At 43.7% G+C, this 72,089-nt stretch overlaps 1 long non-coding RNA gene across 2 annotated transcripts; it reads left to right on the top strand.

The window, feature by feature from the left end:
* Positions 1-17,562: 17,562 nt before the first annotated feature.
* LOC134965232 (uncharacterized) lies at positions 17,563-47,209 on the top strand. Of its 2 annotated transcripts, XR_010188341.1 has the most exons (4): positions 17,563-17,913; positions 45,137-45,205; positions 45,281-45,324; positions 46,554-47,209. It is a non-coding gene; the product is annotated as an uncharacterized LOC134965232 (long non-coding RNA). The 2 variants fall into 2 exon arrangements; XR_010188340.1 differs by lacking the exon at positions 46,554-47,209 and having other exon boundaries at positions 17,574-17,913; positions 45,281-45,642.
* The last annotated feature ends 24,880 nt before the right edge of the window (positions 47,210-72,089 follow it).

Below are 72,089 nucleotides of genomic sequence, written 5' to 3'. Positions count from 1 at the left end.
CCGGATTGGGTCTGGAAGAGCTTGAACCAGCTGGAACCGGAGAAGTCTTCGGACTGCCGGATAGGACCGGATTTGATCCGAAGATGCTGGAATCGGCTGGAACCGAAGGAGGTAGCCCATCATTGGAGCCACTCAGGCTGGCTGGAACCAGGGAAAATGCAAAGTAAGCACCACTGTAGAATACTGTAATGCCCTCTACCTTGGTTTCCCAGCAAAACAATTGCACCGCTTACAGCTGGTGCAAAACACAGCTGCCAGGCTGTTAACCGACCAGGCCCGTTCTAGCCACATAACACCCATACTCTACTCCCTTCACTGGCTGCCTGTAAAATGGCATATCATCTTCAAGATTGGCTTACTGAGTTTCAAAGCACTACATGACCAGGGCCCAAGGTACCTGAAGCAGCTTCTGACCCCATACTGCCCCACTCGATTACTGTGATTTGTAGATGAAGGACTTTTAACAGTACCTAGAATCACCCGTAATTCATCTGGGGGTCGAGCTTTTAGTCATGCGGCTCAGACTCTATGGAACTCACTTCCCCGCACAGTGCGAGAGGCCCCAACTATAGAATCCTTCAAAAGTAGACTCAAGACTTTCCTGTTTACTCAAGCGTTTCAATAATGTCCCTTTAGTATCTACATGCTTCTGTATTTTCTGCAAAGCTTTTCTGTACTTTATTATTTTCTGTACTATATTATGCTATGTATCTGTTAAGCACCTTGAGTCCCATTGGAGAAAGCGTGCTATACAAATAAAATTATTATTATTATTATTTGTAATGTCCCAAAGCCTGTATCCTTAACTTTCCTCACAGTATCGTAGCATGATACATTCCACTGACTTTGGATCTAATTTTCTACTTTTCTCCTTAGGTTTATGTGCATAGGCTTTACAGCCAAAGACACGGAGATGATTGAAAGTTGGATTTTTCCTGGACCACATCTCCAGTGGCGTTTTACCTTTTACGGCTACTGTGGGTGCATGGTTTTTAAGGTATACTGCAGTAGACACTGCTTCCGCCCAAAAACTTTTCTCCAGGCCTGCGTCACTCAACATAGTCCGTACTCTCTCAACAATTGTACGGTTTGCTTGCTCACTGACACCATTTTGTTCTGGCTTGTAGGTAATTGTTAGTTGATGCTGTATGCCATATTCTTTAGGAACTATGCTAAACTATGTTGTCATACTCTCCACCATTGTAGGATCTCAATACTTTTAATTTCTGACCTGAGTCTCCATAATTTTACTGACAACTTCACTTTTAGCTTTAATAAATATACATGTGTCATCCTTGTGGCATCATCAATAAAAGTTATAAAGTATCTGTAGCCACTAATTAATTCCATCTCCATTGGACCATATATGTCAGTATGCACTAGAGCTAGTGGTATTTCTGCTCTACTAACCGACTTCAGGAATGGGGTGCAAGTCTGCTTTCCTTTTATACAACTCACACACAGGTAACATACTGTAGTAACATAGTATCTAAGGTTGAAAAAAGACAATTTGTCCATCGAGTTCAACCTATTTGTGGTCTCCTATGCAGGATTATTTTGGTCTAAATGTTGTCTGATGCTGATGTCAGCCGTTGTGTTTTATTCCTCTTTTTATAGTACTATAGTGCGTAACTACGCACCATCACCGTGGATATCCTTATCCATTAGGAATTTATCTAACCCATTCTTACAGGTGTTGACTGATTCTGCCGTTACAACTCCCTCAGGCAGGGAATTCCAAACACATATTGTCCTTACTGTGAAAAAACCTTTACGCCTCATATTGCGGAATCTCCTCTCCTCTAACCTAAGCGAGTGTCCACGTGTCCTCTGTGCTGATCTTACCAAAACAGGTCTCGCTCAAGTTCTGTGTATTGTCCCCTTATATATTTGTAGATGTTGATCATGTCCCCTCTTAGTCTTCTCTTTTCCAGTGTAAACATGCATAGCCTTGCAAGCCTTTCCATGTATTCCAGCGTCTCCATGCCCTTAATTAGTTTAGTCGCCTGCCTCTGAACCTTTTCTAGCTCCAGGATATCCTTTTTGTAGTATGGTGCCCAAAATTGTACACAATATTCAAGATGTGGTCTCACTAGTGATTTATATAATGGGAGTATAACACTCTCGTCCTTTGCATCAATACCCCCATTTTATGCATGCTAATATCTTATTAGCCTTCTTTGCTGCAATCCTACTTTGGGTACTGCTACTTAGTTTGCTATCTATGTGAACACTTAAGTCCTTTTCCAGTACAGAATCCCCTAATATTACCCCATATAGTATGTAGGTGTTATTTTTGTTCTTGATACAAGTCTGTATTGAAGCGCATTCTCCATTTGGCTGCTCATGCTTCTAGTTTAACTAAGTCATTCTAAAGAGACTCAGCATCCCCCTCCATATTTATAACCTTACACAATTTGGTATTGTCTGCAAAAAGTGACACCATGCTCTTTAGACCTACTGCTAGGTCGTTAATGAAAATGTTGAACAATAGTGGTCCTAGTACAGACTAGTGATGTGCACCGGAATTTTTTTGGGTTTTGGGTTTTGGTTTTGGATTCGGTTATTAACCTCAATAACCATAATTTCCACTAATTTTCAGTCTATTCTGAACACCTCACAATATTATTTTTAGTCCTAAAATTTGCACCAAGGTCGCTGGATGACTAAGCTAAGCGACCCAAGTGGCCAACACAAACACCTGGCCCATCTAGTAGTGGCACTGCAGTGTCAGACAGGATGGCACTTCAAAAAAATAGTCCCCAAACAGCACATGATGCAAAGAAAAAAAGAGGCGCAATGAGGTAGCTGTGTGACTAAGCTAAGCGACACAAGTGGCCGACACAAACACCTGGCCCACCTAGGAGTGGCACTGCAGTGTCAGACAGGATGGCACTTCAATAAAATAGTCCCCAAACAGCACATGATGCAAAGAAAAAAAGAGGCGCAATGAGGTAGCTGTGTGACTAAGCTAAGCGACCCAAGTGGCCGATACAAACACCTGGCCCATCTAGGAGTGGCACTGCAATGTCAGACAGGATGGCACTTCCAAAAATAGTCCCCAAACAGCACATGATGCAAAGAAAAATGAAAGAACAAAGAGGTGCAGGCATCGCAACCGACACAATTGGACTCTCCTTGGGGATTTGTGATTTAGAAGAACGCACAGTTCTTTGCTGTGCTTTTGCCATCTTAACTCTTTTAAGTTTTCTAGCAGGAGGATGAGTGCTTCCATCCTCATGTGAAGCTGAACCACTAGCCTTGAACATAGGCCAGGCCCTCAGCCGTTCCTTGCCACTCTGTGTCGTAAATGGCACATTGGCAAGTTTACGCTTCTCCTCAGACGATTTTGATTTAGATTTTTGGGTCATTTTACTGAGCTTTACTTTTTGAGATTTTACATGCTCTCTACTATGACATTGGGCATCGGCCTTGCCAGACGATGTTGATGGAATTTCATCGTCTCGGCCATGACTAGTGGCAGCAGCTTCAGCACGAGGTGGAAGTGAATCTTGATCTTTCCCTATTTGACCCTCCACATTTTTGTTCTCCATTTTTTAATGTGTGGAATTATATGCCAGTAATATATCAATAGCAATGGCCTACTACTATATATACTGCGCACAACTAAAATGCACCACAGGTATGGATGGATAGTATACTTGACGACACAGAGGTAGGTAGGGCAGTGGCCTACTGTACCGTACTGCTATATATTATATACTGGTGGTCAGCAAACTGTGCAAAACTGAAATGCACCACAGGTATGGATGGATAGTATACTTGACGACACAGAGGTAGGTAGGGCAGTGGCCTACTGTACCGTACTGCTATATATTATATACTGGTGGTCAGCAAACTGTGCAAAACTGAAATGCACCACAGGTACGGGTGGATAGTATACTTGACAACACAGAGGTAGGTAGAGCAGTGGACTACTGTACCGTACTGCTATATATTATATACTGATGGTCAGCAAACTGTGCAAAACTGAAATGCACCACAGGTATGGATGGATAGTATACTTGACGACACAGAGGTAGGTAGAGCAGTGGCCTTCTGTACCGTACTGCTATGTAGTATATACTGGTGGTCAGCAAACTGTGCAAAACTGAAATGCACCACAGGTATGGATGTATAGTATACTTGACGACACAGAGGTAGGTAGAGCAGTGGCCTTCTGTACCGTACTGCTATACAGTATATACTGGTGGTCAGCTAACTGTGCAAAACTTAAATGCACCACAGGTATGGATGGATAGTATACTTGACGACACAGAGGTAGGTAGAGCAGTGGCCTTCTGTACTGTACTGCTATATAGTATATACTGGTGGTCAGCAAACTGTGCAAAACTGAAATGCACCACAGGTATGGATGGATAGTATACTTGATGACACAGAGGTAGGTAGAGCAGGGGCCTTCTGTACCATACTGCTATATAGTATATACTGGTGGTCAGCAAACTGTGCAAAACTGAAACGCACCACAGGTATGGATGGATAGTATACTTGACGACACAGAGGTAGGTAGAGCAGTGGACTACTGTACCGTACTGCTATATATTATATATTGGTGGTCAGCAAACTGTGCAAAACTGAAATGCACCACAGGTATGGATGGATTGGATAGTATACTTGACGACACAGAGGTAGGTAGAGCAGTGGCCTTCTGTGCCGTACTGCTGTATAGTATATACTGGTGATCAGCAAACTGTGCAAAACTAAAATGCACCACAGGTATGGATGGATAGTATACTTGACGACACAGAGGTAGGTAGAACAGTGGACTACTGTACCGTACTGCTATATATATAGTTATACTGGTGGTCAGCAAAATTCTGCACTGTCCTCCTACTTTATACTACAATGCAGCACAGATATGGAGCGTTTTTCAGGCAGAGAATGTATAATACTGGTGGTCACTGGTCAGCAAAACTCTGCACTGTCCTCCTACTATATAATACTGCTGGTCCCCAGTCCCCACAATAAAGCAATTAGCACACTGAGCACAGATATTTGCAGCACACTGAGCACAGTCAGATATGGAGTGTTTTTCCTGCAGAGAACGTAGATATTTGCACTTGCAGCCAGTGGCGTCACAAGGCGGTTGCGGGGGGTGCGGCCCGCACCCGGGTGTGACACCTGGAGGGGGTGACACCAAATGTCAGCTCCTCCGCAGTGACAGGAGCCAGGTGCTGCAGTGTGAAATTCTGCTACAGCACCCGGCTCCTGTCATAGCAGAGGAGCCGACAGCACACTGAGACCGTCTCTGGGGGAAGCCCAGCATCTCCGGAGATGCTGGGCACGCCCCCCAGAGTGACGATACCAGTATCCCCGCGAAGCCACGCCCCCTAGCTGTAAGACCACGCCCCCTTTCTGCCGCGATCGCGGCAGTACATCAGGGGTGCGCACCGGGTGTCACCACACCTGGTGACGCCTCTGCTTGCAGCACACTGAGCACAGATATTTGCAGCACACTGAGCACAGATATTTGCAGCACAATTTGCAGCCCACTGAACATAGAAACTGAGAGGACGCCAGCCACGTCCTCTCACGATCATCTCCAATGCACGAGTGAAAAATGGCGGCGACGTGCGGCTCCTTATATAGAATACGAATCTCGCGAGAATCTGACCGCGGGATGATGACGTTCAGGCGCGCTCGGGTTAACCAAGCAAGGTGGGAGAATCTGAGTTGCTCGGAACCGTGAAAAAAAAGGTGAAGTTCGTGCGGGTTCGGATCCCAAGGATCCGAACCCGCTCATCACTAGTACAGACCCTTGTGGCACATCACTTCAGTCCAATTTGAAAATGATCCATTAACCACAACGCGCTGACCCTTATTATCTAACCAATTTTTGACCCAAGTGTATATTCTGCTCCCTAGCCCTATTTGTTGTAGCTTATAGATAAGTCACATGTGTAGTACTGTGTCGAAAGCTTTGGCAAAGTCTAAAAAGTTTACATCCACCTCCTTACCCTGATCAAGGATCGCACTTACTGTTTCATAAAAGCCAAGTAAGTTGGTTTTACATGATATGTCCTTCACAAATCCATGTTGATTCCTATTAATGACCTTATTGGCTTCATGGAACTTCTGAATACTATCCCTTAGAATACCTTTCAATACTTTCCCCACTATAGATGTAAGACTAACTGGTCTATGATTACCCGGTTTAGCTTTACTTCCCTTTTTGAATACTGACACTACTTCAGCTATACGCCAGTCTTTGGGAACCATACCTGATATAACTGAATCTTTAAAGATCAAAAATAGCGGTCTTGCAAGTTCAGATTGAAGCTCCATCAGAACCCTTGAATAAATTCCATCAGGACCCGGTGACTTATTAATCTTTACATTTTTTAATCGGTCACATATTACCTCCTCACTTAAATAAGTACCTATCAGTGGGATATTCTCATTATTGAGATTGTGTGTTAGTCCCTGAATTTGGTCCTCTCTTCTAAATACTGTTGAAAAAAAAAACTCATTTAGTTTGTCCGCTAATGTCATTATCATTTTAGATTAAGACTCCCAACTTGCCTTTTAAAGGGCCTATACTCTCTTTCTTTCATCTGTTGCTGTTGCTGTATTTAGAGATTTTTTTGGGGATTTGCTTTGCTTTCCTTTGCTACTAGTTTTTCAGTTTCTACTTTAGCTACTCTTATTTCTTTTTTGCGTGTTTTGTTACAGTCCTTATAGTGGTGAAATGACTCCGCATTCCCATCAGATCTGTATTTTTTGAGGTCTCTCAGTATTACAGTGATTCCAGTTGCCATTCCATCGAGTAGTTTCTGGATGTTGTCATATCCCAAATGACCTAGGCGCCTGTGCCACAGCTCCATTGACTGGTTTGAATCAGAGGCCACCATTGCAGAACACCGCTCGGTGTCTAGGACATACAGTTGGTTGCACCAGGTTGCTAAAGCAATTACAGTCCCTTTCTCATTTTGCACCTCTGACAAACTGGACTCTGGAAGCCTTTTTCCCCAGGACGCTTATAGCAATAAGATTGCTTTCCAAATCTGGCATGAACAAGATGTCTTGGTTGTCTGTAATAACTGTTTCACCTTTAATTCTTAGACACATTGTGATTGTCCCAAATTTTGAAGCAGTAAGGACTTTGTCTCTAATCCCTTTTACTGTAATGGGTTCACATGCTGTCAGTGAATTGAACCATTCCTGATTACAACTGAAATGCCTAGTGGCCCTCGAGTTCATGTACCAGCAATCCTTCTTGTGACTATCTGCTACATTCAATGCTGACTCATTTGGTTTGTCACGCTTTTTCTGCGTACCACTGCAATTTCTCAGTCTGCAATCTGAGTCCTTGTGCCCTACCTTGTGACATACAAAGCACTTAAACTTAAGCTTTTTGGATTTAGTACCTTTTATAAGTAAGGCAGAACCCTCAGCATGTGTCTCGACAGGAATACGTTCTTGGCTCTTACAACTTCTGTTGTCAGCTTGGTATCGTTAGACTCCAAAGCTACTACCAGGCAATCGAACGTTCATATTTTGTATCATCGCCATTGCCACTTCCTCGTTGTCCACCTGTGCTCCTATAGATGCCATCTTCTGAGCTATTGACAATATTTTATCAATGTAATCATTTGTGTCTTTACAGGCACTTAACTTTGTCCCATACAGCATATGCCTTAAGTTTATTCTCCTCATCAGAGCTTTGTCCTCATACGCCATTTTCAGATCTGACCACATGTCTTTGGCTGACACTTTCCCACTGATAATGGAGCAGACATGTTGTTCCACGGCCAAGCCTATTGCCCGATGGCTCTATCCACTTCAACTGGGTTTGCTCCTGGCTCAATTGTGACTTTCAGAACTTTTCCCGCTTAAGCTGCATCTCCATGGCTAATTTCCATGTTGTGTTATTCTCTAGCCTTTTAGTTTTGTGAACTTCACTCTGTTCCCTGTACTGTACATTCTTTCTCGTGTTTAATAAAATTATTCCTTTCTTAATCAGCTGCTCTTTTAATTCTGTGTACCTCCATTTTAGTATGCCTTTCCAACTTGGGGTACTGGGCACATAGCCTGTTGGCAGAGTGTTACGGAGTTGGATAGGGATATTAATCCGCACATCGGCACTTAACCAGATTCTTGGTTTATTCAGAGTAGGTAACAGTTCATTATATACATAAGAGGTTCTGCAGCAGCAGGAACTTACATTAGGGTGACAGCTTGATACAGCAGTTAACATGGCACTCCCTGATTGGTTGGCGGGACGTCTAGTGACAGCAGTCATGGGGGTCATGGCATTTGGGGAAAGGGGTTCCAAGTGTAAACATGGAATCCCTTTAGTGTGTTGGACTGGGTTTTTTGTGTGTGTTTTTTTTTAACCCTGTGGATTCTACATGGAATGAAGGGGACCGATCATCACTGGATAATAGGTGAGTATTTGGGGCTTTTTTTTTTACAGATTTCCAATTGGATTCTACTTGATAAGGGGACTGATGGGCTCCGTGGGACACTAGGTAAGTATATGTGAGTGTGTGGATTTGATTTAAGAGGTCCCCACTCCTCCAGGGAACCCCGGCTAGGGGTGACTAGTTGGGGGGGTAATGCCGAGTCCGCAGAGACCTACATAAATGTTTCCCCTGGCTGTGGCATTATCTCTCTGTGGAGCCTGGTGCTGGTTTTAAAAATATGGGGGACCCCTACATCTTTTGTCACCCGTATTTTTGGAACCAGGGCCGGGCTAAGAGCCCGGTTCTGGTTGTCTAAATACTGGGGGACCCTAGTCAATTTTCCCCCGGTATTTAAACTACCAGGACCGGCTCAAAGACCCCGAGGCTGGTTATGCTTAGGAGGGGGGACCGCAAGCAATTTTTTGGGGGGGTATTTTTAACTATATCTGACCCTTTGACACAGAGAAGCATGCACAGATCTCATTGATCCATGCATGACTATCCAAACACGCCAGAAAAAAGCAGTTCTATTTGAAAGTTTAATTTTTTAATGAATTCTATGCTTTCCCGGCAGTGTTTGGCTATTGTCGGCAGTGACTGAAAATAGGAATTCAGTGCCTGCAATGCGGGAGTGCCAGAGGTGTCATCAATGCAGGGGTGCCGGCAATGTCCTCAGTGCAGGGCTTCCGGCAGTGTCGGCAGTGCAAGGGTGCCGGCAGTGTGGGCAATGGTGCCTGCAGTGTGGGCATCGGCACCATTATCGCAGTGGGGGCATCCATATTACCCCCTTGTAGCCTATGGGGACACACTGATTGGCTGAGAGCTGTGACAGACGGCTCTCTCAGACAATCAGCAGTCTTCCATAGACTATAATGGGGACTGGTGTCCATGCTAAAACCTCTGGATCCGACAGCGGGATCCTGAGGTTTTGGCTCCTTATGGGATCCGGAGCAGGCAAGGAGATCCGAGCGATCGCCCTGGATCCCCTATGTTCGGGTGGGTCCGGTTCGCTAAGCTCATCTCTTGTTGTAAGCAGAGTTGTTTTCTCCCTTTTTGCTATGAATGGTCAGATTAACATTTGGGGGGCATACATGTGCATCTATTCACATCACTGCATATTGCAGGTTTTTTTATGGTAATCCATAAAAAAATAAAGCACAATTATATTTAACATTTGTAAAATAAACATCAAATTACAAAGTGAATTTGAACACTGTTGTGTAGTGCTTTGAGCCCATTAAATACACATGTACAGTTTGTAAATTATTATAGAGATGTTTATCAGTGGATGTGCCTAGTTTAGTATGTAAGTGTATGATGACGAGGGGACTTAAATGGGCATGACGGAACTTTAACCCCTAGGTTAAGGACAAATTGTGTTCCTACTGCATTGTCATTTTGTTAAATAGTCTGGCTGTAGTTATTGGCTTTAGGGCTTTTAGAGATTAATGTTAGTGGCTGTATTAGTATAGTGGTGTTAAAGGCTGGGTTAGGGGCGGGATTTAGTTTTTTTATTGTACGATTAGGCAGGGATCTGCCTGTTTTGAGCTCCCCTCGCTCATTTTCCCTTTGTTGTTTGTAAACCTAGTTTTGGGCAGTAAAGAATGTAAGTCCAATCAGTGGCGCTCACATTCATTACACCTACTGGGGTCAGCAGCTTCGGCTTTATAACCGGGTCTTTCATGCATTGGTATGGGCGTCTTAGATCTTATACTCATTGTGTAGGTTCTTGTTGCCATCTTTGCTGCAAGAGGTCACTAAGCAGCTGTATTTCTTTCTGTTGCCACCATGTAGATTTAATCTTTAATCATGGATAAAAAGGCTGACCAATTTTTAAACACCATACTGTTATCTGTGTGTTTATTGTAGATACAGATGGAGCCACGCTAATCGTGGCTCTGTATCTGCCTAGTCGTGCTCGGTGGTCCACCGGGAGCAAACGTCAATGTGAATGGGAGCGTCTGTGTATATTCGGAACCAGGCCAAGATGCAGACGTGCCTAGGCATGCCACTCGCCCCCGCTTGCGATGTAGCCACACTCAATGAGCATGGCTCCATCTGTAGTTTTTTTAGAGTAGAAATGAGCGGGTCCGGTTCTCCCCACGTGAATATTGAGTTCCGAGTCCGGCTTGAGTTTTCCCACCAGACCCAGATCCTAAAGAGAGGCCGAACAACATCTTCTTGCTGTCGGATTCTTGCGGGTTTTGGATTCTATAAAAGTCCCCGTGATCAGCACCATCTTCACTCCTGCTGTGGAGAGTGTACTGGATAGAGATGTCCATCAGTACTGTGTATATTTGGCATGGGATGTATCAGTCCAGCGGTGCTCTGTGAGCTCTGCTGTATCAGTCCAGGGGTGCTCTTTCACCTGTGCTGTATCACTCAGTCCAGGGGTGCTTTGTGAGCTCTGCTGTATCGGTCCAGGCAGGGGCGGATTGGGAACTAAAAGTGGCCCTGGAAATTTTTTGGGAAGTGGCCTCATGTGGGTGGCACTAAATCAACTATAGGCGGAGCCAACACAAAAGTGGGTGGAATTATTACATAACTATGGCCCAAATTTATCAAGCCTTGCAGAGTGATAAATAGCACAGTGATAAAGTACCAGCCAATCAGCTCCTAACTGTTATGCTACAGGCTGTATTTGAAAAATAACAGTTAAGAGCTGGTTGGTTGGTACTTTATCTCCATGCAATTTATCACTCTCCAAGGCTTGATAAATCTGGGCCTATATCTACAGACATCAGTGATAGGCAAGGCTAGAGCAACAAGTAATAGTGTCTGAATGTCAGATCCACTGAATATAAACTTTCATTTTGTGTTTGTTGGTGGGACTGTAAGATGTGGACGGAGCATCAAAGATCTCTGCTAATGCACTCGCAGCTGTGGATTTGTACAGTATGCAGATAACGAGTCAAAATATACTAATGCAGCTGTCGGGTTCTGTATTGGAGATGGCCACATATAATGAGAATCCTTGCATCAGTGTACAAACAGTGGATACAGATAAGGAAAATATCAACCATATGGTCATTCAGATCTGAGATGCTGGTGCCATTTTTCCTGCGTACGGGATTGCATTGTCAGTCACTCACAGTTACTTCCTACAATCACTTTCAAATTAATCCTCACTGCAAGCAACTACGGTAATAGACTTTGGTGCAAGCACAATGCAATTGTGATGCATATGCAATCGCCTGATAATCGCTCAACTGTATAAATATCAGAATAGCGTCCTCATCTGAATCAGGCCCTATGCTCGTGTGAGTCATTAGGTGATTACAATCAACTACCTTACCTACAGCCTCCTGTCGTTTGTAAAGGGGGTAATTCCAAGTTGATCGCAGCAGGATATTTTTTAGCAGTTGGGCAAAACCATGGGGGTAATTCCAAGTTGATCGCAGCAGGACATTTTTTAGCAGTTGGGCAAAGCCATGTGCACTGCAGGGGAGGCAGATATAACATGTGCAGAGAGAGTTAGATTTGGGTGTGGTGTGTTCAATCTGCAATCTAAATTGCAGTGTAAAAATAAAGCAGCCAGTATTTACCCTGCACAAAAACAAAATAACCCACCCAAATCTAACTCTCTCTGCACATGTTATATCTGCCTCCCCTGCAGTACACATGGTTTTGCCCAACTGCTAAAAAATGTCCTGCTGCGATCAACTTGGAATTACCCCCCATGTGCACTGTAGGGGGGGCAGATATAACATGTGCAGAGAGAGAGATTTGGGTGTGGTGAGTTCAATCTGCAATCAATTGCAGTGTAAAAATAAAGCAGCCAGTATTTACCCTGCACAGAACCAAAATAACCCACCCAAATCTAACTCTCTTTGCAAATGTTATATCTGCCCCCCCCCCCCCCCATGCAGTGCACATGGTTTTGCCCAACTGCTAAAAAATTTCCTGCTGCGATCAACTTGGAATTACCCCCAATCTGGCCATCAAAAACACAAACACTGCTACTTATCATCAGTGTCTAAAAAACTCTTGCAGCTTCATAATACATTTATTGTAGGTGTTTGCAGGCACCCCATTGGTGTGATCACACACGCCACTGATCACACATTCTTTACAATCAACACAACTACTCATTTCAAATGGGATCAGTATGAGATCCCAGCTGTCAGGATCCTGGGGGTCAGGAGACCCGGCGAGTGCAGCGTGTCCCGTTGCGGGCTCGCTGCCCTCGCCACACTTCGGGCCCGGTGATGACCTTCACCACAGCAAAATAAATAGGAAATAGTGATCACCATATACTAGCCCAAATGTAGAATGATATATATCAATGTAGGAACATAATTAGAAATGTACTCCTCCCGGTATTCCATCATAAACTCACATCAGAGGCAATTTGAAGTACTGTATACAGTCATCCTATATTTATTGTAATCCAAGACATATATATGGTGTGTACACTTTAAGGCAGAGCTTCCCAGCCTCCACCATTACAATTCAGGTTTTAAGGCTATCTATGCTTTAGCACAGCTGATTTAATTAGTGCCTTATTCAATGTCATTAAAAAAAAATCTGGATTCAAGCTTAAATATCTGTAAAACCTGATGTGTAATGTCAGAGTTTAAGAAATTGGTTTCAGTCACCACATGGTTCTACTCCCCCTCGGGTGGTGGCATGGACCACCACCCAAGTGGGGAAACCAGATGGTGTCAGGATTCCAGCGTCAGTATATTGACCGCCGGGATCCCGTCCGGTGGTCAATTGACTGCCTCCCATTCAGTGGTGTAAGTTTATCCCTGTCACCCGGAGGCAAGTTAGACTTTGATGCCGGCATACCTTAAATTAAAGGGTAGGACAAAGGTGACAGGACCAGGAGGGACAGTGCCAGGACAAGGGGTGACAGGACCAATACTGAGATGACAGAGACAGTACGGTGGGGTCAGGACAGTTGGACCAGGACAGACTGACAGAGAGGACAGGCACAGGACAGGGGTGACAAGGCCAGGACAGAACAGAGGGGGCAGGAGAAATGGGTGACAGGACCAGGACAAAGGGGACAGGGAGAGAACAGGGGTGACAGGGCCATGGCAGAACAGAGGGGGCAGTAGAGAAGGGTGTCAGGGACAGGACAGAGGTGACAGGGACAGTACATTGGTGAAGAACAGAATAGACAGGGCCAAGATAGAGAACTAAGATAGAGGTGGCAGGGACAAGAGAGAGGTGACAGGGACAGGACCAGGACCAGGACATAGGGGAGAGGACAGGAGTGATGGGGACAGTACAGAACAGAAGGGACTGGAGAGAGGGGTGACAGGGCCAATACATAGATGACAGGGACAGTACAGTGGGGAAGAAAAGAAAGGACAGGGCCAAAATTGAGAAACAAAATAGAGGTGGCAGGGACAAGAGAGAGGTGACAGGGACAAGGTATAGGTGACAGGGACAGGACCAGGACATAGGTGAAAAGGCCAGGACAGAGGACACATAAGAGGGGTTGCAAGGACAGTACAGAACAGAAGGGACAGGATAGGGGGGGTGACAGGGCCAGTACAGAAATGACAGGGACAATATAGAGGTGACGGGGTAGAACTGAAAGGATAGGAGAGAGGGTTAACAGTACCAGGACAGAGGTGACATGGTCAGGACAGGGGTGTCAGGGACAGGACAGGGGTGGCAGGGCTAGGATAGAGGAGACAGAACAGGGGTGACAGGGGCACAAGAGAGGGAAACAGCGCCAGGATATAAGTGACAGGGACAGGACAAGTGTGACAGGGACAAGATAGAGGAAAGACAGGGCCAGCACAGGGGTGACAGTAGAGAGGTGAGACAGAACCAGAACACAGCACCGACATGACAGAGTGGCATCACTCAATCAAAAGTGATGAGAAATGTGCAATACCCCCTCCCTTCCCTAGCTCATGTCCACGACCACTAAGCAGCAGGGCAGATCGCGGTGTGAGGGAGCTGGAAGCAGCAGGGGAGATGGAGCTGGAAGTAGCAGGAGAGATTGCGGTGTCGGGGAGCTGGAAGCAGCAGGGGAGATCGCAGTGCTAGGGAGCTGGAAGCAGCAGGGGAGATCGCGGTGTGGAGGAGCAGGAAGCAGCTGGGGAGATCACGGTGCCTGGGAGCTGGAAGCAGCAGGGGAGATCGCGGTGTAGGGGAGCTGGAAGCAGCAGGGGTGATCGCGGTGCTGGGACTCTGGAAGCAGCACGGGAGATCGCCGTGCTGGGGAGATGGAAGCAGTAGGGGAAATGGAGCTGGAAGCAGCAGGGGAGACCGCGGTGATGGGGAGCTGGAAGCAGCAGGGGAGATCGCGGTGTGGGGGAGCTGGAAGCAGCAGGGGAGATAGAGCTGGAAGTAGCAGGAGAGATTGCGGTGCCGGGGAGCTGGAAGCAGCAGGGGAGATGAAGCTGGCAGCAGATGGGGAGATCGCGGTGCCGGGGAGCTGGAAGCAGCAGGGGAGATCGCGGTGCTGGGGAGCTGTAAGCAGCAGGGGAGATGAAGCTGTAAGCAGCAGGGGAGATTGCGGTGCTGGGGAGCTGGAAGCAGCAGGGGAGATCGCAGTGCTAGAGAGCTGGAAGCAGCAGGGGAGATCGCGGTGTGGAGGAGCTGGAAGCAGATGGGGAGATCACGGTGTAGAGGAGCTGGAAGCAGCAGGGGAGAAGGAGTTGGAAGCAGCAGAGGAGATTGCGGTGTGGGGGAGCTGAAAGCAGCAGGGAAGGACACAGGACAGGGAAGCTGGAGGATACGGAACAGGCAGTAGGGAAGGACACAGAGCAGGGGACAATGGAGGAAGTGCCCCCTTCAGGGCAACTGACTCCATTGTCTCTGGCAGTTCCGCCCCTGCTCCCATTTCAAACATATTATTATTTGGAGGAGACACAGGCTCCTCATTATGGGAATCATGCAGGTCTGCACCCTATTGTAACCCCTCCCCTAATATTCTAATAGGAGATCTTTAATTATCTCGATAAGGGGTGGTTACTTATATCTGTGCCTCCACCCAAGCTGATTGTTTTGGGCTTGCGTGGGTAAGCCTTTCTCTAGTGATGAATAGTAATTGCAAATAAGTCTGTCTCATAAATGTATATATGTGCACATTCTTTACAATATTATACCTGTTCTTCTGTTTGCTTTCCAGGATCTCCGGATGGAATTTTCAAATCACATTACATATGGTAAGTATAAGTAAATGTATTTATTCATCACAAAGGTATTTAAAAAAGTTAAAAGCAAATATATTTTACTAGCATAGTAAGACAAATTACATTTACTATCCTATCCCACTAATTCCCCTTAAGAACCTATACAAGATACTTTGCATGCAATACAAAAATTACCTTCGTTAAGCAACACCGTTAGGTGTTAGAGTGACCCGGGTACTCTTGATATGATAATGCACTTTAAGGGCCCATATAACTCATAAAAGAAACAATAATTGATACTAAACATTTAACATCACACTTTAGTAATAATATTCTCCTTTCCTTTCGCAGTCTGTGGGAGAAGTGCTTGTCTCAATACAGAATGCTACTGAAGCAATTGCTGTCAAATATATTGCAATATATTGCCACTTATGTTTCTCTTTTGTCTGTTAGGTAAAAAAAAATATCTTTCCTCTGGTGTAGTGAACATCAGTAATAGATTAGTTCCTCCATTACTATATAAGCAATAAAAGTGTGGATGTAGCTGAACAATTCTATAATGAACTCCTTAGAAATATGGAAATTCTTATCTCTGGCAGCGATGTTCCTTTATCAACTGCATGCATTAGTATTCCCGGTCATTAGTGTCCTCTCTATCCTGATGCAGCTTAAATGTAAACTGTCTCTTATAGGCCCTACACACTGGCCGATTTTCAGAAAGATATGAACGATCTCGTTCATAAATGAACGAGAACTCGTTCATATCTTTCAGTGTGGAGACTCCAGCGATGAACGATGCGCGACCCTGCGCTCGTTCATCGCTGGTCTCCCGTCGGCTGTGCATGCAGGCCAATATGGACGATCTCGTCCATATTTGCCTGCACTTCAATGCAGCCGCGTGACGGGGGGAGTGAAGAAACTTCACTCCCCCCGTCACTGCCCCCCCCGCCGCCGGGTCGCTCGTTGGCCGTTTCAGCCGTCGGGCACCTCGGCGGCGCATCGTCAAATGAGTAGGGCCCTTACGGTAAGGCAATATCTTGGTTAAAGACACTAAATGGAATATACTGTGGATCTCAGTTAATTTGCATACTCCAGCCCTTAACTACCAGTCTCTTCGCAATTACATACAATATGGCGGGTTCTTTTGGACAATAAACTCCTCCGTATGAGTAATGTAGAGCTATCTCTTTACTATATATTAACTGACTTTGCCTTTATCCACTTTGTATGCACTGAAACTGTGACTTAGGTTTCTGTCCCTAATATTCCCCAGGACAATTTATGCAGCCTCTTTCCAGCGCTTAAACACTGCTTTATTGCTGACAACTGGGAGTGCCATAGTTATTTGTGCAGGCTAATATGATCTGTTCCTTTCCTGTGACAAATAAAGTTATATTGCTGCTGGTATATGGTGTAGGTAGCAGATTAGATGCACTAACACCTCCGCTACCCAGTGCAGCAGTAACGACTCTCCAACTCTCCTTCTCTCAGCAGCTAACAGCTCTTTCCTATGGCTTCACGAATATATATATATATATATATATACATATGGCACAATTAGATCAATGCACTGTGAGTTAGTGCGTAAGCTTAAGTGGTATGCCATCAATTGGTGCTAGCATTTGGTCAATGTCCCAGCAATATAACATATAATATCCTTAGTTCAGATCCTGCTAATACTCTTTGAACTCTATAATATAGTCAATGGTTACAGGAGACTACTTTCTGACATATTGGAATAAAACGCCTTTTACGCTCCTCTCCATGAAATAATGCAGGATATATATTGATGTAAGTCACTCTGGTTAATATATATATATGTCCCATGCTCAATTAATGCTGCCTAGCATTGTTGTTCATAGCCTTTGTATAAGAGTTACTGGATATATGATAGTGACTTATACTTCGTGATGCTAGGCTAAGGTGTGAGTGAGGTGCATGATAATTTTAACTCACGCTTCAGTTGTACTGCTGCTGAAATGACCGCTCCCCCGACTCCTGCCAGATAAGTGTCGCTCTCTCTCTGCCTGTGCATGCATCAGCTTCAGGCCACTCTGCTTCTTGTGAGGAGAGACCCAGCCAGCGTCAGCGTTGCTATGGCGCTCTGCCGGAGCTTCTCTCTGCCTCTTCCGCTGCTGGCGTCAGCTGTTTCTATGGTGCTGGCCGGAGCTTCACTGCCTCTTCCGGCCTCAGCGTCACCGTTGCTATGGCGCTGACCGGAGGTTCCCTCAGCCTTCTTCCGCCGCTGCTCCCGGCACCAGCAGGCCACCGCAAGCACCCCGCCAGACCACGCCGTCCTCTCCTGCTGCCTGGATGACCCGGCAAGGCACCACAGCAGTGCAGCACCTCTTCGATCTCTGCTGCCGCTTCCGGAGGGCAGCTGGCAGGTACCCCCGATTCCGCTCTACGCTTCTCCGGCCGCCCTGTTCTAGCCGCACTCTCCGTTGCCCTTTGCCGGCTGTGCTCCCTAGGCTCTCTGGCCGCTGCCCAGCTCTCAGCAGCGCCAGAGGCTCAGGTGCCAGCTCTCCAAAGGGGGATCAGCAGACTGCTGTGCCGCCGACGGGGAGCGCTTTTTATATTCTCCCCGTTAGTGGCACGCGGCCCTTCAGCCTCTCGTGGCCCCCCTTGTTTTCCCGCTCTGCCCGCGTGAACCCTGGATCTATGAGCGCGGGGACACTCTGGAAGCTTCCCCAGCTTCTTCCATAGTGCCCCATGTAATGCATTTTAACCCCTTCAGCGCTGTTAAAAGGAGTCTGTTCCTTTATATTATTGTACCACAGTTCCTACCTCCCTATGTTTACACTATTTTATACATCTTTTACCACACAAATTAATAAATCCATATACATACACATACATGAACAATACACCATTATATATTTTTAATACATATCAATATATATATATATATATATATATATATATATATATATATATACTTTATACATGGCTACACTATTATAATTTATATTATTATGGACTATCATATTTTAATAATTTTTGTAGTGAAAGTAAATGTTTTACTTACTATTAAGCAGGAGTGGCTCTGAGTCCTTCCTTCTTGTTCCATCTCTGTGTGGCGTTGTTCTGTCTGGAAGGGACTCGGAAGTGATGAACAGGAGCTTTACCAGGCTGTATGTGTCTGCTCAACCTCAGCCCAGAAGTACATTTAGCCGCACGCACAGCTGTGTGTCACTCACAACTCGGCCAGGAGGCCTGCATGACAGTGGGTGCTGAATGGATGGATGTGGTTTAGCAGCTCAGCCCAGTCGCACGTCTGGCCCTGCCCACTCACACTGACAGCAGCGGCTGTCAGCAGCAAACATGCAGTGCAGAGGAGCTCTGAGCTTGCTCTCGCGAGTTTAGAAGCTCAGAGCTCCTCCGTGCTGCATGTTTGCTGCTGACAGCCACCGCTGTCAGCGTGAGTGGGCAGGGCCAGACGTGCGACTGGGCTGAGCAGCCACATGCAGCATTAAGCGGCAGCCCTATGTCAGGTAGGCTTTCATGCCGAATTGAGTGACGCGTATCTGTGGGCGGGGCTGAGCTGCTCAATCGAATCCATCATTCAACACCTATTGTCCTGCAGGCCTCCCGTCGGAGTTGTGAGTGACGCGCAACTGTGGGCGGGGCCATATGCAGCATTCGGTCCCAAGGCTGCAGTAACGATAGTCCTCAATCCGGGCCTGAGTCCAGGGGTGCTCTTTCAGCTCTACTGTATCAGTCCAGAGGTGCTCTTTCAGCTTTACTGTATCAGTCCAGGAATGCTCTGTGAGCTTTGCTGTATCAGCCCAGGGGTGCTTTGTGAGCTCTGCTTTATCAGACCAGGGGTGCTCTTTCAGCTCTGCTTTATCAGACCAGGGGTGCTCTTTCAGCTCTGCTGTATCAGCCCAGGAGTGCTCTTTTTCAACTCTGCTGTATCAGTCCAGGGGTGCTCTTTCAGCTCTGCTGTATCAGTCCAGGGATGCTCTTTTTCAACTCTGCTGTATCAGTCCAGGGGTGCTCTTTCAGCTCTGCTGTATCAGTCCAGGGATGCTCTTTTTCAACTCTGCTGTATCAGTCCAGGGGTGCTCTTTCAGCTCTGCTGTATCAGTCCAGGGATGCTCTTTTTCAACTCTGCTGTATCAGTCCAGGAATGCTCTGTGAGCTCTGCTGTATCAGTCCAGGAATGCTCTGTGAGCTCTGCTGCATCAGTCCAGGCAGGGCCGGCTCCAGGCATGTTCGACTAGAGCGGCCGCGCGGGGCGCCACTCTTACAGGGCGCCGCACGCTGCGGCCGCCATTTTCCTGCCTGGAGCCAGCCTCTGTGTGTCCGACTCCCGGCCGCTTGTGTGCGCGCTATGCAGCGCGCTGTGCGGCGCCGGCGTCTGACGTTGGACGCCGGCGCCGCGCAGCGTGCATAGCGCGCACACAGTTTTGTTCCTCCGTCCGCGGCCCGCCCACAGCAGTATTCCCGGCTCCCAGCAGCACCGCAGTGTCAGTGACAGACAGGTAAGTTAAAATCTGTCTGGCACTGTGTGGGGCCGTTTATTTTTCTGGCACTGTGGGGGCATTATTTTTCTGGCACTGTGGGGGCATATCTGCACTGTGGGGGCATTATTTTTCTGGCACTGTGGGGGCATTGTTTTTCTGGCACTGTGGGGGCATATCTGCACTGTGGGGGCATTATTTTTCTGGCACTGTGGGGGCATATCTGCACTGTGGGGGCATTATGTTTCTGGCACTGTGGGGGCATTATTTTTCTGGCACTGTGGGGGCATATCTGCACTGTGGGGGCATTATTTTTCTGGCACTGTGGGGGCATTATTTTTCTGGCACTGTGGGGGCATATCTGCACTGTGGGCATTATTTTTCTGGCACTGTGGGGGCATATCTGCACTGTGGGGGCATTATTTTTCTGGCACTGTGGGGGCATATCTGCACTGTGGGGGCATTATTTTTCTGGCACTGTGGGGGCATATCTGCACTGTGGGGGCATTATTTTTCTGGCACTGTGGGGGCATATCTGCACTGTGGGGGCATTTATGTTTCTGGCACTGGGGGCATTTATGTATCTGGCACTGTGAGGGCATATCTGCACTGTGGGGGCTTTTATGTTTTGTGGCACGGCGGGCATTTATTTATCTGGCACTGTGGGGGCATTTATGTTTTGTGGCACTGGGGGCATTTATGTATCTGGCAGTTATGTATCTGGCACTGTGGGGTCATTGATGCATCTGGCACTGTGGGGGCACTTATGTATCTGGCATTGTGTGGTCATTTATGTATCTGGCATTGTGGGGGCATTTATGTATCTGGCACTGGGGGCATATCTGCACTGTGTGGCCATTTATGTATCTGGCACTACTGGGGGGCATGTCACGTGTAGCTGGCACTGCTGGGGGGTATGTCACGTGTAGCTGGCATTGCTGGGGGGCATGTCACGTGTAGCTGGCACTGCTGGGGGGCATATCATGTAGTGTATCTACTAGGCGTCTGTGGCTAGGCAATGTGTCTATCGTGCGCTGCCTGGCGCAAAGTGTCTATCGTGCGCTGCCTGGCGCAAAGTGTCTATCGTGCTCTGCCTGGCGCAAAGTGTCTATCGTGCTCTGCCTGGCGCAAAGTGTCTAACGTGCTCTGCCTGGCGCAAAGTGTATAGGAGGTTCTACCTGGTGCAATGTGTATTAGCTGCACTACTATGTGGTGTAATGCGAATTGCCACTACTCTGTGGTCATGCACCTTCCCCACGAAGCAACGGCCCTAAATTTTTGCTGCGCGCCTTCGGCGCGCACTGTCCCTGCTTCAGCATGTGGGTGGAGGAGCACCAAGCATTACAGTATGTACATCATTTTGCCCTCCTTACTTAAAAATGTGCCCTCCTTGTGATCAGCACCCTGCCCTAAAACGTGAACACTATCATGTGTAGCTGGCACTGCTGGGGGTCTATTGTGTGTAGCTGGCACTGTTGAGGGGCATGTCATGTGTAGCTGGCACTGCTGCGGGGCATGTCATGTGTAGCTGGCACTGCTGCGGGGCATGTCATGTGTAGCTGGCACTGCTGCGGGGCATGTCATGTGTTGCTGGCACTGCTGCGGGGCATGTCATGTGTAGCTGGCACTACACTGGAGACATTGTGTGTAAGGAACACTACTGTGGCTGTTCTGCATAAGGCTGCTAATTGTGTGCATAGAGGGGGTGTGAAAAAATATATTTATTTATAGTTTAATAATATGAAGTTACGAGGCCACACCCACTTTCCCAGGAGGCCACGCCCACTTTTCCCGAAGCGCGCGCGCCTTCGGCGCGCGCATAGGGGTTAGGGGGCGCTTTTACATTTTCTCGCACAGGGTGCTAGTAGGCCTGGAGCCGGCCCTGAGTCCAGGGGGTGCTCTGTCCGTCCATCCAAGGGCTTGGCCCCAGTGTAAAATTAAAATAATAAACGCTGGGGAAAAAAACATAAAAATATAATTATGGAAAAAAAAAATTTTTGTTTCTGCTGTACCCCAGTGTATTATACAATTTAGTAGTTTTAAGTACTGTGACACTGCCGGTCAGACCGCGGTATATTATTCTTTCGTACTCATACACATATTGTGCGGCACTGTGGGTGAAGGTGGTACCACAGTAATATATTTTCATATTCATACACGTATTGTGCGACATTGTTGGTGAAGGTGGTACCACAGTAATATATTTTCATACTCAAACATGTATTGTGCGACACTGTGGGTGAAGGTGGTACCACAGTTATATATTTCCATACTCATACAAATATTGAGTGACGCTGTGGGTAAAGGTGGTACCACAGTAATATAAAGGTAGTACGATAGTAAAATAGAAAAAACAATTCCTCCTATGGCGCTGCACAATGAAGCAGCACAAGATAATACACAATAGGTCATCAAACCTACAGTATAATAACAAATGCAACAGAGAAAAATGTACAATTTTGCACTTCAAATTGTCCAACAATTGGGATGATCCTCGGTGTAGTAATTATACAATGGAGTCAAATAGTGTGTTGACCGATGATAATCGCATATGATAAAAAGAACAAACAAAACATGGGGGTAAATTTACTAAGATGGGAGTTCTATTTAGGATGGGATGTTGCCCATAGCAACCAACCAGGTTCTACTTCTCATTTATCCTGCACCTTCTAGAAGATAATATCTGGAATCTGATTGGTTGCTATGGGCAACATCCCATCTTAAATAGAACTCTCATCTTAGTAAATTTACCCCATAGTGTACAACTGTATGGAAAATCAATTTCCTCAATAGGTATTGGGAAAAGGAGGAATGTGCGGATAGTCCCAAATCAGTTCCAAAATTCTCTTTCCTCTATGGTGACACCCAAAAGTGGTGATGAATGTACACACTGACAGATTCTTACATGTATGCTTACTTGTAGCAAAAAGATGTGAAGCACATAACGTTTTTTTTGGACTTCAAATGGGTCCTCACTGGATGTTTTAATGGGGACTGATGTCTCTCATCCCATATGTATAGAACCAAAAAAGGGACTGTATTAAGAACCAAAACTATTTATTGTCATGGTAAATATACATAAAAAAAATTGTTCAAGGCAACCATACCATAAAGATGTTAATTTGATCCACTGATAGATGTAACCCGGGTATCAATATGCAGTGGCTTCAGGGACATGGATTTTAGTTGTCTGCATCAATGTCACAAACACTGTTCCGATGCATTTCAATGCGGCGTCTTTATCAAGATAACAACAGTGTTATACACTATAAAAATGGAAGACATTATTAGAGTCAATAAAAAAGCACCTTTAAATATTTCATGAATAATGTATTTTATGTCAAGTAGTTAATTAATGTACATTTATCAGTACATATGAAAGGTTTATAGTATTTTATATGCTACAGCTGAGAAGGACGTTGCATATTCATACATTTCATTTCGGAGATTTGCTGAGCAAGTAGTAACCCAGCCTTAGAACATTCATTTTGCACTTACAGTGAACTTTTGGAATTCTTTACCTATAAGGGAATGTGCCATAGAACTTTCCATTTTAGAACTTGTCGTAGATTTGCAGAAACCAAACATGTTTCTGCACTTTGTCTTGTAAGTAGAATTTTTTTTTTATTTTACTATTAAGAAAGGCAGTCAACAGAGACACCCTTCCAACACCATGTTTTTCTTGCTAATCACATTGTAATCCTATCTTTTGAACCAGATATTTATAGCCTATAGTATGCTTTTGTACAGTACCCTATAGTTCACGTGAATTAAACATCTGTGTTACAGCCATATTGATGAAATGCTTCACTATATTTGTAACATAGGGTCTGATTCTGAGTCATGCATCTTTTACCCGGTATAGTGTGTATGACTTAATGCTAATACTTCTAGAAGTCATTCCCTGATATAAATCTGTGCATCTGCAAAAACTGAGATGCCCACTTTGAGCCTCTGTAGATGCTGAAATGCCACTGTATGTCTTTAGGGTACCCAGATGATAGGTTGGTGGTCAAAAGGTCCACACCAAACGGTCGACATGCATATGGTCGACATTGTGCAAATGTTGACAGGGTCAAATGGTCGACATGAAAATGGTCAACAAAACATATTGTCGACATAAGTTTTTTTTAATTATTTACATTTTTATCAACTTTCTCATGTTTTACCATCCGCATGGACTACACTTGGAAACAAAATCTTGGCCAAAGCATGGCGAGCGAAGCAAGCCATGCAAGGGGATGCAGTACACTAATTGGGGTTCCATGTGCTAAAGCTAAAATTTGACTTCAAAAAAACATGAAAAACTCATGTCGAACTTTTCATGTGTCTACCATTTCATTGTGTGGACCTTTTTTCCAAATGTCAACTTTGTACATGTCGACCATTTGATGTCTACCTAGACACTGTCAATCTTTTGACTGTAGACCTATTACACCATAACTGTCTTTAGATGTAACCATCAGTTACATCATCGAAACTTGCATTAGCCCCATGCAAGATGCAGAGAGCCTGATTCAGAGTTGAACGCAACCCCCAAGTTTTATGTACTAATCTGATGTTTGGGGGTCTACGCATGTGCTGAGTCATCAGGTCTGAATCAAGCTGACCAGTTCAGACATCCTGGACCTGGCTGATCAGTTCCGTAGGCCAGTCTGAGTAAGCCTCGACTTAAGTAGACTGGCCAATTGCGGTCGCAATGGTGATTCGATGCTGTGGCTTCCCTGCAGCTGTGCAATACCATGCAAACCAGAATCAGGCTCAGAATCTCTATCAAAATATTGTTTCTAATGTGAGCGATAAGGTGCCTGATTTCACAACTGATTCAGAGATGCCGGCATCACTCCCATAATGCACCCGTCTTCATGCGTCTGAATAGCCATCTTCCAGTCACTACCCAAAGAAACTCAGCACATTTCCAAGAAACTTCAAATAATTTGCGTCTCAACCGCAACTGTTCCTCTTTGTGTACACACCATTTGAGGAATGCACTGTGCAACCTTTTAGCGACTTAGGTGCATGCGCAGTTGAAAAACCATTTGCACAAATATCACCATTGCATGCGACTCAGAATTAGGCCACATCATTTTTTATATAAAAGAGAGACAAAAATTGGGTTGAATGTGTAGAGTTATTACTACAAGTTTTCATTTCTTAGTAAAATGATGAGCTGCTGTGCAAAGGTAAACTGGTATGTGATATGTAGACTCTAATGAAACAGTGACCCCCGAGGGCCCAAATTATAATGAAAATGGATACAGTTTTGCTTGTTTTCACCATGTAACAATTCTGCACAAAGCATTTCTCAATAAATTAAATTTAATTAACCATGTACTGTAAGAAATAGGTTTTCTAATATATATATATATATATATATATATATATATATACATATATACACACACACAGTTAAAAGATATTTTTCCAAAAGTTTATTAGTTATTTGTGTTTGCTCAGTTTTTATTTGTGGTACAGTATATTGTACCCATGGGACTGCTTTGTAATACCTGCGGTCAGAAGACCGACGCCGGAATCCCGATGGTGAGTACAGCAAGTCCTCATGCGGGCTTGCTGCGCTCGCCACACTTTGGGTCCAATGGCAAGCTTTGGGAATGACTTCTGTAGGAGGAGAGCAGTGAGGTGTAATGATGCGGAGCAACACATTGGCGGCAGCAGCAGCATTGCACAGAACAGTGGACGAAAAATGGCGCAGCAGCCATTTTCCCTGAGTTTTACACTTTTCTGGTTTCTAGTAGGGATGTGCCCTGGCACAAATCATGGGTTTTGGAATTGAATCTCCTTTGTGTTTTGGATCTGGTTTTGTCAAAACCGCCCTTGTGGGTTTTGGTTTTGATATTGGATCTATATTTTTTTAGAAAAATCATAAAAACAGATAAAATTACAGTTGACCTGTTTTGGTTTCAACAGTATTATTAACCTCAATAACATTAATTTCTACTAATTTCCAGTGAATTAAACAAGCAGACAGTCAGCAATGCTCCAAACCGCGCATATTGCAAAGAAAAGAGGAGCAAAATGGAATTGTCCTTGGGCCCTCCCACTCAGTTGCCCTGAGGGCGCAATGGCCAGCAGCTTGTAATGAGTCAAATTGACTCATTACAAGCCGCCTGGCGCACTGGAGGAGAGCAGCAGCGCCGGAGGCAGGGGAGGAGGAGGATGGAGGGGGACTGGAGCCGCAGCAGCACTATGTAATTGGTAGTAGCGCCGCTGCAGCAGTCCCCTCTTCATCCTCATTGGCTGCCCGGCACTGCTGTGAATGCCGGGATGTGCTTTCCTCATCCCAGCATTCACAGCAGCGGCCAGCCAATACGGAAGGAGAGGGGACTGCTGCAGCGGCGCCTCTACCAATTACATAGCGTTGCTGCAGCTACAGTCCCCCAGTCCCCCTCACTCCTCCTCCTCCTCCCCTGCCCGGGATCTGCCAGCACCGAGGAGCCTGACTGCCAGCGGGGAGAGATGGTAAGTATCTATCTATGTATCTCTCTGTCTGTCTGTCTATCTATCTATCTATCTATCTATCTATCTATCAAACTCTCTATCTATTCTGTCTGCCACAATGTGTAAAAAGGGAGACTGGCTGCTGTAATGTGTAAAAAGGGGAACGCTGTCTGCCATAATGTGTAAAAAGGGGGACGCTGTCTGCCGTAATGTGTAAAAACGGGGACGCTGTCTGTGATAATGTGTAAAAAGGGGATGCTGTCTGCTGTATTGTGTAAAAAGGGGACGCTGTCTGCCGTAATGTGTAAAAAGGGGATGCTGTATGCCATAATGTGTAAAAAGGGGACGCTGTCTGCCGTAATGTGTAAAAAAGGAGACACTATCTGCCGTAATGTGTAAAAAGGGGACGCTGTCTGCCGTAATGTGTAAAAGGTGGACGCTGTCTGCCGTAATGTGTAAAAAAAGGGGACACATTTTAACAGCAGTGCACACGCTAAGCCGCCGCCCTCTGGGAGTGTATCTTAGCTTAGCAGAATTGCGATCGAAAGATTTGCAGAATAGCGAAAAGAAATTTCTTAGCAGTTTCTGAGTAGCTCCAGACCTACTCACAAATAGCGATCAGCTCAGGCCGTTTCGTTCCTGGTTTGACGTCACACACATGCCCAGCGTCCGGCCAGCCACTCCCCCGTTTCTCCAGACACTCCCGCGTTTTTCCCTGGCACGCCTGCGTTTTTCCGCACACTCGCAGAAAACGGGCAGTTTCCGCCCAGAAACACCCACTTCCTGTCAATCACACTACGATCACTTCAACGATAAAAAATCTTCGTTCGGGCGTGAGTAAATCTACTAAGTTTTGTGGTAAAATACTAACTGCATGCGCACTGCGAACCATGCGCATACGCATTTTTGGCTTAATCGCTCCGTTGTGAAAATCGGCAACGAGCGAACAACTCGGAATGACCTCCTTTGTTAGCAGTTGGGCAAAACCATGTGCACTGCAGGGGAGGCAGATATAACATATGCAGAGAGAGTTAGATTTGGGTGGGTTATTTTGTTTCTGTGCAGGGTAAATACTGGCTGCTTTATTTTTATACTACAATTTAGATTGCAGATTGAACACACCACACCCAAATCTAACTCTCTTTCCACATGTTATATCTGCCTCCCCTGCAGTGCACATAGTTTTGCCCAACTGCTAATAAAGTTCCTGCTGCGATCAACTCAGAATTACCCCCAATATGTGTATGAGATTTTACTCTGCGGTCTGACCAACAGTGTCACAGAAAAATAATAGTGTAGTACACTGGGATTCAGAGCTCCACTGTGCATCCTGCAGCCAGCATCTCTGCTGCATTGCCACCCAAAGCGTCCTTAGGATGCTTCAGATGTGCACACACACAAGGCTGTATTATAGGAAGGTCACATGGGCAGTCATCCTAGAACCCCTACACAGTCACTAATACCCCTTTACCACTAGCTCCAAAATCACGGGTAAATGCACGGGGGCACGAATTTACCCGTATTTTTTGCTAGTGGAAATGGCTCCCTCTGCAAAAAGCCAGATCAAGTGATCCGGTAATCCTACCCGGGTAGCTTACCGGGTTGAACATGAGTTCAACCCGGTAAGCTGTGCAGTGTAACCTGAAGCCGTGTCGATGCGACACGGCTCCCGTTCACAGTGTATGGAAGGGCGGCGCTAGGAGATCATGTGATCTCCCAGCGCCGCCTCTACCGCGTCACTAGCAGCGTCACCAACCCGGCAATATGCCGGGTCAGTGAGTGTAGTGGGAAAGGGGGCTCTGATGTGGGTCGCAGCCGAGTAGCACCCGTGTCAGGCTCCCGGCTGTGACCCACATCACTAGTGGAAAAGGGGTATTAGATGGGAAGGGGTGGATTGCTTTGTCTCTGTGACTATCTGTGTCTATGGGGAGGGGTGGATTGCTTTGTCTCTGTGACTAGCTTTGACTCTGTGACTATCTGTGTTAACATAGCAACATAGTTGATGAGGTTGAAAAAAGTCTAGTAGTCCATCAAGTTCAACCTGAATTATATTGCTTTCCCTATTCTATTTAGGTTAAAAGGCTATATCCTCGTATATCATTTTCCATTAGAAATTTGTCTAACCTATTTTTAAAACGCATTGTTCATATGTTTGTTAATCTAGTCATAATGACACAGAGACATGTGAGTTCACTGCTGTGCTGTTTATTCCATCACCAACTCCAGACACACTGCCCACTGGACCACCCACTTCCCAGAATCCCCCTAGGGACCATCACTGGAGATTCAGGCTTACACAGATTAGTAAGGCAGTGTCTACAAATATTAAGCATTCTAATACACTAACATCACATCCTCTTTTCTTTAAAGATAAGCCCTGTACGCTTCAATGCAACAATTAACAACGTCATATTAAGAACATCATCTAACACATTTCAATGAGTCTCTCAGGTCTGCATATTTCCCTTTTGGGTCTTTCATACACATTCTGTGTTTCATTGACCATGTTGGACCTTTGTAGAATCGTGGTTGGTTCACCATTATCAGGATCATCATACATGTCAGATGAAGGGTATTCTTCAGTCATGTTGTCTACATTATGGTTAGGTTGAGATCTTAAATCCACCCGATTTCTTCTTACTTCCGTTCCACGCTCTGTACATATAGTATAAGATCTTGGTGCTACTTGTGCTTGCACAATACCTTTATGCACCCAAATACCTTTCTTGTGATCTCTGAGATGGACTTGGTCACCCGATTTTAGATCAGATAAGCTTTTTGCTCGCCTGTCATGTAACAGTTTCTGTTTCGCCTGTTGACGTTCCTTACTCAGTCTGACCAACTATGTGTATTAAACAGTTCATCATGTATCAGGAGATTTGCTCTAATCCTCCTTCTCATCAGCATTTGTGCAGGAGAAAGTCCATTCTGTAAAGGTGTACTGCGGTAGATTAAAAGAATTTTGTAGAAATCTTCTTTACCTTCTTGAGCTTTTTTCATGGGACTCTTTACAGTTTTTACTGAACTTTCCACCATCCCATTTGAGCGTGGATAGTGGGGACTTGACGTAGTATGGACAAATTTCCACTCATCAGCAAATTGTCTAAATTCAGCACTGGAAAACTGAGGCCCATTGTCAGTGAACACTTCCATAGGAATACCATGCCTTGTAAAGATTGACTTCATGCAATTGATTACGGCTATACTAGTAGGTGTATGTAGTGTCTTCACCTCAGGGTAGTTAGAGTAATAATCAGTCACGACAATGTATGTTTTCCCATTAAAATCAAACAAATTTGCGCCAACTTTCTGGTACGGTCTCGCTGGCACTGCGTGAGGACTCAGTGGCTCGACTTGTTGTTTCGGTCTATACGTAAGACATAATTAACATGTAGCTGTAGTCTGTGCTATGTCTTGGTACATTCTTGGCCAATACATAACTTCACGCGCTCTCCGCTTACATTTTTCTTCTCCTAAGTGGCCTTCATGTATCTTGCACAGCATAGTTTTTCTTAGTCGTGCAGGTATGACAAACCTATTGTCTTTGTAAATAATACCATCGACAACTGTAAGGTCACTGCGGTACATCCAATAATCATGGATAGACAGCGGGCATGCATGTTTTTCTGCTGGCCAACCTTTCAGAATGATATCTTTCAACACTTTCATTTTGTCATCTGTCTCAGTTTCTTTCCTAATCTGTTCTTGTCTTGCAGGAGACACTGGTAGAGAAGCTATGATCAAATTAACATAGGCTTCTATCTCTTCATCCATCAGACTTTTGGAACCTTCACTTTTGTCCACAGCACGAGAAAGTGTATCAGCAATGTACATGTATTTGCCGGGAAAGTACAGCAAGTGTACATCATATTTCTGCAGTCTGATAAGCATTCGTTGAATTCTCATGGGACAGTCATGTAATGATTTAGTCATGATAGTTACCAATGGCTTGTGGTCAGTTTCCACTGTAAATGTTTGACCATACACAAACTGATGAAATCGCTCACATTCATATGTGATCGCTAGAAGTTATTTTTCTATCTGTGCATACCTTGTTTCAGCACTTGTCAGTGCTCTTGATGCATAGATTACTGGTTGCCATGTATCCTCATGTTCTTGTAACAACACTGAGCCTAGGCCAAATTGCAAAGCATCTGCTGAAATTCTTATTCTTTTCGCAGGATCAAAGAATTTTAGCACTGGTTGCTCTGTAATGATCTGTTTCAAGTTTTGCCAACCTTCTTCTTGTTCATGTAACCACATCCACTCGTTATCTTTGTCCAACAACCATCTAGGAGAGGCTGTTCATTCAGAGAGCTGAGAAATAAACTTTCCTAAGTAAGTAATCATTCCTAGGAGTCTTCTGACGTTGTCTTTGTTGTTAGGATGTTCCATGTTCACTATGGCTGATATTTTCCTTGGATCTGGTTTTACACCTTGATCCGAGACCACGTCACCAATAAAGGTAAGTGTATTCACGCCAAATTCACATTTGTCCTTGTTTAGCTTTAGATTCACTTTCTTGACAAGTTCCATTACTTGTCTCAATCTAGAATTATGTTCTTCCTTTGTAGATCCCCAGACAATATGTCATCCATCATTGTTTCAACACCTGGAATATGTTCAAATATCATGTGTATCTTTTTGTGATATACTTCTGGAGCAGACAATATTCCATATGGTAGTCGAAGAAATCTGTATCAACCTTCTGGTGTATTATATGTACAAAGCTTTGAGCAGGCCTCATCTAGCTTCATTTGCCAGAATCCTGAAGATGCGTCCCATTTACTGAACCATTTTGCTCCCGCAAATTACGACATGATTTCATCTCTGGTTGGTAGTTTGAAATGTTCTTGTTTAATAGCTTTGTTTAAATCTTTGGGGTCTAGACATATTCTGAGTTGTCCATTTTTCTTTTCAACAATTACTAAGGAGCTTACCCATTCAGTAGGCTCATTGTGATAACCCACTAGTATTAGGTATGCAAGATCTGCAGTCACTGTGTATAGTACATCACCCTTACCTTGCCCCGGCTTGTCATGGGTTCAGGCACAGTTACCAGAGGGTCCCCTGAAAAATCAGGTCTTTAACTACAAGTACATTGTGGGTGTGGACTACAGGTGTCGGTGCAGCGCATAAAGAATTGGGCGCCAGGCCATCTCAGATAAACAGCATAAAGTTTATTTAAACATCAAACAGGGAGATTGCAGGGATAACTTGTGAACACTCCTCCAGCACAAAGCATAAGTTACAGTGGATCACACATCAGGGCACCTCCTCCAGCGCATCGCTTAGTCGCAGCGGCATATACATGGCAAACAGCATTACGTACCAGGGCATTCTGTGACCAGTAGTGCTACACATCAGGTGACCGTCTTTCTCTCTCTTACTTAGCGAGGATTCTTTTCCTTGGGGGCGCTTACTCACGCCGCGTGGCTTTCCGACCACTTCACCCAGATACCTCTCGAGATACTTTTCCATGGGGGCGCTTACTCACGCCGCGTGGCTTCCGACCACTTCACCCAGATACCTCTTGAGACTCACACCATTAGCACACTTTTCTCCTGGCATCACCCTTTCACTGGATTCTGCATACTGCTGCTCTTACACTGCGATGTCTCCCTCTGTCATCAAGTGCTTTGCTGTGGCTGGCATCACTCCCCACCTAAACATGTGGGGAGCTCTCACTGGGGCTACATCTTTCTGGCTAAATCCACCTCACTGTCTGCTCACTCTCCTCACTGACTGTCCTCTCCCTAGGCTGCTGCAGGACAACCTTTTTATAACCCTGCATTCCCAGGTACACATTCTATCTGGGATTTCCCGCTCTGTGTTTCCCGCTCTCAGTTTCCCGCTCTGAGTCTGCAAATGAGTGAGTCATGCCCTTTGCATTTTGCAGACTAATCTGTATAGCTATGAGCTGTGCTGTTAACTCCTTCTGTGCTGCAAGCCGTAGGCTGCTGGCACAGTGCTATGCAACTCCAGCAAACATTTTACTTTTATTAAAGTCATGCTGGCACCTGTAGTGCCACAGTTGATTTGGGCTGCAGTTTCCGGGTATCACATCATCAACTTTCTGTATCACACCCAAGGCTTCCATGCGATTTAACTCTTGTTTCAGTTTTTCTCTCAGCGCAAACGTCACTTTTCTACAGGGGTGTATCACTGAAGAAACTTGCGTGTCTATATTTATTTTATGCTCTCCAGGCAAACAACCTAGACCTTCAAACAAGTCTCTGTATTCTGTAAACATCGATTTGCAGTCATCTTCTACTTGTGATGTCACCATAAAAACTTTCTTTAGCAAGCTTAGTTTCTCACAGGAACTAAATCCTAGAATCGGTTGCACATTTTTATCCTCAATCAGTAGAGATGCTTTAAACTGTTGTCCCTTATATCTCAGTGTCACTAAGCATGTACCTTTCACAGGAATTTCCTCCCCAGTGTACCCTGTAACTTTCACTTTGGCTGGATGAATTTTAGTTTTACTCTAAAAGTCTTATAGTCTTGAAACGATATTACATTCACCTGCGCGCCAGTATCAAGCTTAAAGGGAATGACAATCTTGTTCACAGTTAAAGGGACAATCCATTCTTTCTTATCTGCACTGCAAAGTTTAATGCAATCCACAAAGAATTCCTCTGTTTGTTTAACAGCATGCACATTGGTTGTTCCCCTTTTCATTTTACAGCATTTGGCAAAGTGATTAAGTCTACCACATTTCATGCAGGTTTTACCATAATCAGGGCACATTTTAGGATTGTGAGCATTTCCACATCTACTACACATTTCCTTATTAGACTGTGGCTTAGACTGTTTCATTCTTGAGAATGGAGGTTTGCTTGGCCCTGTGTTCTGCACTACATGGACAGCAGCATCAACTTCCTTGTGTAACTTTTTTGCATGAAATCTAGTTATTTCTGCAGATCTGCACATAGTCACTGCCTTTTCTAGTGTTAGGTCTTGCTCTCTCAGCAATCTCTCTCTGAGTCCATTATCAGGTATTCCACAGACAACACGATGTCTAATCAGTGAATCCTTTAAATCACCAAACTCACAGGTTTTACTGAATGATTGCAACTCTGTAACATACTGATCAAATCCATCTGCAGATTTCTGATTACATGTGAAAAACTTATATCTTTCATATGTCACATTTTTCCTTGGCACAAAGTAATCTTCAAACTTTTGCATTATAGAAGATAGCACCATATTCTGCCCTCACCAAACTGAAAACTATTATAAATGTCCAGCACATCCTCTCCTATCACATGGAGGAAAATGGATGCCTTCATTTTGTCAGCCTCTGTATCAGCTCCACATGCAGCAAGATATATATTAAACCTTTGCTTAAATCTTTTCCATTTCTCAGACAAGTTACCAGACATCAACATGCCTGTTGGAGGAGCCAGTTTATCCATGGTTACTCACTGTTTGAAGAGAGGAGCACACGGCAGGTTTTGCAGACACTGAGTATCACAGCCTTACAGACTTCTGCAGGATTCTTTCACACTCTGAGAGCACTAGCAGTCCAAGTTAAACTTCTTCTGACACCATGTTTTGTTCATATGTTTGTAAATCCAGTCATAAGGACACAGAGACATGTGAGTTCACTTGTGTGCTGTTTATTACATCACCAACTCCAGACACACTGCCCACTGGACCACCTACTTCCCAGCATCCCCCTGGTCCTAGGGACCATCACTGAAGATTCAGGCTTACACAGATTAGTAAGGCAGTGTCTACAAATATTAAGCATTCTAATACACTAACATCACACGCATAACACCTTTATATATTTGTAAATATTAATCATATCTCCTCATAGTCGTATAATTTCTAGTATAAACATATCTAATCTAGAAAGCCTCTCCTCATAGTCCAATGTCTCCAACCCCTTAATTAATTTGGTAGCTCGCCTCTGAACCTTTTCAAGTTCTAATATGTCTCTTTTATAGTGTGGTACCCAGAACTGTACACAATACTCAAGATGCAGCCGTACCAATGATTTGTACACTGGCAGGATTACGCTCTCATTCCTTGTCTCAATTCCCCTTTTAACACATACTAACACCTTGGGGTATATTTACTAAGAATCGTATCTGTGGTGATTTGGTGGGAGTTTAATCTCGATTTGTATAAATCGTGGTTTTTTGCAACTTTTTGAATTTAGTTCATGTAATTTACTAAGCTTCCGAGTTGAAATATTTTGTGTTTTCCGATGTCGATGTTATTCATAATTGTGTCCTTTATTTTGCGGCTGAAATGTATGTTTGCGGCCAAAGAGGTGGGTTTTTTTAACGGATTCATATTTTTCTTTCGCGGCAGTGTTTTTTGGCCTGCACGGCCGCATTTCCACCTACTTTCATTTTTGTCACTCGAACGTGATTGGTTGTGTTTCAGATGGAGGAGTGTCTGTGCGGCGTCATATAAATACGCCCCATACCTTCCGAACCTCGTAGGTTTAGCTAGTGGAGAGGTGAGTGTTAGTGGTCTGTGGTGTTGGAGAGTTGTTTAGTTGATTTTGGAGTGGGTAAGTGATTTCTGAGTGCTGTATTGTGTTTGAAAGTAGTCTTGTCATTCTTGTTGTGTAGTTTGTTTTGGAGTTTGTCATCTTCTTTGTGCTTGTCATTTTTGTTTGAAGTCTATTGTCATTGTGTGTGTGTGTGTGTGTGTGTGTGTGTGTGTGTGTGTGTGTGTGTGTGTGTGTGTTTGGTGTGTGGTGTGTAGTGGTAGTGGAGGAGTGTGTGTTTTTTTCTTCTCAGTGTTAATTGTTGTTTGTCTGTACTATGTCCCAGTCAGAGGTGAGTGAGGTGGAGGAGGTGAGTGAGGTTGAGGAGGTGAGTGAGGTGGAGGGGGTGAGTGAGGTGGAGGGGGTGAGTGAGGTGGAGGCGGTGAGTGAGGTGGAGGGGGTGAGTGAGAGGGAGGATGTTAGTGAGGTGGAGGAGGTGGGTGAGGTTGCTGCTGCGGCCTCTAGTGACAGTGACAGTGATGGTGCTGCAGCTCCACAGCCACGCACCACTATTAAGACTAACTACAATGTTAAGTTCAGTCAGTAGCGGATCTTGCCATGGGCAAGCAGGACTTTTGCCTGGGGCGCTGTCTTCCGGAGGGCGCCACACCATGGCAAGATCCGCTACTGCTGTGTCCCCCACTGCCCGCTGTGTCCCCCGCTGGTTCCCCGCTGTGAAGGGAACTAGACGCTACGTGTCTAGTTTCCCTTTGTGGAGATGACCTTTGCTATGTGGTGCGCGATGATGTCATCGCGCACCGCACAGCATTGTGGGACTGACAGATGCTAGGGGTTTATAATTGACCTCTAGTGTCTGTCTATGCCAAATCCGAGGACAGGCGCGGCGCTGGCGGAGGTCTGCAGCGGTCGGGAGCGGGGATAGTAAATATAATTTTTCTCTTTTTTTTTCTTTTTCAGCGGCGCTACTCTACTGTACAGGGGGTGTAATTGACCACTCCCCCTGTATGAAGCCACGCCCCTATTTCCTGCCCGGGGCGCTAAAAGGGCAAGAACCGGCCCTGAGTTCAGTTATGCAGAGAATGTGGCTTTGGTGCGTGAGCTGATGCGACATCATTGGCAGCTGTTTGGACGTGAGTCGGCAAAGGTCACATCTCGCAAGAAGAGTGTGTTGTGGGGAAAAGGGTTGTGGCAGTCAACAGCGAGGGTGTGGTCAAGCGGACCAAAGACACGTGTCGCAAGCGCTTTTATGACATCAAGCGCCGTGTCAAGGCGAAAATGGCCAAGGAGGCAAAGTCTGCTCGTCAAACCGGTGGCGGACATCCCTTTATTGCTACATATCTTGAGTGGGAGGAGCCCGTGAGGAGTCTAATTCCTCCTGAATTGGTCGGTGCCACTTATGTCTGGGATTCAGATCGGCCCAGGCATGATGGTGAGTTTTGGAGGTTATTTGTAGTCTGCGTTTTGAATTGCGTTTTAGCCCCCCCGCCCAAAAATAAATAAATCTTCTATTTACTGTTTTGATGTTGCTTTTTTCGGTTATGGTTTTGTGTTTAGTAGTTGTTATTGTTGTCCCTACACAGATTGGAGTATCAATAGTTCATGTGTGTTTGGAATGTAGAAATAACATTACTGCAGTCGCTTGTTTCTGGTGAATGTCAAAGTATATGTTTTTGGCTATGTTTGGTGTGGCTCATGGGGCACAGGCATGTAATCTTTGCATGTTAAATGTGTTTGCTACTTTGAAATGTATGTGTTGCATGTTAACATTAGAGATGAGCGGGTACGGTTCCTCGGAATCCGAACCCCCCCCGAACTTCACCCATTTTACACGGGTCTGAGGCAGACTCGAATCTTCGCGCCTTGCTCGGTTAACCCGAGTGCGCCCGAACGTCATCATCCTGCTGTCGTATTCTTGCGAGATTCGTATTCTATATAAGGAGCCGCGCGTCGCCGCCATTTTCACTCGTGCATTGGAGATGATAGGGAGAGGACGTGTGCAGCGTTCTCTCACTTGTGTTCAGTGTGCTGCAAATATCTGTGCTCAGTGTGCTGTAAATATCGGTGCTCAGTGTGCTTGCAAATATCTGTGCTCAGTGTGCTGAAAATATCTACATTCTCTGCCTGAAAAACGCTCCATATCTGTGCTGCATTGTACTATATAGTAGGAGGACAGTGCAGAATTTTGTTGACCAGTGACCACCAGTATTATACGTTGCCTGCCTGAAAAACGCTCCATATCTGTGCTCAGTGTGCTGCATATATCTGTGCTCACACTGCTTTATTGTGGGGACGGGGGACCAGCAGTATTATATAGGAGGAGTACAGTGCAGAGTTTTGCTGACCAGTGACCACCAGTATTGTACGTTCTCTGCCTGAAAAACGCTCCATTTCTGTGCTACATTGTAGTATATAGTAGGAGGACAGTGTAGAATTTTGCTGACCAGTGACCACCAGTATTATATCAGTACGGTACAGTAGTCCACTGCTCTACCTACCTCTGTGTCATCAAGTATACTATCAATCCATACCTGTGGTGCATTTTAGTTGGTTGTGCGCAGTAGTAGGAGGACAGTGCATAATTTTGCTGACCACCAGTATATAATATATAGCAGTATGGTACAGTAGTCCACTGCTATACCTACCTCTGTGTCATCAAGTATACTATCCATCCATACCTGTGGTGCATTTTAGTTGTTGTGCACAGTAGTAGGAGGACAGTGCATAATTTTGCTGACCACCAGTATATAATATATAGCAGTATGGTACAGTAGTCCACTGCTCTACCTACCTCTGTGTCGTCAAGTATACTATCCATCCATACCTGAGGTGCATTTTAGTTGTTGTGCGCAGTAGTAGGAGGACAGTGCATAATTTTGCTGACCACTAGTATATAATATATAGCAGTACGGTACAGTAGACCAGTGCTCTACCTACCTCTGTGTCGTCAAGTATACTATCCATCCATACCTGTGGTGCATTTTAGTTGTTGTGCACAGTAGTAGGAGGACAGTGCATAATTTTGTTGACCACCAGTATATAATATATAGCAGTACGGTACAGTAGTCCACTGCTCTACCTACCTCTGTGTCGTCAAGTATACTATCCATCCATACCTGTGGTGCATTTCAGTTTTGCACAGTTTGCTGACCACCAGTATATACTATATAGCAGTACAGTACAGAAGGCCACTGCTCTACCTACCTCTGTGTCGTCAAGTATACTATCCATCCATACCTGAGGTGCATTTTAGTTGTTGTGCGCAGTAGTAGGAGGACAGTGCATAATTTTGCTGACCACCAGTACATAATATATAGCAGTACGGTACAGTAGTCCACTGCTTTACCTACCTCTGTGTCGTCAAGTATACTATCCATCCATACCTGTGGTGCATTTTAGCTGTTGTGCGCAGTAGTAGGAGGACAGTGCATAATTTTGCTGACCACCAGTATATAATATATAGCAGTACGGTACAGTAGTCTACTGCTCTACCTACCTCTGTGTCGTCAAGTATACTATCCATCCATACCTGTGGTGCATTTTAGTTGTTGTGCACAGTAGTAGGAGGACAGTGCATAATTTTGCTGACCACCAGTATATAATATATAGCAGTATGGTACAGTAGTCCACTGCTCTACCTACCTCTGTGTCGTCAAGTATACTATCCATCCATACCTGTGGTGCATTTTAGTTGTTGTGCACAGTAGTAGGAGGACAGTGCATAATTTTGCTGACCACCAGTATATAATATATAGCAGTATGGTACAGTAGTACACTGCTCTACCTACCTCTGTGTCGTCAAGTATACTATCCATCCATACCTGAGGTGCATTTTAGTTGTTGTGCGCAGTAGAAGGAGGACAGTGCATAATTTGCTGACCACCAATATATAATATATAGCAGTACGGTACAGTAGTCCACTGCTCTACCTACCTCTGTGTCGTCAAGTATACTATCCATCCATACCTGTGGTGCATTTCAGTTTTGCACAGTTTGCTGACCACCAGTATATACTATATAGCAGTACAGTACAGAAGGCCACTGCTCTACCTACCTCTGTGTCGTCAAGTATACTATCCATCCATACCTGTGGTGCATTTTAGTTGTTGTGCACAGTAGTAGGAGGACAGTGCATAATTTTGCTGACCACCAGTATATAATATATAGCAGTATGGTACAGTAGTCCACTGCTCTACCTACCTCTGTGTCGTCAAGTATACTATCCATCCATACCTGTGGTGCATTTTAGTTGTTGTGTGCAGTAGTAGGAGGACAGTACATAATTTTGCTGATCACCAGTATATAATATATAGCAGTACGGTACAGTAGTCCACTGTTCTACCTACCTCTGTGTCATCAAGTATACTATCCATCCATACCTGTGGTGCATTTTAGTTGTTGTGCGCAGTAGTAGGAGAACAGTGCATAATTTTGCTGACCACCAGTATATAATATTTAGCAGGACGGTATAGTAGTCCACTGCTCTACCTACCTCTGTGACGTCAAGTATACTATCCATCCATACCTGTGGTGCATTTTAGTTGTTGTGCGCTGTAGTAGGAGGACAGTGCATAATTTTGCTGACCACCAGTATATAAAATATAGCAGTATGGTACAGTAGTCCACTGCTCTACCTACCTCTGTGTCGTCAAGTATACTATCCATCCATACCTGTGGTACATTTTAGTTGTTGTGTGCAGTAGTAGGAGGACAGTGCATAATTTTGCTGACCACCAGTATATAATAAATAGCAGTACGGTACAGTAGGCCATTGCTATTGATATATTACTGGCATATAATTCCACACATTAAAAAATGGAGAACAAAAATGTGTAGGGTAAAATAGGGAAAGATCAAGATCCACTTCCACCTCGTGCTGAAGCTGCTGCCACTAGTCATGGCCGAGACGATGAAATGCCATCAACGTCGTCTGTCAAGGCCGATGCCCAATGTCTTAGTAGAGAGCATGTAAAATCCAAAAAACAAAAGTTCAGTAAAATAACCCAAAAATCAAAATTAAAAGCGTCTGATGAGAAGCGTAAACTTGCCAATATGCCATTTACGACACGGAGTGGCAAGGAACGGCTGAGGCCCTCGCCTATGTTCATGGCTAGTGGTTCAGATTCACATGAGGATTGAAGCACTCATCCTCTTGTTAGAAAACTGCAGTGCCACTCCTAGATGGGCCAGGTGTTTGTGTCGGCCACTTGGGTCGCTTAGCTTAGTCACACAGCTACCTCATTGCACCTCTTTTTTTCTTTGCATCATGTGCTGCTTGGGGACTATTTTTTAAATCTGCCATCCTGTCTGACACTGCAGTGCCACTCCTAGATGGGCCAGTTGTTTGTGTCGGCCACTTGGGTCGCTTAGCTAAACCATCCAGCAACCTTGGTGCACCTCTTTATTTCTTTGCATCATGTGCTGTTTGGGGACTATTTTTTAAATCTGCCATCCTGTCTGACACTGCAGTGCCAATCCTAGATGGGCCAGGTGTTTGTGTCGGCCACTTGGGTCGCTTAGCTTAGCCACACAGCTACCTCATTGCACCTCTTTTTTTCTTTGCATCATGTGCAGTTTGGGGACTATTTTTTAAATCTGCCATCCTGTCTGACACTGCAGTGCCACTCCTAGATGGGCCAGTTGTTTGTGTCGGCCACTTGGGTCGCTTAGCTTAACCATCCAGCGACCTTGGTGCACCTCTTTTTTTCTTTGCATCATGTGCTGTTTGGGGACTATTTTTTAAATCTGCCATCCTGTCTGACACTGCAGTGCCACTCCTAGATGGGCCAGGTGTTTGTGTCGGCCACTTGGGTCGCTTAGCTTAGCCACACAGTTACCTCATTGCACCTCTTTTTTTATTTGCATCATGTGCAGTTTGGGGACTATTTTTTGAAGTGCCATCCTGTCTGACACTGCAGTGCCACTCCTAGATGGGCCAGGTGTTTGTGTCGGCCACTTGGGTCGCTTAGCTTAGTCATTCAGCGACCTCGGTGCAAATTGTAGGACTAAAATTAATATTGTGAGGTGTGAGGTGTTCAGAATAGACTGGAAATTAGTGGAAATTATGGTTATTGAGGTTAATAATACTATGGAATCAAAATTACCCCCAAATTCTATGATTTAAGCTCTTTTTGAGGGTTTTTTGTAAAAAAAACACCCGAATCCAAAACATACCCGAATCCTACAATAAATTTTCAGGGAGGTTTTGCCAAAACGCGTCCGAATCCAAAACACGACCGCGGAACCGAATCCAAAACCAAAGTACAAAACCCGAACAATGTCCGGTGCACATCACTAGTTAACATATATTGCTTTTTTTGTTTTGTTTTTTTTATTTGTTTTTTCCCCTAATGTTTGTGAGAAATCTTTGGTGTTGATGTTAAGTATGTAACACATGGTTTGGTTGGTGTATTTTGTAAGCCTATTCAGAATCATGTGTTTGCCATTTATTGTTACTTTTGTATAATGAAGTTGCTTCAGCAACTGCTTTTGGTTTGGAGTAGAGATGAGCGGGTTCGGTTCTCCGAGATCCGAACCCCCCCGAACTTCACCTATTTTACACGGGTCTGAGGCAGCCTCGGATCTTCCCGCCTTGCTCGGTTAACCCGAACGAGGCCGAACGTCATCATCCCGCTGTCGGATTCTCGCGAGATTCGTATTCTATATAAAGAGCCGCGCGTCGCCACCATTTTCACTCGTGCATTGGAGATTGAACGGAGAGGACGTGGCTGCGTTCTCTCCCTGAAAAGCTACGTAATCTGTGCTCAGTGTGCTGCAAATATCTGTGCTCAGTGTGCTGCAAATATCTGTGCACTGTGTGCTGAAAATATCTACGTTCTCTGCCTGAAACGCTCCATATCTGTGCTCAGTGTGCTGCAAATATCTGTGCTCAGTGTGCTTTATCGTGGGGACTGGGGACCACCAGTATATAATTATAGTAGTACAGTACAGTAGGCAATTGCTGTATCTTGCAGCTCTGTGTCACTTTAAGTATCCATTCCATATCTGTGCTGCATTTTTGTGAGCAGTATATATAGTATTACAGTGCAGCATTTTGGTGACCAACAGTATATAGTTGTACAGTAGGCCATTGCTGTATCTTGCAGCTCTGTGTCACTGCAAGTATCCATTCCATATTTGTGCTGCATTATTGTGAGCAGTATATAGTAGGACAGTGCAGCATTTTGGTGACCAGCAGTATACATATATTGTACAGTACAGTAAGCCATTGCTGTATCTTGCAGCTCTGTGTCACTGCAAGTATCCATTCCCTATCTGTGCTGCATTATTGTGAGCAGTATATAGTAGGACAGTGCAGCATTTTGGTGACCAGCAGTATACATATATAGTACAGTACAGTAGGCCATTGCTGTATCTTGCAGCTCTGTGTCACTTCTAGTATCTTGATCAGTGCTCAATATCTGCTGCATTGTTGTGACCAGTATGAATACTGTACTGATCGACGTGTGTTATACACCTGGTGATTACTGATTATACATCCTGTAATCTGTACTGAGCGATGTGTGAGATACACCAGGGGATTATACACCCTATATACTGTACTATGCGACGTGTGTTATACACCTGGTGATTACTGATTATACATCCTGTAATCTGTACTGAGCGATGTGTGAGATACACCTGGGGATTATACACCCTATATACTGTACTGTGCGACGTGTGTTATACACCTGGTGATTACTGATTATACATCCTGTAATCTGTACTGAGCGATATGTGAGATACACCTGGGGATTATACACCCTATATACTGTACTGTGCGACGTGTGTTATACACCTGGTGATTACTGATTATACATCCTGTAATCTGTACTGAGCGATGTGTGAGATCCACCTGGTGACTATACACCCTATATTATTATTATTATCCTTTATTTATATGGCGCCACAAGGGTTCCGCAGCGCCCAATTACAGAGTACATAAATAATCAAACAGGAAAACAGCAACTTGCAGTTGATGACAGTATAGGACAAGTACAGGGTAAATAAACATAGTTACATCAGCAGATGACACTGAAATAAGTATCAGGTGGCAGAAGATTGCTGGATGTGGTACAGTTGAAGAATATTAAAGTAAGACAAAGGATAAGCACATGAGGCAAGAGGGCGCTGCTCGTGAGAGCTTACAATCTAAAGGGGAGGGGTAGACAGACATGTGTGACACAGATGGGGTACATAGAGAACGTGGAACAGAGGGTTAGGATGAGATTTGGCTGGGTTTGGTGAAGAAGTGGACCCCCAGAAGGCACAAGTCAATACTTAACATTGCAACATTTTGCTGGGCTATGCAGGAGAAAATTAAAAATATGGGGGAAAAAAAAAAAAAAAAGAATCGATAACTTCTACCGCTTTCAAAAAGGTTAATGGAAGCTGAAATAATGGACAACTACCTCATGGAAGCCAGATACAGTATACCAAACAGTACTTAGCAGAGTTAGGAATGAGTGCTTATGAAATACAGTAACATTTTGTCATAATATTTCAGAAACTGCATGGCTGGTCTCTTGCACTCTTTTGCTCTAATACACCACCTGCTTTAGGATTTATATTCAAAAACATTATGTCTCCATAATCCCAAAAACATCAGTCTTCTTGGAAAGTGGCTTGTTCCTTTGTAAGGGAAAGAGAACAAACGTTCTCAAACAACGGTTTCTCAATTTCTTTTTCCTCTGGGAAGGGATTGTGGATTCGCAGGAATATCTGAGCATATCTGTAATCAGAAAGCAGCGACTTTCTACAAATGTTTATGAATAATTCCAGTGATTTTGTCATTTTCTTCCAGTGATTTGGACCAATAATACCATTGATTAGAACAAATAATTCCAGTGATTTTGTCATTTTCTTCCAGTGATTTGGACCAATAATACCAGTGATTAGAACGAATAATTCCAGTGATTTTGTCATTTTTTCCAGTGATTTGGACCAATAATACCATTGATTAGAATGAATAATTCCTGTGATTTTGTCATTTTCTTCCAGTGATTTGGACCAATAATACCATTGATTAGAACGAATAATTCCAGTGATTTTGTCATTTTCTTCCAGTGATTTGGACCAATAATACCATTGATTAGAACAAATAATTCCTGTGATATTGAGGTGTTTGTGTCGCTTAGCTTAGCCATCCAGTGACCACAGTGCTCCTCTTTTTCTCTTTTCTTTGCATCATGTGCTGTTTGGGGACTATTTTTTGAAGTGCCATCCTGTCTGACACTGCAGTGCCACTCCTAGATGGGCCAGGTGTTTGTGTCGGCCACTTGGGTCGCTTAGCTTAGTCATCCAGCGACCTTGTGCACCTCTTTTTTTCTTTGCATCATGTGCTGTTTGGGGACTATTTTTTTAAGTGCCATCCTGTCTGACACTGCAGTGCCACTCCTAGATGGGCCAGGTGTTTGTGCCGCCCACTTGGGTCGCTTAGCTTAGCCATCCAGCGACCTTGGTGCACCTCTTTTTTTATTTGCATCATGTGCTGTTTGGGGACTATTTTTTTAAGTGCCATCCTGTCTGACACTGCAGTGCCACTCCTAGATGGGCCAAGTGTTTGTGCCGCCCACTTGGGTCGCTTAGCTTAGTCATCCGGCGACCTCGGTGCAAATTTTAGGACTAAAAATTATATTGTGAGGTGTGAGGTATTCAGAATAGACTGGAAATGAGTGGAAATTATGGTTATTGAGGTTAATAATACTATGGAATCAAAATTACCCCCAAATTCTATGATTTTAGCTGTTTTTGAAAAAAAAAAACACCCGAGTCCGACAAAACATTTTCAGGGAGGTTTTGCCAAAACGCGTCCGAATACAAAACACGGCCGCGGAACCGAATCCTAAACCAATACACAAAACCCGAAAAATTTCCGGTGCACATCTTTAGTTTGGAGTAATAGTGTTTATGTACTTTTCTAATGTATGTGCCATTTTTAATGTAGTCTTTTAATGTAGATTAATATTATCGGATACTATTCCATGGTACAATATTCTGCTGGTTGGCAGTGTCAACTAAGCATATGGACCCATGTTTCTAGCTTTTGTGTGGTGTTTTATACCTGGACTATCTTCAGACAATATTGACTGCAAGAAAAGTAGCAGAGTTAGCATAATTATGAATTTTTACTTCAGAAGTCAAAAATGGAAAATGTTTTTCACATTTTATTTACACACTATTATGTTACAACCCAAATTCATCATATATTCACAGTGCGGGAAAAAAGCACCACTGGCCGTACTCCCACCACGCAGGTCCAAGATGAGGATGATGGTGAAGCAGGTAAAGTATCATTTAAATTACAAATTCTGAGTGTAAAACTGCAACAAAAAGATTAATGTTTAAAATTTCCCATAGGAACATCCAGACAACGTCAAATTTCCCAAGGTCGCCCCCCACAGGTATCCGCCACTCAGAAACACATGGCCCACAAGAGACACCGTCCTGATGTCCCCACTAGACAAGCCGCATCTCCACCACAACGACGCATATCCAATGTGTCCTCAATGCCCCCAGTCCAACTTTTGGACAGTCCGCCAACATGGGAACCACAATCCCCTCAGCTGCCTGGGGAGTAGAACCAAAAAAAATTACAACACATACTTACACAGGCCACTTTACACATAATTAGCATAGAACAATACCACACACTAATCCTCGTATGGAACAACACCAGCAACCACATGCATAGCAAATGTTAGGGGTTAACATCTCCACACTAAATATATATATACAGGTTGAGTATCCCATATCCAAATATCCGAAATACGGAATATTCCGAAATACGGACTTTTTTGAGCGAGAGTGAGATAGTGAAACTTTTGTTTTTTGATGGCTCAATGTACACAAACTTTGTTTAATACACACAGTTATTAAAAATATTGTATTAAATGACCTTCAGGCTGTGTGTATAAGGTGTATATGAAACATAAATGAATTGTGTGAATGTAGACACACTTTGTTTAATGCACAAAGTAATAAAAAATATTGGCTAAAATTACCTTCAGGCTGTGTGTATAAGGTGTATATGTAACATAAATGCATTCTGTGCTTAGATTTAGGTCCCATCACCATGATATCTCATTATGGTATGCAATTATTCCAAAATACGGAAGAATCCCATATCCAAAATACCTCTGGTCCCAAGCATTTTGGATAAGGGATACTCAACCTGTATATATATCTATATGTGTGTACACTTGAGGCATAGAGTAGCATATTCCCAGAAAAAGTCTGCACCCTAAGCAGAAGTGGAAGCTTACCCAGATTAGCATCCTTTGCGAATGGTGAGTGTTTACATCTTTACATGTACTGTGTAGATCTGGTCTTCCCTTCATATATGTAGACCAACCTAGGCAATTTGTGTGGTGTTTAAAAATTCACAAAAAACGGGTTTGTAGAGTAGGTAGTGTCTTTTTGTTCCTGTTTGTTTTGTTTTTTGCTCCAACCAAAAATTAATCAAAAATGCAGCATATAGGCCTCACCCTAATGTAAATGGAGTATTGTTGGTAAAGTTTAAAACAGCATTTGTAGTCCTAATTATCATGTATGTGCTATTCAAAATATAAAAAAACAACAGCAAATATATGTCTACCGTAACTAAAATGATGTCCCATTAAACCACATACAGATGCTGAAAACATGCCCCCAGACACCCAGCAGGACACAGAAATGGAGGAAACCTTTTTCCTTCAACTCCAGCCAATAGACCCAACAATACCAACAATGCCACTTGTGAGCACGCCACCAACACAAACCACACCTGCACCACAAATGAGCCCTACATCACCACATGCTACAACACAGGATCAGGCCTTTTGGAACAGTTGGACAACCTAACAGGCCAATAATCTTGATTTTCTGCGCAGACAATCGCAATTTGTTGCTAGTCTGCCACATCAGCTTCCCCAAATAAGTAGGAATAGTAGCCGCCTAAATGTGCAAATCACAAGAATTGCCAATGCTATGGAACTAATGCATGCGGACAACACACAGATGATGAACATTTTCCAAAGAGTAATGGATGAACAACACAGATAGCACCAAAAGTACATCAACATTCTTGGAAACAACCAAATGATAACAGAAAGCATAAGCCGAATAATTGAAAATCACACTGCAGCAACCACAGAACTCTACCCTACTCTGAGTAATCTGAGCAACAACATCAGTTTACTCCAACCTAGATAAGCAAGCACCAGCTCAGGAAACACAACTTCGAGCATGACCCCAGTTACCTCCCCAATAAGGAGATCCAGCTGGACACGGACAAACGTGACTGGGAAAGACACTAGAGATGAGCGCCTGAAATTTTTCGGGTTTTGTGTTTTGGTTTTGGGTTCGGTTCCGCGGCCGTGTTTTGGGTTCGAACGCGTTTTGGCAAAACCTCACCGAATTTTTTTTCTCGGATTCGGGTGTGTTTTGGATTCGGGTGTTTTTTTCAAAAAACACTAAAAAACAGCTTAAATCATAGAATTTGGGGGTCATTTTGATCCCAAAGTATTATTAACCTCAAAAACCATAATTTACACTCATTTTCAGTCTATTCTGAATACCTCACACCTCACAATATTATTTTTAGTCCTAAAATTTGCACCGAGGTCGCTGTGTGAGTAAGATAAGCGACCCTAGTGGCCGACACAAACACCGGGCCCATCTAGGAGTGGCACTGCAGTGTCACGCAGGATGTCCCTTCCAAAAAACCCTCCCCAAACAGCACATGACGCAAAGAAAAAAAGAGGCGCAATGAGGTAGCTGTGTGAGTAAGATTAGCGACCCTAGTGGCCGACACAAACACCGGGCCCATCTAGGAGTGGCACTGCAGTGTCACGCAGGATGGCCCTTCCAAAAAACCCTCCCCAAACAGCACATGACGCAAAGAAAAAAAGAGGCGCAATGAGGTAGCTGTGTGAGTAAGATTAGCGACCCTAGTGGCCGACACAAACACCGGGCCCATCTAGGAGTGGCACTGCAGTGTCACGCAGGATGTCCCTTCCAAAAAACCCTCCCCAAACAGCACATGACGCAAAGAAAAAAGAGGCGCAATGAGGTAGCTGTGTGAGTAAGATTAGCGACCCTAGTGGCCGACACAAACACCGGGCCCATCTAGGAGTGGCACTGCAGTGTCACGCAGGATGGCCCTTCCAAAAAACCCTCCCCAAACAGCACATGACGCAAAGAAAAAAAGAGGCGCAATGAGGTAGCTGTGTGAGTAAGATTAGCGACCCTAGTGGCCGACACAAACACCGGGCCCATCTAGGAGTGGCACTGCAGTGTCACGCAGGATGTCCCTTCCAAAAAACCCTCCCCAAACAGCACATGACGCAAAGAAAAAAAGAGGCGCAATGAGGTAGCTGTGTGAGTAAGATTAGCGACCCTAGTTGCCGACACAAACACCGGGCCCATCTAGGAGTGGCACTGCAGTGTCACGCAGGATGTCCCTTCCAAAAAACCCTCCCCAAACAGCACATGACGCAAAGAAAAAAAGAGGCGCAATGAGGTAGCTGACTGTGTGAGTAAGATTAGCGACCCTAGTGGCCGACACAAACACCGGGCCCATCTAGGAGTGGCACTGCAGTGTCACGCAGGATGTCCCTTCCAAAAAACCCTCCCCAATCAGCACATGATGCAAAGAAAAAGAAAAGAAAAAAGAGGTGCAAGATGGAATTGTCCTTGGGCCCTCCCACCCACCCTTATGTTGTATAAACAAAACAGGACATGCACACTTTAACCAACCCATCATTTCAGTGACAGGGTCTGCCACACGACTGTGACTGATATGACGGGTTGGTTTGGACCCCCCCCAAAAAAGAAGCAATTAATCTCTCCTTGCACAAACTGGCTCTACAGAGGCAAGATGTCCACCTCATCTTCACCCTCCGATATATCACCGTGTACATCCCCCTCCTCACAGATTATCAATTCGTCCCCACTGGAATCCACCATCTCAGCTCCCTGTGTACTTTGTGGAGGCAATTGCTGCTGGTCAATGTCTCCGCGGAGGAATTGATTATAATTCATTTTAATGAACATCATCTTCTCCACATTTTCTGGATGTAACCTCGTACGCCGATTGCTGAGAAGGTGAGCGGCGGCACTAAACACTCTTTCGGAGTACACACTTGTGGGAGGGCAACTTAGGTAGAATAAAGCCAGTTTGTGCAAGGGCCTCCAAATTGCCTCTTTTTCCTGCCAGTATAAGTACGGACTGTGTGACGTGCCTACTTGGATGCGGTCACTCATATAATCCTCCACCATTCTATCAATGTTGAGAGAATCATATGCAGTGACAGTAGACGACATGTCCGTAATCGTTGTCAGGTCCTTCAGTCCGGACCAGATGTCAGCATCAGCAGTCGCTCCAGACTGCCCTGCATCACCGCCAGCGGGTGGGCTCGGAATTCTGAGCCTTTTCCTCGCACCCCCAGTTGCGGGAGAATGTGAAGGAGGAGATGTTGACAGGTCGCGTTCCGCTTGACTTGACAATTTTGTCACCAGCAGGTCTTTCAACCCCAGCAGACCTGTGTCTGCCGGAAAGAGAGATCCAAGGTAGGCTTTAAATCTAGGATCGAGCACGGTGGCCAAAATGTAGTGCTCTGATTTCAACAGATTGACCACCCGTGAATCCTTGTTAAGCGAATTAAGGGCTGCATCCACAAGTCCCACATGCCTAGCGGAATCGCTCCCTTTTAGCTCCTTCTTCAATGCCTCCAGCTTCTTCTGCAAAAGCCTGATGAGGGGAATGACCTGACTCAGGCTGGCAGTGTCTGAACTGACTTCACGTGTGGCAAGTTCAAAGGGCATCAGAACCTTGCACAACGTTGAAATCATTCTCCACTGCACTTGAGACAGGTGCATTCCACCTCCTATATCGTGCTCAATTGTATAGGCTTGAATGGCCTTTTGCTGCTCCTCCAACCTCTGAAGCATATAGAGGGTTGAATTCCACCTCGTTACCACTTCTTGCTTCAGATGATGGCAGGGCAGGTTCAGTAGTTTTTGGTGGTGCTCCAGTCTTCTGTACGTGGTGCCTGTACGCCGAAAGTGTCCCGCAATTTTTCTGGCCACCGACAGCATCTCTTGCACGCCCCTGTCGTTTTTTAAAAAATTCTGCACCACCAAATTCAAGGTATGTGCAAAACATGGGACGTGCTGGAATTTGCCCATATTTAATGCACACACAATATTGCTGGCGTTGTCCGATGCCACAAATCCACAGGAGAGTCCAATTGGGGTAAGCCATTCCGCGATGATCTTCCTCAGTTGCCGTAAGAGGTTTTCAGCTGTGTGCGTATTCTGGAAAGCGGTGATACAAAGCGTAGCCTGCCTAGGAAAGAGTTGGCGTTTGCGAGATGCTGCTACTGGTGCCGCCGCTGCTGTTCTTGCGGCGGGAGTCCATACATCTACCCAGTGGGCTGTCACAGTCATATAGTCCTGACCCTGCCCTGCTCCACTTGTCCACATGTCCGTGGTTAAGTGGACATTGGGTACAACTGCATTTTTTAGGACACTGGTGAGTCTTTTTCTGACGTCCGTGTACATTCTCGGTATCGCCTGCCTAGAGAAGTGGAACCTAGATGGTATTTGGTAACGGGGGCACACTGCCTCAATAAATTGTCTAGTTCCCTGTGAACTAACGGCGGATACCGGACGCACGTCTAACACCAACATAGTTGTCAAGGCCTCAGTTATCCGCTTTGCAGTAGGATGACTGCTGTGATATTTCATCTTCCTCGCAAAGGACTGTTGAACAGTCAATTGCTTACTGGAAGTAGTACAAGTGGGCTTACGACTTCCCCTCTGGGATGACCATCGACTCCCAGCGGCAACAACAGCAGCGCCAGCAGCAGTAGGCGTTACACGCAAGGATGCATCGGAGGAATCCCAGGCAGGAGAGGACTCGTCAGAATTGCCAGTGACATGGCCTGCAGGACTATTGGCATTCCTGGGGAAGGAGGAAATTGACACTGAGGGAGTTGGTGGGGTGGTTTGCGTGAGCTTGGTTACAAGAGGAAGGGATTTACTGGTCAGTGGACTGCTTCCGCTGTCACCCAAAGTTTTTGAACTTGTCACTGACTTATTATGAATGCGCTGCAGGTGACGTATAAGGGAGGATGTTCCGAGGTGGTTAACATCCTTACCCCTACTTATTACAGCTTGACAAAGGGAACACACGGCTTGACACCTGTTGTCCGCATTTCTGGTGAAATACCTCCACACCGAAGAGCTGATTTTTTTGGTATTTTCACCTGGCATGTCAACGGCCATATTCCTCCCACGGACAACAGGTGTCTCCCCGGGTGCCTGACTTAAACAAACCACCTCACCATCAGAATCCTCCTGGTCAATTTCCTCCCCAGCGCCAGCAACACCCATATCCTCCTCATCCTGGTGTACTTCAACACTGACATCTTCAATCTGACTATCAGGAACTGGACTGCGGGTGCTCCTTCCAGCACTTGCAGGGGGCGTGCAAATGGTGGAAGGCGCATGCTCTTCACGTCCAGTGTTGGGAAGGTCAGGCATCGCAACCGACACAATTGGACTCTCCTTGTGGATTTGGGATTTCGAAGAATGCACAGTTCTTTGCTGTGCTGCTTTTGCCAGCTTGAGTCTTTTCATTTTTCTAGCGAGAGGCTGAGTGCTTCCATCCTCATGTGAAGCTGAACCACTAGCCATGAACATAGGCCAGGGCCTCAGCCGTTCCTTGCCACTCCGTGTGGTAAATGGCATATTGGCAAGTTTACGCTTCTCCTCCGACAATTTTATTTTAGGTTTTGGAGTCCTTTTTTTTTCTGATATTTGGTGTTTTGGATTTGACATGCTCTGTACTATGACATTGGGCATCGGCCTTGGCAGACGACGTTGCTGGCATTTCATCGTCTCGGCCATGACTAGTGGCAGCAGCTTCAGCACGAGGTGGAAGTGGATCTTGATCTTTCCCTAATTTTGGAACCTCAACATTTTTGTTCTCCATATTTTAATAGGCACAACTAAAAGGCACCTCAGGTAAACAATGGAGATGGATACTAGTATACAATTATGGACTGCCTGCCGACTGCAGACACAGAGGTAGCCACAGCCGTGAACTACCGTACTGTACTGTGTCTGCAGCTAATATAGACTGGTTGATAAAGAGAAGATGTCTATGTAACTATGTATGTATAAAGAAGACTGAAAAAAATCCACGGTTAGGTGGTATACAATTATGGACGGACTGCCTGCCAAGTGCAGACACAGAGGTAGCCACAGCCGTGAACTACCGTACTGTACTGTGTCTGCAGCTAATATAGACTGGTTGATAAAGAGAAGATGTCTATGTAACTATGTATGTATAAAGAAGAATGAAAAAAATCCACGGTTAGGTGGTATTACAATTATGGACGGACTGCCTGCCGAGTGCAGAGACACAGAGGTAGCCACAGCCGTGAACTACCGTACTGTGTCTGCTGCGACTGGATGATAAATGATATAAAAAATATATATATATCACTACTGCAGCCGGACAGGTATATATTATATATTATATAATGACGGACCTGCTGGACACTGTCTGTCAGCAGAATGAGTTTTATTTTTATAGAATAAAAAAAAAACAACACACAAGTGAAGTCACACGACGAGTGTTTAACTTTTTCAGGCAATCACAATATAAGTATACTACTAACTATACTGGTGGTCAGTGTGGTCAGGTCACTGGTCAGTCACACTGGCAGTGGCACTCCTGCAGCAAAAGTGTGCACTGTTTAATTTTAATATAATATGTACTCCTGGCTCCTGCTATAACCTATAACTGGCACTGCAGTAGTGCTCCCCAGTCTCCCCCACAATTATAAGCTGTGTGAGCTGAGCAGTCAGACAGATATATAATATATATAGATGATGCAGCACACTGGCCTGAGCCTGAGCAGTGCACACAGATATGGTATGTGACTGACTGAGTCACTGTGTGTATCGCTTTTTTCAGGCAGAGAACGGATATATTAAATAAACTGCACTGTGTGTCTGGTGGTCACTCACTATATAATATATTATGTACTCCTGGCTCCTGCTATAACCTATAACTGGCACTGCAGTAGTGCTCCCCAGTCTCCCCCACAATTATAAGCTGTGTGAGCTGAGCAGTCAGACAGATATATATAATATTATATATAGATAATAGATGATGCAGCACACTGGCCTGAGCCTGAGAAGTGCACACAGATATGGTATGTGACTGACTGAGTCACTGTGTGTATCGCTTTTTTCAGGCAGAGAACGGATATATTAAATAAACTGCACTGTGTGTCTGGTGGTCACTCACTATATAATATATTATGTACTCCTGGCTCCTGCTATAACCTATAACTGGCACTGCAGTAGTGCTCCCCAGTCTCCCCCACAATTATAAGCTGTGTGAGCTGAGCAGTCAGACAGATATATATAATATTATATATAGATAATAGATGATGCAGCACACTGGCCTGAGCCTGAGCAGTGCACACAGATATGGTATGTGACTGACTGAGTCACTGTGTGTATCGCTTTTTTCAGGCAGAGAACGGATATATTAAATAAACTGCACTGTGTGTCTGGTGGTCACTCACTATATAATATATTATGTACTCCTGGCTCCTGCTATAACCTATAACTGGCACTGCAGTAGTGCTCCCCAGTCTCCCCCACAATTATAAGCTGTGTGAGCTGAGCAGTCAGACAGATATATATAATATTATATATAGATAATAGATGATGCAGCACACTGGCCTGAGCCTGAGCAGTGCACACAGATATGGTATGTGACTGAGTCACTGTGTGCTGTGTATCGCTTTTTTCAGGCAGAGAACGGATTATAAAGTAAACTGCACTGTCCTCACTAGTAAACTCTCTCCACTCAGTCTCTACACTTCTACAGTAACAGTACTCCTCCTAGTCAGCTCCAGTAAATCTCTCTCAGTCTCTTATAATCTAAATGGAGAGGACGCCAGCCACGTCCTCTCCCTATCAATCTCAATGCACGTGTGAAAATGGCGGCGACGCGCGGCTCCTTATATAGAATCCGAGTCTCGCGATAGAATCCGAGCCTCGCGAGAATCCGACAGCGTCATGATGACGTTCGGGCGCGCTCGGGTTAACCGAGCAAGGCGGGAAGATCCGAGTCGCTCGGACCCGTGAAAAAAAACATGAAGTTCTGGCGGGTTCGGATTCAGAGAAACCGAACCCGCTCATCTCTAAAAGACACTGCAGCCTCCAAATTGCCACCCAAAAAATAGACTTCCCCAATGCAGGTTCAATCTGTTTAGGAGGAGAAAACAGTGTCAGTTGCAGTGTATGAACAACACTGAAATCAAGCTTGGTCCATAATTTAAATCACGCTTTCTGTTTTATGTTGGAAGTCTGATTCACTGTCAGCCTAACAGGACCATTCAGACACTTATTTTTAAAAATGTAAATCATATTATTACCCTGATGAATAACCAAATAGTTAACAGCCTCAATTATACATATCATTATTTATTTTTTTATTGAATGTATATTTTGACAATGTTGGCCATAGAGATTTTTGACCTTAGTCTATTGCCATTATGGCTTGGTTAGTAACAATAAAATCTGCAGGCCTAATTTAACTCAATAAAACATTAATTATTTAATGGTGAGCATCCTACTTCTTTGCAGGCCTAATTACAATCTATAATCATTAATTAGTTACTGGTCAGCATCCTACTTCTTTGCAGGCCTAATTACAATCTATAATCATTAATTAGTTACTGGTCAGCATCCTACTTCTTTGCAGGCCTAATTACAATCTATAATCATTAATTAGTTACTGGTCAGCGTCCTACTTCTTTGCAGGCCTAATTACAATCTCTAATCATTAATTAGTTACTGGGCAGCATCCTACTTCTTTGCAGGTCTAATTACAATCTATAATCATTAATTATTGGTCTGTAACCAGAAAATTCAGCGGTCATTACCCACATTGTTTGCATCTACAAAACAATTTCATCATACTTGAGTATGATGTGTGTGGTTTGTGCCAAAAGACAAAGTCCTTGTTAGGTTGTAATGTTTGTTCATTATAACAATTCATACATCACATTGAGTCATTTCACCTATATTTAAATTTGCCCTTTGTTTGCCACCTCAGTAAGCCATGTTTGGTCAAAATGACAATGCTCATGTATCCACATTATGAATATGTTAATTGTAAACATTTATGTTTTTTGCAACACCCATTATGCTGTTTCATTGTAACACCAAAAAGGCATGTGTGAGTTAATGACTTGTATTGGTACAGTGTGGTTTGGCCACACAATCATGTGGCCTTAAACAAGGCAAAATGGACAATAAATGTGGGCTACAATCTAAAACATGCTTGGCTTACTGAACAACACATGAGCAGCACACATAATCTTTACAAAACACCAAGGGCAAAAAAAAAAAAAAACACGCATACATCTTTGCTATGTGTGTGAGGAAGGCTTAGTTTGTGTGTGTATATATATATATATATATGTAGATAAATATATAAATGTATATATATTATATATATATATATATATATATATATATAACTGTGACACAATAGATATAGAGATACACATATATAGGTCAAGAACGCTAAATATATATATATATAGAGAGAGAGAGAGAGAGAGAGACATATATATAGAAAACTAATTTGGAACGTGGAAATAACAAACTACAACAATAACACCACAAGCACATATACAGTACTTACCGCTAAAATGGTGCTGGATCAGTTCTTGCCTTACCTGCCTCCCTACATCTGTACTCAAAGTGTCACCAGATGTTTCTAACTCCCCTACTTGTGACTGTTTTTTTCATCATCATCCTCTTCCTCAAAATGTTGCAGATGTTGTTGCAAACACATGTTGTGAAGAAAACAGCAGCAGAACACAATCCTAGTCACCTTTAAGGGACTATACAACAAAAGGCCAGCAGACTTATCAAGACACTGAAACCTAGATTTCAGTACCCCAAAACATCTTTCTATCACATTCCGCGTGGACTTATGTGCATGATTGTAATTGTGTTCAGCAGGGGAATCAGGACGGGACAATGGAGTCAGGAGCCAAGAGAAACAGCCATATCCTCCATCACCTGAAATACATATATAGGCTAGATTGTAAAGTAGGTATTCAGTCACACATTGCTGGTAAAATGTACAGTTTTTATAAAAAAAGGTTTACACACATATCTAGTTACATACCCAGCAGCCATCCATCGGGCATTTGTCCGGCCTTAAATTTATCAAAGAGGGATGACTGACTGAGGATGAAGGAGTCATGGCAGCTGCCAGGGTAACCCGCAACAACACTGATTATTTTAAGGCTTGCATCACTAACCACCTGGACATTAGTGGAGTGGTCAAGATGTCTATTAGTATAAATATACTGCCTGCCCCGAGGTGGTCTCAGCTCAACGTGTGTGCAATCTATGGCACCGAGCACATTGGGCATGCCAGCAAGCCCATAGAAAGCTACCCTGACTGCATGCCACTGAGACTCCTGGGTAGGGAAGTAGATAGAGGATTCTATGTGGGGTTGCAATGCATCCAACACCTGTGTGTACATTTGAACAAATAAGGTGAGTGACATGAGTACTAATAACAACACTGTATAATGTAACATTACACATAAAATACTTTGCCATGGAGGAGTGTGTATGGTATACTTCACCTGATTTAAGTATTTTGAAAAGGTGGGCTGTGAGATTCCAATGACATCGCCACACACAGCCTGAAAGCTGCCAGTAGCTAGAAAGTGCAACACAGCCAGGAGTTTGTGCAGGCCTGAGACAGTGAGAGCATGCTGTCTCAGGGTCTAGGTCCGGTTTGACAAGGTCATACAGACGGAAAATGTTGTTTCTATGGAGCCGGAACATCTGCATGACCTGGTCATCAGCCAATGCATTTAAGTTTAAACACCCCCTAAAAAAACGAGGCCTGCGCAGCCTCCACCGAACCTGTTCAACCTGCTGACCATGTTTAGTTTCATGGCCCTGGTTTCTTCCAGACTGATGGAGCAGTCTCAGGAATCCCACAGACACAATACTTCACTGCAACACAGCCCAGCAGCCATTTCAGAGTGAGGGATTTGAATAATATGCTTAGGCCCCTTTTAAAGGCTCAAAAATGCAGGTGTGATTAATGGTAAAGTTGACACACATGTAAACACACTGGCCCTCATTCCGAGTTGATCGGTCGCAAAGCGAATTTAGCAGAGTTACACACGCTAAGCCGCCGCCTACTGGGAGTGTATCTTAGCATCTTAAAATTGCGACCGATGTATTCGCAATATTGCGATCACAAACTACTTAGCAGTTTTAGAGTAGCTCCACACTTACTCTGCCTGTGCGATCAGTTCAGTGCTTGTCGTTCCTGGTTTGACGTCACAAACACACCCAGCGTTCGCCCAACCACTCCCCCGTTTCTCCGGCCACTCCTGCGTTTTTTCCGGAAACGGTAGCATTTTCAGCCACACGCCCATAAAACGCCGTGTTTCCGCCCAGTAACACCCATTTCCTGTCAATCACATTACGATCGCCGGAGCGATGAAAAAGCCGTGAGTAAAAATACTTTCTTCATAGCAAAGATACTTGGCGCAGTCGCAGTGCGAATATTGCGCATGCGCACTAAGCGGAATTTCACTGCGATGCGATGAAAAATACCGAGCGAACGACTCGGAATGAGGGCCACTATACACAAGCAGGTCTATTTTTTTGCCGCATTTTTTAACGATTCACATTTTTTCATGGTCGCAATTGCCCTTTCATGGTGGAGATTACAAATATGAAGGCTTGGTAAATTACCGTGTTGTATACCTAAACAGCTGTGTTTGGCCGATGGTGTATTCATTCATATTTGTGAACTCTGCCGTCAAAAAAAATATGAATGCCATCATCTCTGCCGAGATTTGTGTTTTGTAAATTCCCGAGACGACACTTTGGAAAAAAAAAAAACTCTACCAAAATCGGAACCTTAGTAAATATGCCCCCTTATTTGCCTTTATTGCTGCACTTTGACATTGTATCCACTAAATCTACTATCAATGAACACCCCCAAATCCTTTTCAAATACAGTTTCCCCCCATTTTCCCCCCATTTAATTGGTAGGTTGCATATTTATTCTTAGTCCCAAAGTGCATAACTTTTACATTTTTCCACATTAAACCTCATACACCATTTCATTGCCCAAACTTACATTTTAAATAAATCACTCTGAAGAGCCTCCACATCCATATCTGACTTGATTACCCTACATATTTTTGTATCGTCTGCAAAAATTTACACTGTGCTTTCTAGTCCTTCTCCTAAATCATTAATACATATATTAAATAATAGTGGCCCCAGGACAGAACCCTGCGGTATTCCACTTATTACTAGAGATGTGCGGCGGACACTTTTCATGTTTTGTGTTTTGCTTTTGGTTCTGGGTTCCATGCTTGTGTTTTGGATCTAGATTGGTTTTGCCAAAACCATCCTTTCGTGTTTTGGTTTTGGTTTTGGATTGGGATGATTTTTGAAAAAAACATAAAAACAGCTAAAATCACAGAATTTGGGGTAATTTTGATCCTATGGTATTTATTAACCTCATTAACATTCATTTCCAGTCTATTCTGAACACCTCACACCTCACAATATTGTTTTTAGGCCAAAAGGTTGCACCAAGGTGGCTGGATGACTAAGCTAAGCGACACAAGTGTGCCGCACAAACACCTGGCCCATCTAGGAGTGGCACTGCAATGGCAGAGAGGATGGCACTTAAAAAAACTAGGCCCCAAACAGCACATCATGCAAAGAAGAAAAAGAGGTACAATGAGGTAGCTGTATGACTAAGCTAAGCGAAACAAGTGTGCGGCACAAACAACATGGGACGTGCTGGAATATGCCCAGATGTAATACACGCATAATATTGGTGGCACAGGAGAGCATACCCCTACACCACACACACACACACACACACACACACGGCAAAGCCTGTAAAATTAATTAATTTGGATTTTATTTGGAGCTATAATAATAATATGCAGCACAGGCGATCGTACCCCTACACCACACAGGGCAAACCATGTAAAAATTATTTGGATTAAATATTAATAACCCCTTTAAATGAAGTAAATAATATACAGCACAGGTCAGTACCACTGTACTTATATGGCAGCACCACTGGAATTATACGGTAGTACCACTGGACTTATACGGCAGTACCACTGGACTGGATTTATACGGTAGTATCACTGGATTTATACGCCAGTACCACTGGAATTATATGGCGTACAGATGCAGCCTCTGTTGTCTTGGCTGGCTGAGGCATTAGTTGCGATCGGGCATATGCAGCGTGCCTTGGCGCAAGGAGGCACGCCTAGTCATAGGGAGGCGCACAGAGTATTTGGCGTTACCTTTAAATGTAATACCTGTGATCATCCACCAGATGTCACTTTTTTAAATCACCATTGCGCATGGTGTGGTTTCCATTAAAATACAATACTGAAATACATAGTAAGAACTACTTTACTGGTGCGTCTCATTATGCTACATTATGCTACAATGTGCTATAGTATGTCATACAGTATATTACAGTGTACAGATGTAAATACAGTAGTACAGTATATACAGATGCAAACGAACATGATAAAGCCCAGTATAGTCTATTGATGTTAGGAATATGTGAGCGTCCAAGTCCCACAAACATATCAACAAATAAAACCAGTAGTGTACACAGACGCAAACGAACGTGTTACAGGTACATTATGGTCTATTGGTGTTAGGGATATTGTATGTTAGTGTCCTAATCCCGTAGCCATTACAGCATAATCAAAACCAATGGGCTTAATCATCTGTTGGCAGCAACGTGTCCGAGTGGTGAAGTGTTCCGCTTCCCATGCTTAGAGTCCCAGGTTTGATTCCCAAAGTACGAATGTATGTTAGTTTTTTATAGACACTTTATTATTATTTTTATTTTTGTAGCTATTGAACTGTACTATACTTTCACATTCTACAGAAGTGTGCACACAAGTTTTACATAAAGCAGGGCAAAGCTGCAGAAGCATGTATACTGTAAAATACACAGCGGCTACGAGGATAAGGTTTTATGCACTGTATGGTACACATACAATTCTGTAGCAGGGCAGACTCAATTGAAATGGCTACCACCTGTGACTCCTTGCCTCATGGAAGCCCTCAGCTACCGAGCCAACAACTGCATAGGTTTTGCAAGTTACAGGGCAATGCTGAAGGAGCGTCACAATACCCTAGCTAAAATACACAGGGGCGATAGGGATAAGCGAGCTCTACTGTATGCACATTACGATACACCAGACTCGATCGCATAGAAAGTTGACAAAATGGTCGCCGCTCGACTCTAGATGCCTCGTGGCAGCCCTCACCTATGGAGCAAGTGACAGCATAGGTTTTGGAGGCTACAGGGCAATGCTGAAAGAGTGTTACAATCCCCTAGCTAAAATAAGCAGGGGCGATAGGGATAAATGAGCTCTATGCACATTACGGTACACTGGACTCGATCGCATAGCAAACTGACAAAATGGTCGCCGCCCTACTCCCCCCGCCTCATGGCAGCCCTCAGCTATGAAGCGAGTTACGGCATAGGTTTTGTAGGCTACGGGGCAATGCTGAAGTTGTGTCACAATCCCCTAGCTAAAATACACAGGGGCGATAGGGCTAGGCAAGCTCTATGCACATTATGATGCACCCGACTCGAACACATAGCAAGTTGACAAAATGGCCACCACCCATTATCCCTTGCCTCGTGGAAGCCCTCAGCTACGGAGCAAGTGACGGCACAGGTTTTGCAGGATACATGGCAATGCTGAATGAGCATCTGAATACCCTAGCTAAAATACACAGGGTCGATAGGGATAGGCAAGCTCTATGCACATTATGATAATGTACCATACCCTGCAACATTTTACACATGAAAACCGGTGCAAATTAGGAAAGGTGGCGTGGCCACTGGTAAAAGGGTGTGTGGCCACGGCCCCTTTCCTATACTTTCAGTGTTAACTTGGAGAGTCAAAAACCGGTACAAAGACCTTTTTGGCAGGTACAGACCCTTAAAAAAAGGTATTGTACCTGCCAAAAAGGTACAGTTGGAGGGTACCGTATGCGATACACCAGACTCGATAACATAGCAAGTTGACAAACTACAGAGCAATGCTGAAGGAGCGTCTCAATACCCTAGCTAAAATACACTGAGGTAATGAGGTCCCGTAGAGTGGTCAATTAATAAATAAATAGTGTATACATATGCAAAACAAGGAGTTTAAGCAACAGTACAGTATGGTCCATTGAAGTCAGGGATACAGTACAGTACAGTGCATGAGCATCCAAGTCCCCTAGCCATTAGGGCATAATCTAAAACCAATGGCAAGGGATCACTGCTTACTGTACATTTAGACATGAGCTTGTGTATCTGTTATTAGGCATTTTTTCCCTGGCTCTATTTCTTTTTTCTATTGTAATATACTGTACTGTACTGTTACTGTACTTTACATTCAATAGAGATACTGTTTGCATACCCTCCAACATTTTACACTGAAAAATCGGTACAAATAAAAAGGGGGCGTGGCTGCGGGTAAAGGGGGCGTGGCCACGCCCCTTTTCCTATACTTTCAATGGAAGTTTGGAGAGCCAAAAATCGGTACAGACCATGAAAAAAAGGTACTGTACCTATTAAAAAGGTACAGTTGGAGGGTATGTGTTTGCACACAGGTTTTACATGAATCAGGGCAATGCTGCAGAAGTGTCTCATTACGCTATCTAAAATACACCACGACTATGGGTGAGGATACAGTAAGTGAGTCCTGTCACCATAAGCTGTCTGCTGTGTACAGCAGATTTCCATCTGGGATGCATTTGTGTGTTTGTAATAAAAAAAATAATTTACTGTACATTTAGTGTACACAGTATACAGTGCCTCTAATACACATTTCCTGTGGAAAAGACTGTACAGTCCTGTACATGAAGCATTTTCTTTACTGATCCATTTTTTTTTTTTTTTAAATCACTCTGTACACTGACCCTTTGGTCCTTCAGCTGTTGTTGTACGAACAACACATACAGTGCCAGCATGCCTTGCTAGTTTTGCTATTTTGCCACCCTAAAACTGTTGCAGGGCATGCTGGGATGTTTAGTTCAACAACAGCTGGAGGACTGAGGGTTTCCCATCCATGATGTACAGTATTGAACAGTGTTTCTGTGGAAACTGACTTACTGTATATTTATAGAACAACCTACTGTACACCCAACAATTTTGTTTGCCATAATACAGTAGAGTACTGTATGTATAAAGTACCATATTAAAAAAGCAGCTTAAGAAAAATCACAAAGCATGGCTACTGCACTTTAAGTCCTCTTATTTATAGTCTGAGATTTCAAGCCGTGCCATACTGTACATGGCAGGATAAAGAAGATACTATACAGTACTTTATGCATTAAATTCCAAATGCAATTTAGAGTAACCTTGTCAAAAGTCTTTTGTCTGTTTAACTAAAGACTACATTGTCCAAGTTGTTCTTACAGTATCTTCCATCAAAATCTATGTTTCTTTGTACAGTACCTACTGTATTACTAATAAAACATTTGCACCTCACACTTCAGAGTATTAGCAGACATTGAGATACTGTACAGTACAGTAAGAAGCTTGCTGGTACACAGGATGTGTTCTCTGCCGCAGGGGGGGCTAGGAGTCAGGACTGCTTTGCACAAATACTGTACAGTAGCAGTCATACTGTACCTGTACTGACTGCAGCAAATCACTGTCCTTACAAATTCCTTGTTGTAACCCAGGCTAAACATTCTGGGAGATTTGATTTTATGTACTGTACTGTACTGTATGATGCAGATGATTAGGAGATAAGAATTGCAATTTGGAGACTCCTGCAATATCCGTGAGGCAACTACTGTACTGTATGAACCATCAGAATATGTGTGGAGAGGAATTACCTTCCACTGCATAAAGGAAACACTAAGTACAATTGAGCAAAGTTCTCAAATGCTTTTTTATTGCATAAAATAATTGAAAACAAATACACACATCATTTATAACTGTAACATACAATGTTATACTGAAAAATGTAAGCACAATTGTGACTTGATTAATACAGTAATGTACAGTACCTAAAAAAATACTGTACAGTACATTATGCAGCTTAGACAAATCACATTTCTTTATATTGGTGCTTATTAGAATTCATGTTACTCTAAAAACTGTATACAGTACCAGTGCTGTATGCAGACACAAAGCCACCCCTCAAGTCTCTAGTCTGCGTATTTAAGGTAGGAATATTTATTTCTTTATTTAGTTGAAATTTTTAAATTCGCCATCAGACACCTTAAGATCTCACCTAATTTTTCTTCTTTATATGTATATATATATATATATATACTGCAAAGTCGGTGCGGCACTCCAACGATTTTCACACAGGATATGGAGGAGAATATTCTCCTCTGTATCCTCCGGCGGTGGGCGGGCAAATGGCTGCATGAGCATGCCGGGCCCTCCTTTCTCTTCAGAAAGTCTTGGCCCCGGACCTCTGATGGTGGGCCTGCTTCTAGACAATAGTACAGGACCACTTTTATTTCCCAATCTGCCCCTCAGACACACCCGGAGCAAAGACGCAAGGAAAGCTGCATTTGCGTACAATCAGGCCCTGTAAGGCAAATACCCATTGTCAGGATGGCCGAATTATTGTTGTTAGTGTTTTTCCCCAAAATAAAGTATACTGTACAGCTCAGTAAATACAGTAATGTACAGTAAAGCTACTGTATATAAGTAATTATCAAGATACTGTACAGTCTTACTGTAAAGGTGTGATACAGTACTTTTCTATACACAGCAACCTCAGGAGTTAATGGTGGTCATTCTGAGTTGATCGCTCGCTAGTTGTTTTAGTAGCCATGCAAATGCTATGCCGCCTCCCACTGGGAGTGTATTTTAGCTTAGCAGAAGTGCGAATAAAAGGGTCGCAGAGCAGCTACAAAGTTTTTTTGTGCAGTTTCTGAGTAGCTCAAAACCTACTCAGCGCTTGCAATCACTCAGACTGTTCAGTTCCTGTTTTGACGTCACAAACACGCTCTGCATTCGCCCAGCCACGCCTGCATTTTTCCTGGCACGCCTGCATTTTTTCAAACACTCCCTGAAAATGGTCAGTTGACACCCAGAAATGCCCACTTCATGTCAATCACTCTGCGGCCTGCAGTGCGACTGAAAAGCTTCGCTAGACCCTATTTGAAACTACATCATTCGTTGTAATAGTACGTGGCACGTGCGGTTTGCGCCGCATACGCATGTGCAGAAGTGCCAATTTTTTGCCTCTTCGCTGCACAGCGAATTAATGCAGCTAGCGATCAACTCGGAATGACCATCAATGTACTGTACTTTACAAATACTGTACTACTGTCTCACTGAGCTTGCAGTACAGTACTGTACCCGGAAAGACTAAAAATCTGAATACAGCACTGTAAGTACTGTTCTTTAGTTTGGAGCAGAGAATGGAAAGGGGGGGGGGCTAGGATCAAATAAGGGGGCAGATGTATTAACCTGGATAAGGCATAAGGAAGTGATAAACCAGTGATAAACGCAAGGTGATAAACATACCAGCCAATCAGCTCCCATATGTAAATTAACAGTTAGGAGCTGATTGGCTGGTGCATTCTCACCTTGCACTTAACACTGCTTTATCACTGGTTTATCACTTCCTTATGACTTCTACAGGTTAATACATCTATCCCAAGGTTTGAGCTAAAAATATTGTTAAAAAAAAGGGTCATTCTAGATGGACAAAGTGATTCTTATCTGCCGTCAAATTCTAGTGTATGTTTCTACAGTACTGTACAGAAGGTTTCTATGTTTAATAACACTTCTCCCCCATAACGACACATCATACTGTATATTTGCCCCCATGTACCATACCGTACTGTATAATGTAATATTTATTGGAAAAGCATCCATATAAATGTAAAAAAAAGTCTTTATTACAAAATCAGATTTCATGTACTGTAATGATCAAAAATGTACAGTACTCTATTATTCAGGACTTGTAAAACTGTAAAGAACTTTCATACACATCAATAACAGTACTACTGTATAGTATGTTGTATAATATTGTACATTAGCTTACGCAGACAAAGGCAATTTTATAAACAGTTTTAATAATGCATCAATTAAAATTTTATACAGAAAATACAGTACCGAACTACATATTTGTGGCTTGACCATTTCTTTCAACTATAACAGGTAATACTTTATACAGGTGATTTATATAATTATTACAATGTTCAGGTGTGAGTACTTCTAGACAAAATTTTTGGGTCCCATCCAACAGCTGCTTATTTGTTGTTGGCTTCACAACACTCCTAATGTATCTCTTCAATTGAGCCCACACTAATTCAATTGGATTCATGTCCGGTGATCTAAAAAAAAACAGTACAGAGAAAATGTTTGTTAAATAATGAAGTTAAAAAGAGAAAATAAAACATACAGTATTGTACTGTTCATTAAACCAAAAAATACATTTACAGTGCTAAAGCGCTATCCAAAATTTTACTTGTACAATATTAAAACAATACTCACTCTGGTGGTGTGCGTTCCCAATTGATACCTTTCTCTTCCATAAACTTGGTTGAGGCAGAGTGTTTGGGATCATTATCTTGGAATATCCTGTTATGAGATGGGTAATATTTACTCACAAATGGCACCATACATCCCTCTACTATTTTTTCTTGGAAGAATTGCTTATCCATGATCTCTACAGAAATAAGAAAATGTTGTTCATTAATAAGCAACTAATTTTATTGTGCATTTACATGTATTGTACAGTACAGCATGTATTTTTACAGAACACAGGCACAGAATAAAGTACAGTACAAAAAATAACAGTGGCCAGCTCCTAATCGTGATATGCCTCCCCATACATGGAGCATCGAAGGATGCTTTGGGCGTGGCATTAATGAGATATGGTGACGTTTCTGGAATGACATTCTGGAGAACCTCTCAAGAGCAACAGATGATTCATCTGTGAAAATGATATCTTGAAATGTTTCACCACTCTCAATCAATCGCTGTGCCTGTTCAACTCTCTTTTCTTTATTCACATCTCTTATCATGAGAGAAATCCTGTGAAGAGCCAAAAATAATTATTCAGATACAGTAATGAAATAGATCACTGTACATACAGTAGACAGTATGTACAGTATACATTATACGGTATAAAAATTACAATATATACAAGAGATGTGCACCGGAAATTTTTCGGGTTTTGTGTTTTGGATTTGGATTCGGTTCCGCGGCCGTGTTTTGTATTCGGACGCGTTTTGGGAAAACCTCAAAAAACCCTCAAAAACAGCTTAAATCATAGAATTTTGGGGTAATTTTGATCCTATAGTATTATTAACCTCAATAACCACAATTTCCACTCATTTCCAGTCTATTCTGAACACCTCACACCTCACAATATTATTTTTAGTCCTAAAATTTGCACCGAGGTCGCTGGATGACTAAGCTAAGCGAACCAAGTGGCCGGCACAAACACCTGGCCCATCTAGGAGTGGCACTGCAGTGTCAGACAGGATGATACTTAAATAAATAGTCCCCAAATGGCACATGATGCAAAGAAAAGAGAAAAAGAGGTGCACTGTGGTCACTGGATGGCTGAGCTAAGCGACACAAACACCTCAATATCACAGCAATTATTTGTTCTAATCAATGGTATTATTGGTCCAAATCACTGGAAGAAAATGACAAAATCACTGGAATTATTCGTTCTAATCAACGGTATTATTGGTCCAAATCACTGAAAGAAAAAGACAAAATCACTGGAATTATTTGTTCTAATCAATGGTATTATTGGTCCAAATCACTGGAAGAAAATGACAAAATCACTGGAATTATTCGTTCTAACCAATGGTATTATTGGACCAAATCACTGGAAGAAAATGTCAAAATCACTGGAATTATTTGGCAAGATCACTGTCATTAATAATTATAAATCACTGATATTAATTGGTAAAATCTCGCAATCGCCTGCCTAGTGAAGTGGAATCTAGATGGGATTTTGTACTGGGGACACAATAACTTCATCAATTGTCTAAATCCCACTGCACTAATGGCGGAAAACGGGCACATGTCTAACAGCGCACTGATTATACTGAGAACTGATTATACTGATCACAGATGATACTACGGAGAACTGACATGGAGCAGCGAGAACAGCACTGGACTATTGTACTGTAGTATACTGGTCACCACGATGCAGCACCGACACTGAGCACAGATATTAAGCACTGATCAGGATACTAGAAGTGACACAGAGCTGCAAGATACAGCAATGGCCTACTGTACTGTACTACTATATACTGGTGGTCACCACAATGCTGCACTGTACTACTATATACTGGTCACAACAATGCAGCAGATATTGAGCACTGATCAGGATACTAGAACTGAGTCTGACACGGAGCTGCAAGATACAGCAATGGCCTACTGTACTGTACTACTATAATATACTGGTGGTCACCACAATGCAGCACACTGAGCACAGATATTACCAGTTGTATCTCACACATCGCTCAGTACAGATTACAGGATGTATAATCACCAGGAGTATAACACATGTCGCACAGTACAGTATACACTTACAGGGTGTATAATTAATAACCAGGTGTATCACACACATCGCACAGTACAGTATATAGGGTGTATAATCCCCAGGTGTATCTCACACATCATTCAGTACAGTATATAGGGTGTATAATCCCCAGGTGTATCTCACACAGTGCACAGTACAGTATATAGGGTGTATAATCCCCAGGTGTATCTCACACATTGCACAGTACAGTATATAGGGTGTATAATCCCCAGGTGTATCTCACACACCGCTCAGTACAGTATATAGGTTATATAATCCCCAGGTGTATCTCACACATTGCTCAGTACAGTATATAGGGTGTATAATCCCCAGGTGTATTTCACACATCACACAGTACAGTATATAGGGTGTATAATACCCAGGTGTATCTCACACATCGCTCAGTACAGTATGTAGGGTGTATAATCATCACCAGGTGTATCACACACCGCACAGTACAGTATACAGGGTGTATAATCCCCAGGTGTATCTCATACACCACACAGTACATTATATAGGGTGTATAATACCCAGGTGTATCTCACATATCGCTCAGCAGAGTATATAGGGTGTATAATAATCACCAGGTGTATCACACGCCGCACAGTACAGTATACAGGGTGTATAATCCCCAGGTGTATCTCACACATCACACAGTAGAGTATATAGGGTGTATAATCCCCAGGTGTATCTCACACATCGCTCAGTACAGTATATAGGGTGTATAATCCCCAGGTGTATATCACACATCGCTCAGTACAGTATATAGGGTGTATAATCCTCAAGTGTATCTCACACATCGCTCAGTACTGTATATAGGGTGTATAATCATCACCATGTGTATCACACGCCGCACAGTACAGTATACATGGTGTATAATCCCCAGGTGTATCTCACACATCGCTCAGTACAGTATATAGGGTGTATAATCCCCAGGTGTATCTCACACATCGCTCAGTACAGTATATAGGGTGTATAATCATCACCAGGTGTATCACATGCTGCACAGTACAGTATACAGGGTGTATAATCCCCAGGTGTATCTCACACATCGCACAGTACAGTTTATATGGTGTTTAATCCCCAGGTGTATCTCACACATCGCTCAGTACAGTATATAGGGTATATAATCATCACCAGGTGTATCACACGCCGCACAGTACAGTATACAGGGTGTATAATCCCCAGGTGTATCTCACACATCGCACAGTACAGTATATAGGGTGTATAATCCCCAGGTGTATCTCACACATCGCTCAGTACAGTATATAGGGTATATAATCCCCCGGTGTATCTCACACATCGCTCAGTACAGTATATAGGGTGTATAATCATCACCAGGTGTATAACACATGTCGCACAGTACAGTATACAGGGTTTATAATCCCAAAGTGTATCTCACACATCGCACAGTACAGTATATAGGGTGTATAATCCCCAGGTGTATCTCACACATCGCTCAGTACAGTATATAGGGTATATAATCATCACCAGGTGTATCACACGCCGCACAGTACAGTATACAGGGTGTATAATTCCCAGGTGTATCTCACACATCGCTCTGTACAGTATATAGGGTGTATAATCCCCAGGTGTATCTCACACATCGCTCAGTACAGTATATAAGGTGTTTAATCCCCAGGTGTATCTCACACATCGCTCAGTACAGTATATAGGGTGTATAATCATCACCAGGTGTATCACACGCCGCACAGTACAGTATACAGGGTGTATAATCCCCAGGTGTATCTCACACATCGCACAGTACAGTATATAGGGTGTATAATCCCCAGGTGTATCTCACACATCGCTCAGTACAGTATATAGGGTGTATAATCATCACCAGGTGTATCACATGCTGCACAGTACAGTATACAGGGTGTATAATCCCCAGGTGTATCTCACACATCGCACAGTACAGTATTTACGGTGTTTAATCCCCAGGTGTATCTCACACATCGCTCAGTACAGTATATAGGGAATATGATCCCCAGGTGTACCTCACACATCGCTCAGTACAGTATATAGGGTGTATAAGCCCCAGGTTTATCTCACACATCACACAGTACGGTATATAGGGTGTATAATCCCCAGGTGTATCTCACACATCGTTCAGTACAGTATATAGGGTGTATAATCATCACCAGGTCTATAACACACGTCGCACAGTACAGTATACAGGGTTTATAATCCCAAAGTGTATCTCACACATCGAACAGTACAGTATACAGGGTGTATAATCCCCAGGTGTATCTCACACATCGCTCAGTACAGTATATAGGGTGTGTAATCCCCAGGTGTATCTCACACATCACTCAGTACAGTATATAGGGTGTATAATCACCAGGTGTATCTCACACATAGCTCAGTACAGATTACAGGATGTATAATCACCAGGTGTAGCTCACATCGCTCGGTACAGTATATAGGGTGTATAATCCCCAGGTGTATCTCACACATCGCTCAGTACAGATTACAGGATGTATAAAATCACCAGGTGCATAACACATGTCGTACAGTACAGTATACATATTGGTCACTACAATGCAGCAGATATTGAGCACTGCAACAGATATTGAGCACTGATCAGGATACTAGAAGTAACACAGAGCTGCAAGATACAGCAATGGCCTACTGTACTGTACTATATGTATACTGCTGGTCACCAAAATGCTGCACTGTCCTACTATATACTGCTCGCAATAATGCAGCACAGATATGGATAGTATACTTGACACAGAGCTGCAAGATACAGCAATGGCCTACTGTACTGTACTGCTATACTTATATACTGGTGGTCCCAACAATGCAGCACACTGAGCACAGATATTTGCAGCACACTGAGCACAGATTTGGAGCGTTTTCAGGCAGAGAAAGTAGATATTTTCAGCACACTGAGCACAGATATTTGCAGCACATTGAGCACAGATATTTGCAGCACATTGAGCGCAGATACGGAGCTTTTCAGGGAGAGAACGCAGCCACGTCCTCTCTGTTCAATCTCCAATGCACGAGTGAAAATGGCGGCGATGCGCGGCTCTTTATATAGAATACCAATCTTGCGAGACTCCGACAGCGGGATGATGACGTTCGGGTGCGTTCGGGTTAACCGAGCAAGGCGGGAAGATCCAAGGCTGCCTCGGACCCGTGTAAAATAGGTGAAGTTCGGGGGGGTTCGGATCTCAACGAACCGAACCCGCTCATCTCTGCAGAATATTATGTTTATTAGCAAGAGCCAGCATGGGTTAGTAGTATAGTGAACCACTTTCTATCAAACTCATTTTTGACAGGTGCCACGCCCATTCTCCGCCTACTCTCTACCTACTCTCCGCTCAGACCCCACCCCCATCACCGCCCATAACAAACCTCCGACACTCCCGCTTTTCATCTCTTTCTGCTGCTGTTTTATATGAAATAAGCTTACAAAATCTGTTATAATCACTTTTTATATACTGTGTATTATTACTGATGATGAAACGATGCATATTATTTCAAAATGATTTATAAAATAAACGTGCAAGCTAGGAATGTTGTTTATTGGACTCTAGCGTGATATCTATAAAAGTGTATACTACTATGTCTGCGAACAAAATATCCGGTGTGTTACAATAGTCTGTCTCCGAAAAAATCATATGAAGAATGCGTATTACACTGTATTAAAACCGGGAAGTTATAGCGGCATTGATAAGTTTTATGCATCGAATAAAGACGTGTTTAAAAGGAGCGATATTAAAGAATGGCTGCAAAAACAAGATACTTATATATTACATAAGCCGGTCAGGAAAAACTATAAAAGGAATATGATCTGCGTATCGGGTATAAATCAACAATGGCAATGCGACTTGGTTTCGCTCATAGATCTTGCGAAGTACAATGACGGATTTAAGTACATACTAACCATCATCGATATTTTCAGTAAGAGGTCGTGGGCTGAAAGCTTAATGACTAAGAATGCTACAACCGTCGCTAATGCTTTTGAAAAAATATTTCAGCAGGGTTACGTACCAAAGAATCTACAAACCGACTGCGGTAAAGAGTTTCTAAACAAAACCTTAAAAAAAGTGTTAGAAAAATACGATATACACCATTTTATGACTAATAACGATGTAAAGGCGGCTGTCATAGACCGCTTTAATAGAACTTTAAAAACACGGATGTGACGCTATTTCACAGCGCATAATACTTACAGATATATAGATGTTATACAGGCCTTTATATGCAGCTACAATAACACGTACCACAGAACGATTAAGTGCGCACCGTTTGAAGTGAAGCCCTCTAACGCTTTGAGGATTTTCAAGACTGTGTATGGCGATTACTTTAAATACGGTAAACAAGCACCACGTTTTAGCATTGGTGAGCACGTGCGCATTTCCAAATATAAGGATATATTTCAGAAAGGGTATGAACAGAATTTTTCGGAGGAAATATTTGTCATACAGGATGTGAACACTAAAGGTGTTAAGCAGCTTTATAAGTTGACGGATCTCTACGGCGAAACCATTACAGGCAGTTTTTAC

This window comes from Pseudophryne corroboree, chromosome 10, assembly GCF_028390025.1.
Source record: "Pseudophryne corroboree isolate aPseCor3 chromosome 10, aPseCor3.hap2, whole genome shotgun sequence".
In the NCBI taxonomy this organism is placed as follows: Eukaryota; Metazoa; Chordata; class Amphibia; order Anura; family Myobatrachidae; genus Pseudophryne; species Pseudophryne corroboree.
This window is presented reverse-complemented; position numbering and strand designations above follow the sequence as displayed.